Here is a 52,973-nt window from a genome sequence, read left to right as displayed (position 1 = left end):
TATTCTCTGAGCTTCTTGAGCACATCACCTTTGCCTACCTTCTCTGAGCCTTCTTCCATTGTAGGAGTTTCTTGATGGTCACACCTAAGTGTTTTTATTTTTCTCCAGTAAATTTCATCCTGTGCGTATGTGTAATTTGCTATCAAACTTCAAGTTGGACTAGGCAGCAAGTAGAAGACCCACATCTGGAAAGGCTCATGGTCAACTCCCAGGTCCCTTTCTGCAGGGCTGCTCTCCAGCAGGTCAGCCCCCAACCTGTCCTGGTGCAGGGGGTTATTCCTCCCCAGGTGCAGCACCCTACGCTTGCCCTTGTTGAATTTCAGAAGGTTCCTCTCCGCCCAACTCTCCAGCCTGTCCAGGTCTCTCTGTATGATGGCACAGCCTTCTGCTGTGTCAGCCACCCTTCCCCCCAGCTTTGTGTCATCAGCAAACTTGCTGAGGGTGCCCTCTATCCCCTCATCCAGGTCATTGATGAATACATTGAAGAGGACTGGGCCCAGTACTGACTCCTGGGGAACACCACTCGTCACTGACCTCCAACTAGACTCTGTGCCCCTAATCACGACCCTCTGAGCTCTGTCTTTCATCCAGTTCTCAATCCCCCCCACTGTCCATTCATCTAACCCACTCTTCCTAAGCTTCCCTATGAGGATGCTGTGGGAGACCATGTCGAACGCCTTGCTGAAGTCAAGGTAGACCACATCCACTGCTCTCCCCTCATCCACCCAGCCAGTCATGCCATCATAGAAGGCTATCAGATTGGTCAGACATGATTTCCCCTTGGTGAATCCATGCTGACCACTCCCAATAACTTTCTCTTCCTCTACATGCTTTGAGATGACGCCCAGAACGAGCTGTTCCATCACCTTTCCAGGGATGGAGGTGAGGTTGACTGGCCTGTAGTTCCCCGGGTCCTCCTTCTTGCCCTTTTTGAAGACTGGAGTGACATTGGCTTTCCTCCAGTCCTCAGGCACCTCGCCTGTTCTCCAGGACCTTTCAAAGATGATGGAGAGCAGCTTTGCAATAACATCCACCAGCTCCCTCAGCACTCTCGGGTGCATCCCATCAGGGCCCATGGATTTGTGGGTGTCAGGATTGCCTAAACGATCTCTAACCTGATCCTCCTTGATCAAGGGAGAGTCTTCCTTTCTCCAGGCTCTCTCTCCTACCTCCAGGGTCTGGGGTTCCTGAGGGATGGCCTTAGCAGTAAAGAATGAAGCAAAGGTGGCATTCAGTAACTCCGCCTTCTCCGCATCCTCCATCACCAGGGCACCCACCCCATTCAGCAGTGGGCCCACATTTTCCCTAGTCTTCCTTTTACTGCTGATGTACTTGAAGAAGCCCTTCTTGTTGTCCTTGACGTCCCTTGCCAGGTTTAATTCCAAGTGGGCCTTAGCCTTTCTCGTTGCATCCCTGCATACTCTGACAATGTTCCTATACTTCTCCCAAGTGGCCAGTGCCTTTTTCCACCTTCTGTAAACTTCCTTCTTCCATTTGAGTTTTTCCAGAAGTTCCCTGCTCATCCATGCAGGTTTCCTGCCTCCTTTGCCTGATTTCTTGCTCCTAGGGATGCACCGATCTTGAGCTTGGAGGAAGTGGTGCTTAAATATTAACCAGGTCTCTTGCACCCCCCTTCCTTCTAGGGCCTTAGCCCATGGGATTCTTCCAAGTAGGTCTTTGAAGAGGCCAAAGACAGCTCTCTTGAAGTTTGGGGTTTTAATTCTACTTTTTGCCCTGCTTCTTCCACGCAGGATCCTGAACTCCACCGTCTCATGGTCACTGCAGCCAAGGCTGCCCCCGACCTTCACATCCCCAACCAGTCCTTCTTTGTTTGTCAGTACAAGGTCCAGCAGAGCACTTCTCGTCATTGGTTCCTCCACCACCAGAAGTTATCGTCAGTGCTCTGCAGAAATCTCCGGGACTGTGCATGAGGGACATGAGTGAGACAAGTGAGGGGCTTGGCACCAGAGGCTGTTGGCAGGGGACTGAGTGGCTATATCTTCAAATGTGGTGTGTGTGGGGTTGTGCATGTGTAATTCTCTGGCAAACTTCAAGCTGGACTAGCCAGCAAGTATGAGGCCCTGGGTCCAGGCAGGGGTATCAGGCGGGCAGAGGGTCTGTGCTGGTATTTGAGGGGACTTGTGAGTGTGGAGTGCCTTTGGGATGAGTGTGTGACTGCGTGCATGTTTGCTAGTGAGCATTGGTCTGGGCTAGCCAGTGATTGGGGGACCTGCGAAGCAGGTAAGAGTGCCCAGGATCTGGTCAGGGGTACCAGGAAGACAGAGGGGCTGTGCCAGTACTTGGGGGATCCCCAAATGTATGTGTGCTTGTGAGTTTAGAGAGTGTTGTGTATGCATCTTCACTAGTGAACTTCTATCTCTACCCGCCAAAGAGGATGAAGGGGACATGGCTGTCTATACTTATCTTTTATGTGATTCCTGTAAGTAAGTGCTGTTGAAGGCAGTGCCTTGTCTGCAGCTGTCTGTGTGACTGGCCATGGCAGTATCCTTTGTGTGTGTGTTTGTGTGGGGCTGTGCGTGTGTGTCTCTGTGATATATGCTCAGCTTCACTACTGATCGAATTTGCAAATGGGAAGGCGGCAGCCACGTCCCTCAGCCTGGACAGAGACCCCAGGTCCCAGGACACACTGGGCTGGTTGTTATGGTTTGAGAAAACCCATAACAATTTATTGTCATTTAGACAATTATTCTATCACCCAATGACCCCTCCCCACCCAGGAAGGGGAATTGGGGAAAGCAAGGAAACACAAGGGTTGAAATATAAATAGATTTAATAGAATAAGACTAAATAATTAACAATAATACTAAAGAACCAGTATTAATCCCGATACTAATATAAGATATACAAGGATTATACTCAGCCAATTATACCAGCAGGAAGCTGTGCACTCCCAGCAGTGGACAGCAAATGTCGGACACTGAGAGCGCAACGGCTTCGGGAGGAAGGGAAGGCCTCAGGGGTCCAGCATCAGGGCAAGGAGTTCTCTGGACCGCCACCATCAAGGGAGAGAGAGACTATGCAGCAAACTTTCTAATTTATATTGAGTTTGACGTTCATGGTATGAAATAATCCTGTTGGCCAGCCTGGGTCAAATGCCCAGGCCTTGCTCCTCCTCATCCCTGCACCTGGCAAGGCTTGAAAACACTGAGACCTTGAATCCCACAGAGCCTAGCTGGCTATAAAGTAAATATTTTCATGAATTCAGACACTAGAGTCTTCCAAAAGTGGAGTTTTCCCAAGCATTAGAAGAGAAATTAGTCCTGTGTCACTCAACCCAGGACACTGGTCTCCAGCAGCTGGACAGGAGAGAGTCTTGGGCCAGAGCTGCTGGAGAAGGCAGCCACTCTTAACATTGACAACCTGCAAATTATGCCAATGTTCAAGGCCTCACCTGCCTGGTATATCATTTAGGACAATGTACTCTCTGTTGGGAGCTAAGATGTCAATGTTTAAGTGAACGTGGAATTGTGAGTAGTTCCCGATGGCTGGTAGGGGCTCAAGGTCAAAATTTAAGCCTGCATCGTGAAGGTGATAGAGAGCCAAGGATGTGGAACTTACAGCAAATAACAGGTGGTGTCATATTGCACTGGAGAAATGGTACCACAACTATATTGGTATCCCCTAAGGCACAGTCAATTATGATTGCTTTAAGCTACTCCTGCATAAGTTGTGATCCCTTGAGATATAAAGTCACTACTGCAGGGGAGTTACGAACATGATGTTGCTAAGCAGCTTGTTAATATAACTGATAAAATAGCCTTTTATTAGATGGTGAGCATGGCTGTGCTCAAGATCAAGGAGTGGAGCATGTAGGGAGTCTTGCAGAAGACATATTTGAGGAGTTAGTCATCTTGAACAGGCTCTGTCAGCCATATTGGGTCTTGTGTTTAAGGCTTGAGATACCCTTATGTTAGCATGAGTGACTGCTGTATAACCCCAGGTATATCATGCTGGAAGGCTCTGGGTATGTACTGTTCCTGGATACAGTTCCTAGATACATGTAGCTAGATATGCTCTGGTGAGCATTAAGAAAGATAGCATTCCTACCTGTCAAAACAAGAGGGATAGTTTGTTTGTTTGTTACACTAGATATAAGGAGCCACAGTATAGGGCAGAGGGTGAACCTCTCCATGGATGGGATCTGCACAGCGTGCCATGGATGTCCAACAGGAGTCTGTCCAACACTGCATGAAAGCAGGGTTCCCAGTGTTACCTGAAATAAAAGCTCTCAAAACCAAAAGTAGTTTAGAGAGGAGATATTGCTTTATTCAATGTCGGGTGCTAGGGGGAAAACCCACAAATCTAGCACACCTCACCAGGGATATTCACCCATTATTTATACACAAAAGATTCTCATAATTCCACCTACCTAATACATAACTCCACCTAGGCTTACATATTCATTTGGATGACCCAATAGCCTTTTTGCATGTGTATTAAGTTTTGCTGCATTGGCAAAACACTTCTGCACAAGTGCGAGCTTCTCGGTGGTCATTTGGGTAAGGAGACCCTTCCTCACATTATCCTTTTAAGGTATTGAGTCATCTCAGGACAGTAAAAGTTTGCTGTAAGTTTGACAACTTCTTGAGGATGATAAGGGTGTTCCTTGAAGTAGCCACAGCTCTGTCCTAATTGGTATAGGAGGACATACTTGATGCATAAAAGAACCTTGAAGTGATTAACTACTTCTTGTCATCCCATCCTTGGTGATTGTCCTGGTTTGAGGTAAAACAGAACCAACTTTCTGTTCAGTAATTTTACTTTTTAGCTAGGCCTCTTCTAACTCTCTGAAATTAACAGCATGTTGTGTCTGAAACGGTTTGTTCAGAGTGATAAGACAGCTTGTGCCAAGGAATGGTAGGCACAGAGGCTCTTGCTTAGACTTATTGCTATAACAACCAAGGTCAGCTCACTTCATCATTTGCCCCGTTAGAGGGTCAGAAACAAAAAAGCGTAGAGGGGTCCCACCTGCAGGGAGGAGCGGACAGGACAGGTGACCCAAAACTGACCAACAGGGTATTCCATCCCATCTGCCCCATGCTCAGTATAAAAGCTGAGGGAGCAAAGGGTCAACTCTCTTTCTTCAATGGCCAGCGTCCGAGGAGGACCCTGTCTGTTCATCTCCCTTTGATCCCAATCCGTGTGTTCCTGACTCCAGATCTGGAACCTGGTTCCCACCCGTCGCTGAGTCCAGCCTGGGACTTCCCCAGTGCCTGCTGGTGATGTCATCCTGGGAGCTTGATACGGTTTTGTATATACTGTATGTAATAAACAGCCAGATCCCTTAAACAGAAATGGCACTTATTTTATTATAGGGACAAAGTCAATAAAGCAGAAGCACAGCGCTGGGTGCGTGACTGAAGTCAGAGGCACACCAGCTAACACTTCACCCACGTCTTATATACATTCAATATTGCATACGTATTCACTATTTTAGGCAGAGTAATTGTTTTTGATGGTTGATTATCATTAGTCCCTTTTCTCTTCTACTTGTGCGTTTCCTTCTGACAATTGTTTCTGAGGATCGATGATCTTCAGTTCCCTTTTCCCATTTTTCCCATGCATCTGTTTCCTTCTGGTAGGATCAGCTCCCTTTTCCCATGCATGTGTTTCCTTCTGGTAGGATCAATTATCATCAGCTCCCTTCTCCTGTGCATCTGTTTCCTTCTGTTAATCACTTGTGGAGTCTTTTGGAGAAGTTCTCTTTTGTTTCTCTCGGATGTTTTTCTTCATGATGTTTTTCTTCATAGTTGCTGTTAGTTGTTATCTTTGAGGTTTCTCATGTTTCCTAATTTACTAAAGGTTAGTTATCCTTATAAGTCAAAGATTTATAGCCTTGTTATTATGGCGAAAGCCAACAATACCTTCACTATTTTTCACACTGTATCTATTTCTTAATTTTCCTTTTTATCTTATTATTAATATTTCATTAAAGTAGTTTAGTTTCTTCTAAACTCGTAAATCTCTCTTTATCTCTCCCCCTTCTCCCTGTTCATGAGAGGCTGGGGGGGAGCATCTGTCACTGGCCATTGGCCAATTTGGCCAAAACCATGGCAGTGATGAGCTACTTCTGGCTGTCTCCTCATTATCACTATCTGTAACATCAGCTCAGTGACCAACTATTTTCTCACACAGTAAGAAGGTTAGTAGGAAACAAACAACATCTTAGTTAGCATGTGGTTATAAACAAAGCACAGGCCTGTCTTTGGTCACAGCAGCATCTGAAGGGATGTAAGATTTACTCGCTATCTATATTTCTCCTCCCATTTCTATCCTATTATTAAAGGAGTTTTATTATTATACTATTTGCTGTTGTGCCTTTCTTACTGAGGTCCAGAAAGAATCCCGTACCTCCCCTGTGCAGAACATCAGGTAACCTTTTAATGCCAGAATGTACATCATCTATGATGCTGATAAAAGCAATCAGAACCCAGGTTCCCTTATCCTTAAAGGATTCACACTAGAAATCCAGGAGCATCATTTAGATCTCACTGCTTACAATAGTCACTTGCAATTTGATCATCTGTCTTAGTAAATTTATCTCATTTGGATTTCTCTTTCTAGCCATCTTCACTTCTGGGAATACTATAACTACCACGGGAGTGTCCTTGTGCTCAAACGAGACCAAATTTGCCTTGAAATTGGAATTTAAGTTTTCCTTTTACTATTTAGAATGACATTTTCTCTTTGGTTCCTTGTATAAGCCCTGTTGAGCCCCAGAGCTGACTGCAGGATCCTCTACTACAATGAGCTGGTTAAGTTTACCCTGTGGCCAGGGAATTTGTGCAGTTTAATACAGGCCTGAAGGCCATGCTGTACGTGCAGCATAGTACAGGGCAGCACAGCACAGACCTGCGCCTGCTCAGGTTAACTGTTATGTGGATCACTAACTCCTAAACGTGCAACAGTCTCTCGGTCCAGATTGCTACGTTCCACCCCTTGATCCACATACAATTTACCTTTCCCAATGATATAAATTACAGATTATACTAATAACATACAGGCTTCTCAAGCCCTAAGCATGAAGCCCAATAGAGCAGACATGGCCTGTTCAGTATCACTAAATCCTTGAATACATTGTCTTCCACAGAGCTTCCAATACAGACCCCCAGAGAGAGTGGGGCTCAGACAGAAACACAAATGGACTGGCAGAGGAAGACCAGGACCTCCAGAGAGAGTGACAGAGAGACCGCGACCCAGAGAGACCTACCAAGGGATCAGGACCCCCAGATAGACATGGAGCAAGAAAGACCAGGACCTGCAGAGGGGCCAGCAAAGAGACTGAGACCCAGACAGAGCCAGAGTGATCAACAGAGAGACCAGGACTCCCCAGAGAGTCTGACAGAGACCTACAGAAAGACTGACCAACAGAGAGACCAGGATCCAGAAAGAGAGACAGAGAAACTAAGACTCAGGCTGAGATATCAAGAGACCAAGACCCAGACCGTAAGATCAAGACCCAGAACAACCATCAGAGAGACCAGGACCCCCAAAGAGGCTGGGACCCAGACAGAGACCTACAGAGAGACTGGGACCGAGACAGAGTCACTAGGACCAAGAAAGAAAGATCAGGACCAAGACAGAGACCCAGAGAGACCAACAGAGAGATTGAGACCCCCCCAGAGACACACACCCCCCCCCCCCCCCCCCATGTAGAGACATGGGGAGACTGAGATGCAGAGAAACAGAGAGAGAGAGAGCACGACACAGACAGTGAGACCGGGGAACCAGAAAGAGTGAGAGAAACCTATGGAGAAAGCAACAGAGAGACCAGGACTGACAGAGAGAATGGGATCCCCAAAGAGTCTGACGGAGAGACTGAGGCCCAGACAGAGACCCAGAGAGACTGGTGTCAAGACAGAGAGAATGAGACCCAAAAAGAGACACTTATAGACTGTCAAAGAGACTAGGACTGTAAGAAAGACCATGTTGTAGAAAAAGTTACTTGAAACTATGCACTAGCAGCTTAAACATTAATAACTAGAGTAGACAAAGCCTATAGATTGTGCTATATGAACTGTAAAAACTGTATTACAACATGCTAATAGCCAACTACAGAACCAGCTGAAAGTGACCTAAGAGGATGTGAAGCAGGATATAGAACCACTGAATATTGTATAAGAAGATGACCACTTAGCTACCACTTAGTAACAAAACAGCAAACAAATCAAACCAATAAAAAGCAAGAAGACCCCAGACCTTAATATTGCTACTGGTCTGAACTGTCACGTGAGGGGTGGGGAACTTAGACTGTAAGGGTATAATTGCTGTATGAGCCGACACAGGCAGGACGTAGGAATAACCACATATGAAATGCAAAGAGTAAATTTGATCTTGATACCCCGTGAACCAGAGGATCTCTGAAGCAGCACCCGGGCAGAGGCATGCAAGCAGAAACACAGGCACATATGTGTTTTTCTACACCCCACCTGCAAGTCACTTGAGCGTGTTTATAATCCTCCTTGCCAATCTTCAGTTATTTTCCCACATTCCACCCCCTCGCTCAAGAGACCGTTTCCACTGGGGCTGGCAAAGCTGGAGGTGTCCATTTGGGCTTGAGGGGTGTAGCCAAGAGTTAGCAAGGCTCATGGACAGGGCTTTAAACTAGTATCGAAGGGGGAAGGGGATAAAACCAGGCCCACTAGTAACGAGCCTAGGGATAAAGGGCCAAGGATGGGGGTGAAACCGGTAGCCCAGCTCAAGTGCATCTACACGAATGCACGTAGCATGGGCAACAAACGGGATGAGCTGGAAGCCATTGTGCAGCAGGACAGCTATGATGTAGTGGCCATCACGGAAACGTGGTGGGATGACTGTCACGACTGGAATGCTGCGATGAATGGCTATAAGCTCTTCAGAAGGGACAGGCAAGGAAGGAGAGGCGGGGGTGTGGCTCTGTACATTAGGGAGTGTTTTGATTGTATGGAGTGATTCCAGTGATGATAAAGTCGAGTGTTTATGGGTAAGGATGAAGGGGAAGGCAAATAAGGGAGATCTTGTGCTGGGAGTATGCTAGAGACCACCCGGCCAGGATGAGGACACAGATGAAGTATTCTATAAGCGGCTGGCTGAAGTCTCGCAGTCGCCAGCCCTTGTTCTGCTTGGGGACTTCAACCTGCCGGGTATCTGCTGGAAATACAACACAGCAGAGAGCAGGCAGGCTGCGAGGTTCCTCGAGTGCATGGAAGAGAACTTCCTGACACAACTGGTAGGGGAACCTACCAGGGGAGGTGCCTCGCTAGACCTACTGGTCACAAACAGAGAAGGACTAGTGGGAGATGTGGTGGTCGGAGGCCGTCTTGGGTTTAGTGATCATGAAATGGTCAAGTTTTCAATTGGCAGCGATGTAAGGAAGGAGGTTAGCAAAACCTCCACCTTGGTCTTCCGGAGGGCGGACTTTGGCTTGTTCAGGACACTGGTTGAGAGAGTCCCTTGGGAGACAGTCCTGAAGGGCAAAGGGGTCCAGGAAGGCTGGACGCCCTTCAAGAAGGAAATCTTAAAGGCCCAGGAGCAGGCTGTGCCCAAGTGTCGCAAGTCTAAAGGGCGGGGAAAATGGCCAGCCTGGATGAATAAGGAACTTCTGATGGGACTTAGGAATAAAAGGAGGGTCTACCACCTTTGGAAGAAGGGACAGGCAACTCAGGAGGAGTACAGAGATCTCGTTAGGTTATACAGAGAGAAAATTAGGAAGGCAAAAGCCCAGCTGGAGCTCAACTTGGCCACTAACATTAAGGACAACAAAAAAAGCTTTTATAAATACATCAACAGAAAGAGAGCCAGGGGGAATCTCCATCCCTTACTGGATGCGGGGGGGAAAGTTGCAACCAAGGACGAGGAGAAGGCTGAGATACTGAATGCCTTCTTTGCCTCCGTCTTCAATAGTCAGACCAGCTATCCCCAGGGGGTTCAGCCTCCGGAGCTGGAAGATAGGGATGGAGAGCAGAACAACCCACCCATAATCCAGGAGGAAGTAGTCAATGATCTGCTTCTGCACCTAGACGCACATAAGTCGATGGGGCCGGATGGGATTCACCCAACAGTACTCAGGGAGCTGGCAGGAGAGCTCACCAAGCCCCTCTCCATCATTTATCAACAGTCTTGGTCAACAGGGGAGGTACCAGATGACTGGAGGGTGGCTAATGTGACGCCCAACTACAAGAAGGGTCGGAAGGAGGATCCGGGGAACTACAGGCCTGTCAGCCTGACCTCGGTACCAGGGAAGATCATGGAGAGGATCATCTCGAGTGAGCTCTCACGGCAAGTGCAGGGCAGCCAAGGGATCAGGGCCAGCCAGCATGGGTTTAGGAAAGGGAGGTCCTGCTTAACCAACCTGATCTCCTTCTATGACCATGTGACCCGCCTTCTGGACGCGGGGAAGGCTGTGGACGTTGTCTGTCTGGACTTTGGTAAGGCCTTTGACACCGTCCCCCACAGCATTCTCCTGGAGAAGCTGGCGAATCATGGCACAGACAAGCGTACTCTTCGCTGGGTTAAAAACTGGCTGGATGGCCGTGCCCAGAGAGTTGGGATTAATGGGGTGAAATCCTCTTGGCGGCCGGTCACCAGTGGTGTCCCTCAGGGCTCAGTTTTGGGGCCGGTTTTGTTTAATATCTTTATCAAAGATCTGGATGAGGGGACTGAGTGCACCCTCAGTAAGTCTGCAGACGACACCAAGCTAGGCGGGAGTGTCGATCTGCTTGAGGGTAGGAAGGCTCTACAGAGGGACCTGGACAGGCTGGATCGATGGGCCAAGGCCAACTGTGTGAGGTTTAATAAGGCCAAGTGCCAGGTCCTGCATTTCGGTCACAACAACCCCAAGCAATGCTACAGGCTTGGGGCAGAGTGGCTGGAAAGCTGCCCAGCAGAAAAGGACCTGGGGGTGCTGGTGGACGGCCAGCTTGACATGAGCCAGCAGTGTGCCCAGGGGGCCAAGAAGGCCAACAGCATCCTGGCTCGTATCAGGAACAGCGTGGCCAGCAGGGGCAGGGGAGTGATGGTGCCTCTGTACTCGGCACTGGTGAGGCCTCACCTCGAGTGCTGTGTTCAGTTCTGGGCCCCTCTGTACAGGAGGGACATTGAAGTGCTGGACCGTGTCCAGAGGAGAGCTACCAGGCTGGAGAGGGGTCTGGAGACCAGGGCATATGAGGAGAGGCTGAGGGAGCTGGGCATGTTTAGCTTGGAGAAGAGGAGGCTGAGGGGAGACCTCATTGCCCTCCACAACTACCTGAAAGGAGGGTGGAGAGAGGTGGGTGGTGGCCTCTTCTCCCAGGCGAATAATGACAGGACCAGAGGAAATGGTCTGAAGCTGCGGCAGGGGAGGTTTAGGTTAGATATCAGGAAGAATTACTTTACTGCAAGAGTGGTCAGGCGCTGGAACAGCCTGCCCAGGGAGGGGGTTGAGTCACCAGCCCTAGAGGTGTTTAAGAAACGTCTAGATGTGGCGCTTCAGGGCATGCTCTAGTGGCAGAGCTTGTTGGTTGTTTGGTTGGACTCGATGATCTTAAGGGAGCTTTCCAACCATGAAGATTCTGTGATTCTGTAATTCTGTAGCGCAGAGTAATTTACAGAGGCATGCAATAAACACATGTAGAAAAAAGAATAAACATATCTCTGCAATCATACTTTGAATCAGGTGTCCTGTTCCTCCTGTCAGGGAATTAAACCACTCAGCCAGCCACCACCAGTAGGTTGTTTCATTTGTTGAATTAAATCCTGGAGATGTTGAATGTTGTCCTCTACGCTGGCTGATTCATCAGTTATGTTGAAGCAACACATGTCTTCAAAATTGGAGCAGCGTTTATGGTGTCGAAGAAGGAGATAGTCCACCACCAATCAATTTTGTAATGTTCACTGGTGTACAGCCATTACCTACTCAGAAAAGATAGCAATGAGAAACATTAATATCAAAAGCACTTAGCATAGTATAATTCTGTAATACAGCTGCTGGGGTTGTCATGCCAATGAAACACATCAAAAGATCTGCAGCTGTTAATCCTTCTTCAGTACAAAAGGCAGAAGAGCTAGTTACAGTAGAGGCCAACCGGATCTAAGTATTTACATGTTGATCTTGCAGAAATGTATCCAGGGCATGTGCTTGTAGTACAAGTCTACAAAGCAAGATGAGCCAACCTGTGATAGGGGAGGAAAACAAGAATGTCATCTCCTTCCAGTAATATATACACCATTGCTCCATCTCCTTCAGCTAATATTACTCTGGGTTTGATAACCTGATGTAGGGTAATTGCCCACACAGATTGAAGAGCTATGGCTTGTGCTTTTCCAGATTGAACTTCAATTCGATGTTGGGCTCGCGACAGCAATAATACCATTCCAATGCTATCTCCTCTGGATAAGGCACAGGTATTCATTGAAGATACCTGAAATACAAGAACTCGAGAATCTGATATTAACAAAGGATGTAAAATAAGAGGAGAAGTTGGGGTACAGAACCATACGTCATTCTCAGGGGTTATTATATGAATCTTCACGTCTAGACTAATAAGTTGCGGTCTCGCCACGCAATGCATTGGTGTAAACAATTCCATTTCCCCTGTAGTTAATATTTTGGGAGAGCTACCATCTGGAAGAATTTCAGTCCTCACCATGTTTTGTATTGGAGGTGTTGCACTTCCATCGGTAAGCCAGGCATCTTTTTTGTGCTCTTCTATTAACTCATCATAAGGGGGAGCCTCCTCCACAGGAGATGTAGGGATATCTGCAAGGGGAAGAGTTTCCCCTAGTGTGGGCATGTGATTAAATGATACAGTTCCTAGAAGAGTGGCATGTGGAGTGGTTACATATGGTTTTCCTGGTAGAAATCATTGCTGTAAATAATGTTTCCATTTCCAGTGTGTGGCTGCCTGATCTACCCCTGCATGGGCCCTAACGGAATCATCAGTAACCCACCCATGAATAGCTGTGGGGGTGTGTACAGTCACGCTGTCTTGGACTGTGATTCTTTCAGTTTCTTGTAGTGCCCAAACTACAGCTAAAATTTGTTTTTCAGTCGGGGTATCACGTATAGTGGAGCCTTGTAATGCCTTGGACCAAAATCCTACAGGTTCTTTCTGATTTTTTGGACCAGTCATCTGCCACAATCCCCATGAGACTATATCACCTGGAATTGTTACTTCTCATTCAAAAGGATAGCCTTGCCTAGGAGTGTATAATTGTGCATGCTCAGTCAAAGTATTTTTGCAGGCACCAAAGGCTTCTTGTTGCTGCTTGGTCCCCTGCCAGACAGCTTTCTTCCTAGTTAATTTCTGCAGAGGGTGCATTAATATCATCAGGTGTGGGATAAAAGTCCTCCAGTACCCTAAAAGTCCCCAAAAGGTCTGTAACTGGTTTACTGTGATTGGTACGGGAAATCACTGGACTGTTTGCTGTACTGTATTTGTTATTTCTCTAAGTGTCCATGCCAAACTATTCCCCAAAATTGTACAGTAGTACTAGGGCTCTGTATTTTCTTTGGATTAATTGCCCAGCTTCAGTCAGATTAATTACCACTGCCCCCCCCCCCCCCCCCATCATCTATTTCAGGCCAAGCTTACAGCAGAGCCAGTTTAGCCAGGAAAGTAGCCACAGGGGTCCAGTGTTCAGTACTGGGCCATCCCGGAATAGGGGGAGTCACTGTCTTTGCCTCACCAGTCCCCAACTTTTTTGTCAGCCATGGCATGGCTGTTCCTGAACCTGCCGACTATGCCAAATGTGTGAGCCAACATAGGCAGGGCACAGGAACAACCACAAAACCACGGATAAAAGGCAAAGAACAAATTTAATCTTGATACCTTGTGGACAGTGGGATCTCTGAAGCAGAACCCAGGCAGAAGCATGCAAGCAAGAATACAGACACCACAGAGTTCATTCGTTGCTAGAAAGTTTTTTTGAACCTGCTGTTCTCACCTGTATATCAGGGATTCAAGCAGGCATAGTTTTCCACTGTGCTCTGATCTTCCCAACAGTTGGGAAGGAATCTCAAGCATGTTCGATAGGGTGCCTCTGAGTCTATCACAGGCCTCTGTTATCTAACGCAGATGTTCTACTTGTCAAGAAGCACACAAGACTAAACAATGATTAGTATGATATATGTGGTTTTTGACACCCCAGGTGCAAGTCACTCGAGTGTGTTTACAATCCTCCTCACCAATCTTCCATTATTTTCCCACAATTGCCCAGGGATTTCTTTGTTCGGGGTCCCTCTTTGGAGGCACCCAGCTCGAGCCGTAGCACTGTTAATAAAAAGAACTTTATAGAAGAATCTCTTTTTCAGCTTATTGATTCAGTGGAAACCTAGAGTCAAACCCTGTTATGGTGGCTGACGTGTAATTTCCATAACAACCAGGACCTCCAAAAGGACTGGGATCCCCAAAGAGACAGGCAGAGATACTGACAGAGAGACTGAGACCCCCAGAGAGACCGAAAGAGAAATTGAGACCTAGCCAGAGACCCAGAGAGACCAAAACACCCAGAGAGACTGACAGAGAGACTGAGACTCAGACAGAGAGACTGACAGAGACTAGTACTTGACCAGAGAGACCAAAACCTAGATAGAGAGAAAGAGGCCGAGACAGAGAGGCCAAGATTCACACAGATAGACTAACAGAGAGATCAAGACCCCCAGAGACCGGGACCCAGATGCAAAAGGACCCGGAGAGAATAGGACCCATAACATGACTGAGAGAGACACGTAACGTGACCCAGACAGAGACCCACAGAAACTGACAGAGACTGACAGACCAGGACTGAGACTGAGATACAGAGACCCAGACAGAGACTCAGAGAGGCAAACAGGCAATGGGGATCTAGAGAAACCAAGAACCAGACAGAGAGACTGAGACGCAGAGAGATGGGGACCCAGACATAGAGACCAGGACCCAGACGGAGACAGACAGGGAGACTTACACTCTGATAGAGACCCCCAGAGAGACCAACATAGAGACAAGGATCCAGACATAGGAACTGGGACCCAGACAGAGACCAACAGAGAGACTGACAGAGAGACCAGGACACAGAGACACAGAGAGAGCGAGACCCAGACAGAGAGAGAGAGATACTGACACCCCAGAGACCAACATGCAGACCAACATGTGTGGGCTTCCCATGGGGTCACAGCTTCCTTCAGGGCACATCCACCTGCTCTGGTGTGGGGTTCTCCATGGGCTGCAGGGTGGATATCTGCTGGCTCAGCTTTGCCCAGTGGCAGGTCCATCTTGGAGCTGTCCAGAACTGGCTGTGTCGGACATGGGGGCAACTTCTGGCATCTTCTCACAGAAGCCACCCCCGCATCCCCCCTGCTACCAAAACCTTGCCATGTAAACTCAGTACATATACATTTGCACCAGAACCCATCATGTGACCATCAGCATCAGGCACCTGAACCTGGTGTTGGGTTCATGTTATGGTTTTGATGTACAGCAGAAAAAGGGATATTCTACTTCGTAATAAGTAAGCTTGACTACTTTAGCAATGCATGCCTTACTAATGACTGTATCCTTGAAGAGGAACTGAAAGACTGATAAAGAAGAACTAAAGACTGATAAAAAGAGAACATCCTACCCCAGGAGGCACCGAAAGCCAGACAATTGCAAAAAAAGCATGAAGTCAGCAAAAGTCACTTGTAACTAAGGGAAAGGTAAAGGTGGCAGGGGGAGATTGCTACTGCCAACTCAATTAGAGATGGAGCAGGCATACCCCTCACACACACTGTATTGGAACATGCGCACATCAATTAAAGGGTACTGTAAATTTAAATGAAAGTGAGGAATAATACTAACCAATAGAGATTAAGATAAAGTACTAACCAATAATCATAAATAAAGGCGTGTACTTCCATGTTTTGAATCATATAAATGTACCGAAGATTCTGTGAACGAATGTGCTAGCTTTATGGATTACCACCTAGCACCCATCTCTGTGCAGAAATGATTTAAATAAATACCTCTGCTCTGTGTGTACACTGGCATCTTGCACACTGGGTAAACAACCCCACTTTTGGGACAACAGTTTGAGAAAACCACAACAATTTATTGTCATTTATATTGTCCCAAATCTGTGTTCTTTACCCAGTGTGCAAGCCAATAACACACAGAGCAGCGGTATTTCCAAGTTTATTCCATTAACGCGCAGAAATGGGGTGCCTGTTCCAAGGGAGCACACCTTAGTTTCAAAAATTTCCCTTTTTATACACTGATTATTACATATTCTAACAATTAATACATATTCATTGTTATTCTCTTCAATGATTGGTCGAGATTTCTTTGCTTCCTATGTAAATTAGCACGCAGACTCTGTTTTCTTCTTCCATTGTTCTCTTTTGAGTAGGTGGTATCATTTGGGTAGGTGGTCAATGAGTCCGTGGTCGCGATCTCCCCCTGCCGAAATTACCTTTTACCTGCTTCTCCTCTAATCTGGGCAGTTCCAGGTGGTTTTTTCTGTTTGATGACCAGGCCTACAATTCATCACTCTCTTGACAAAAATATCCTGCTTATTAACAAAGCTACATTGTCTAGTAGTTAGTTCCTTAATCTAATCTTAGATAAATCATGTCTAGTAACTATTTCTCTATAATCAAATAGGGTTGGGGCTGTGTGGAGGACTTTTAGCAGCAGTGGCAGGTTCCCTTGATTGCTTTGGTTACATGTTACATTTCATTTTTCTAGTTAATATAAATTTTACTACAACATTTAGACAATTATTCTATCACCTGATGATCCCTTCCAACTCGGGAGGGGAATCGAGAAAAACCAAGGAAACCTGAGGGTTGAAATATAAACAGATTTAATAGAATAAGACTAGATTATTAACATTAATAACACTAAAGAACCAATATTGATCTAGATACCAATATAAAATATACAAGGATTATACTCAGCCAATTATATCAGCAGGAAGCTGTGCACTCCCAGCAGCAGACAGCAAATGTCAGACACTGCGAATGCAATGGCTTCAGGAGGAAGGGAAGGCCTCAGGGGTCCAGCACCAGGGCAAGAAGTTCTCAGGATCGCAGCCATCACAGAAGAGCGAGAACTTCACAGCAAACTTTCTAATTTATATTGAGTTTGACGTTCATGGTATGAAATAATCCTGTTGGCCAGCCTGGGTCAAGTGCCCAGGCCTTGCTCCTCCTCATCCCTGCACCTGGCAAGACTCAAAAACACTGAGACCTTGAAACCCACATTCCACAGCTGGCTATAAAGTAAATATTTTCATGAATTCAGACACTAGAGTTTTCCAAAAGTGGAGTTTTCCCAAGCATTAGAAGAGAAATTAGTCCTGTGTCCCTCAAACCAGGACAGTTCATCACTCAGCACCAGGTCTGTTTACCAGAAGTGGCCTCTGAGCACTTGTATTCCCGGACTGTTACTAGACAGTGCTACAGCATTTGTTATCTCTTCAGCAAACTCCACTCCCTTAAGGGGAGTCGTTCAGTCTCTGGCATTCCTGTTTCCAGCCAATTTAATGCCTTCTGCAGGTATGTTGTCTGAAAAGTCGTTATCCATTACCCGGTGTGCAATAACCAATCTCACACGCCAGGGTGAAACATTAATTATTTATTTCAGAGTTGCGCAAAGCTGGGTGCTCGGTAGTTTCCCACAAATCAAGCACACCTATCAGGACTCTCCACACGATTTTTATACACCTTTTACATCATTATCATATTAGTACCTCCTACCTATGTTTGATTGGTTAGTAATTTACATACAGGTACACAATCAAGTTATAGCTACCATGCATGCTTAGGGGAAGGGTCTTCACCTGGGCGAGGGTCTTCTTGACCTATGGGCGTGATCTTTAGTATTATAATGAAGGTGGTTCAGCTTAGGACACTAAGAATTTTCACTTTCCTGCCAAGTTGGCTAAACTTCTCAAAACATGCAGATTAGTACCATCTTCAAGGTCCATATGCTCGTAGGTTCCAGGATGTGCCTCCTCAAGAATGATAACAATACTTACTTTCCTTGATTAGGACTTCTTCCATTAACTCATCCTTGACAGATTCAAGGATAGAATACTCATTATCCATGAGTATACATATGGCCTTTCAACACTAGCCACTGATAACCATTTCAAGGATATACCAAAGCTGGTAACAGGTAGGTCTTCTTGCCCTCCATGCCAGATCATTCCTTTTTCACAAATTTCCATTGCTGAGCAGTTACAATTTGAATTTCCCCTTCGTTCCCCCCTTTCATATTAGTTATTACTCACACACATTCATCACTGGAAGTCTTTCAAATTCCTTCTTATGCTTAGAATCATAGAATATCTGAAGTTGGAAGGGACCCATAAGGATCATCGAGTCCAACTCCCTGCTCCATATGACTAAGAGCGTCATCCAGACGCTCCTTGAACTCTGACAGGCTTGGTGCTGTGACCACTTCCCTGGGGAGCCTGTTCCAGTAACCGACCACCCTCTCAGTGAAGAACCTTTTCCTAATGTCCAATCTGAACTTCCCCTGACGCAGCTTTAAGCCATTCCATCACATCCTATTGCTGGTCACCAAAGATCAGCACCTCCCCCTCCGCTGCCCCCATTGAGGAAGTTGTAGACTGCCATGAGGTCACCCCTCAGCCTTCTCTAATCCGAACAAAGCCAGTGACCTCATAAGTCTTGCCCTCGAGACCTTTCACTATCTTGATCGCCCTCCCCTGGGCACACTCTAATAGTTTGATGTCCTTCTTATATTGAGGCACCCAAAACTGCACACAGTACTCGAGGTGGGGCCACACCAGTGCAGTGTAGAGTGGGACAATCACCTCCCTCAACCAGCTAGCTATGCTGTGCTTGTTGCACCCCAGGACACGGTTGGCCCTTTTTGGCTGCCAGGGCACACTGCTAACTCATATTCAGCTTGCCATCAACCCAGACCCCCAGATCTCTTTCCATGGGGCTGCTCTCCAGCCTCTTGTCCCCCAGTTTGTACGTATAACCAGGATTACCCCGTCCCAGGTGGAGAATCCAGCACTCGCTCTTGTTAAATTTCATACGGTTGGTGATTGCCCAGCTCTCCAGTCTATCCAGATCTCTCTGTAAGGCCTCTCTACCCTCGAGGGAGGCCACAAATCCTCTGATATAAAAATAACACTGATATAAGAGCGTACAAACACGATTACATGATTACACGATCACCAACTGGACCAGAGATGCCCCAGCCTGCTCCCAAACATCGCTCCCAAGCAGCAACACCCACCGCCCCCCCCACCCCCTACCCCCCCACCGTAGCTCCCTGCTACAGACTGGGCATGGCTCACATGGGATGGAATATCTGTGTCCCTGCCAGAGCCTAGGGAGAATTAACCCTATCCCCACCGGAACGAGGACAAGTATCATTGGGAAACTTAATGTTTTTTTGGGGGGTGAGGTTGGGTTTTGTGAGAAATAAGTTCCGGTCCGAATGAAATAGGCTCAGGCAGAATCCTCTGTGAAGCACACTTTTATTCACGTTCTTGCAAGAGCGGGTGACCTAGCAAGTAGGCACACTTCCAGGTCTTGAAACACACCTTTTTATTCCCCAATCCCGGCTGAATTTTTCCCTCCCCTGTTTCCCATTGGTTAGGTACTCCAGGGTTCACAGTCTGTCCGAGGCGCCTAAAATTCTTCCCGCATGTCCTGCCTCTGTTTACTTCTCCTTATGCTACACCTAAAGGGATTATCTGACTAGTTTCTTTCTTTCCTTTTTGGTAAAAGATTGCTCAATGTCATTAGCCCTGGTTAAATGTTTGACTCCCCTTCTAGACACTAATCCGGTAGGAATCAGTTTGTCCTTTTGTCTGTGTGATAAGAGATGTTCTACAAGCCTTTGCTGGAGCCTCTTTGTCTTAGTCATTCCCTTATCATGTCACCTCTGATGGAAACGGCTTTTCTCCTCTGCAAAAGCAATACTGGCCTTTCTTACATGGGCAAAGAGAAAGTACACCTTATATACATAAGTAAAACAAAAAAATTATTGTTAGTGTAATTCAGATCTTGAGAGTCTAATCATAATGAGTCTGGATCTAATTGTTACAGGAAAAGAAAGAATAATGATGTACTTAAAATTGTAACACACACACTTCTTCCTTTCCTTGGTGTTATGCTCACTCTTTCACTGCTCTTCTGGGTCCTAAAGTCAATGGTTTCATTCTGGTGGTGGGGTGCTTATGGTGAGTTGTTAGCATCTGTAGTCCATGGCCAGGAGAAATATGATGTTCATGTTGATGGTTTCTTTGTTTTTTTTCTTCCTCACTCTAGGATTTACTTGGGGTCATGTTTATATGTTTGCTAATACACTTTTCCACCTTTCTCTTTGTTGGTGAATGAAACATGCAAGTAACCTTCATGTGTAGCAGCTGACCACACCCCTGTCTTTACTGCATATCTGTTAACAAAATTACAAATGCTTGAAGTGTAAGTTATTAGCCACACAACTCCTTTTATTGCTTTACTGTATTATCACTGATAGTTTTACAGGGACTAAAGCCTAGGAAAAGAACAATTCAAGATAGTTTCTGAAAGCTTTCCTGCCCCCCATCCCCCAAAACAAATAATACTTTGTGAACTTTCATGCATAACACCCCCTCCCTCCAAAAAAGAAAAAAAAAGAAAAAAAATTAAGACAGTCACCTGTTTGGTAGTTATGCTTGCTTTCCCTTTAACGCCTTAAATGCTTATACTCAGAAATCTCACTTTGTCGGTGCTGATGTAAAATTCTGCCACAGCCCAAATTAAATAAAAATAGTTTGCAAAAGGTAAATAAAAAAGCTGTTAATCAAGTACTTTGACAATCAGAGGAAGCTGTATTACTGTTTGAGTGTTACAGAGAGAGATCAGTTTTTGTATGCTTGCAACAGAAACAAAGTAATACAAAAGCTGAAAACTTGCATATACCAAATTTGCAAGTAGAAGGTCTTTCAACAAGGAAGAACACTTTTAAAACTTGAGATAAAATCGCTGTTTTGCTCCTTCCACCTTTCCATTTCAAGGCACACACTTACATAGGCACAATCCCACTTTGCACTGGATCAGTTTACACTGAAGTTAAAAATTCACTAGCTACCCTTATGTTGATGAATGAGATGATGTTCGCGTTAAAGCTGAGCAGTGAAATGGTTGTCAAAATAGTTTGTGTAGGCTCAGTTTAAACTTGAGTTTCAAAAAGAAAGTCATCCTTCTATTTAAACTCCAAAGATAATTTAGAACCCCAAGAAACTGAAAGTTTAGTTCTTAACCCTCTGTAGTTTATCAAGCAAGAGAAGTAGCTTTCATTGGCCCCTTCTTGACTTCCATATTATACAATGTGTACAGTGAAAAATTTGATCACTGGGAGTATTAAGAAACATCAGAAATGATAGAATAAGCTACTAGACCAATATACAAATATTTTTTTACTTTGCATTTGTCTAGTTATTCCACTGTGGGTAAATTTATCCACCAGCATATAAGTACTTTAATTTGTTTAGAAGTATATTCAATTGCATCAAGATTTAGATGTATTGCCATTTACCCCATAAATTGAAGGCCGTTAATAAAACTAATTACCTTTCACACTAAGCAGCCACTAACAATATCACCCATCTCCCTACTGAAATGTAACTGCTGCTTTGAATTCTCTCCAAGTTTCATGGTACTTCATGTTATTCACAAAAAGTTCCATAAATTAATCTGTTCCCAGAGACTAAGTGACCTCAAATATACAAATACCCAAGTGAATAGAGAGACTTCAAAGGAAGGTAATGTTTTTCATAACAGCTTTAGCAAGAATTCATACGTTGCATTGATTATGCCCCAGGACAGGACAGAACGATGGTAATTCAGATGGACTCCTCTGAAAAGATGCATCAATTTTTTATCACGTTCTAGCCAGATTGTCACAAAAACTTTTGAAAAAGACTGAAATTCACCACCAATTTGAGATTGCATGCGAGCTTTTACAACATTCATTGGGAAAAATAAGGATCCCAGCATGGCACCCAACAGCCCTCCGCAGATAAAGTCATTGACCAAGTGAGTGCTATAAGAAGTTGCTTCAGGCAGACATTGTTTGATAGGTCCTCGTAGACCAAAGAAGAGGATGTTACTGCTTCCATTCCGGAGCAGAATAGGCACCAAACCCCGATAATATTCTCTAATCCCATAGACTTTTAGTACCTTGAAAGCCTGGTAAGTGTTTGTAAATTTGTCATGATGTTTGTAGTCCTGAAGCAAAGTCTGGACTCGTTCAAAAGGCGTAAGAAGGGCTTCCATGGTCCCTGCAAGCACTGCTGCCATGCTGCAAGTTAGAAGTTCAGGTGCACTTGTGTGACTATGGAGCAAGGAGGAGAAATCTTCATACAAGCCAAACATTAGAGCCAGGGTGGTCGTTTTTTGCATTAATGGAGGAAGGATTCCACGATAGAGATTTCGAATTCCATCTTTCTGCAGCTGATGTACCGCATCCTTTGTTTTCAGGCCATACAATTGTTGTCGAAAGAGGACCTTCTGGATGGGAAAGGTGACTGCTATATTGGTGAAGGCTGCACAATAGCCACAAAGATAATGTTTACCAGAGCTACCCTTTATGTGATGGCTGATATCTTGCTTTGAATTTGTTGGGACACAATCTTGTGAATCCATCTTTTTTTTCCCCTTAATATATATCTTAGATTTCTTTTCCTATGTCAAAAAAAGAAAAGAATGTGACCAAAATGGCATTTGACAGCTTTTTTAGTTCACACACATCATGTGCACACTGTTCAACATCACACTGTTCAACATTTTACATCCTGAAGGAACTTCATTAAATTCAGTGGAACACTGTGACAAATGCTCCATCTGATAGATGACACAAAATCCACAATTTTCTACAACAGATCCAAGGACCTGAAAAACTAGCCATTTTTTCCCTCCCTTTATGTTTTGCTGATTAAAACCAAACTAAATTATAACAAATAGACATATGAACCTGCCCAGTGCCACATTACAGCTGAAAATGTCAGGGAGAAATAGTAAGTTTACACATTATGTTGCCAGTACAGTATGTCAAGGAATTCAAATGCCGAATGTTCTGTTCTAACACTAGCAAGATATGATACAAATTACCAAGGTTTTGGAAAACACACACACTACACACACCTTAGCCTTACAAATTCTGATGATTCCTGCCTGTATTTCCCTGTGGCAGACAAATAAGAATTTTAATGATCAGCATTAGTTTACTATAGATAAGTAAAAGAATATAGAAAAGCTAAAGAATACATTGAGCTCTGCTAGAGCTAAGATCCTGAAGGACACAGTGAACAGAGTTTCATTAAATAACACATAGAATTAGTCCTTAATAGGTGATACATGATGTGCCACTGTTGCATAATATTGCGCTCTTTAATGTTTGCCAAGGAACAGCACCATAGAAGTGATTTACAAAGATGAAGCATTTATCCTGATATGAAGTTATGGCAGTAGTAATTCACATTGGGGAGCTTGTACCACTTCATCTATACTATTATATATTGTTCCTAGGATCAACTTAGTTCTATCTGCATATAGTAAAATAGCCACAACCACAACAAAGCTACAGTCTTATCTGGCACCCCACTTTTATATTAAGAGTTATACCAACTTCACTACTGCAGTGGGCAAGAGTGTCACTCAATAATAAAACACTGAGGATTCATAGGACTTTTGACATCTAGCCATCAGTTGTGTTGGCAATAGCAACCTGTGGCCAATATCACTTCTGATTTCTTTTGAGGAAAAAAAAGATCTAACTCAGTTTTATAAGTTATATATTTCTTTCTATGGAGTAGCTGGATTTATGAAGTAAGGAGCAGTTTAAAAATATAGCATTACCTTAATAATCCTCATGTGGTTTAAATAAGTTCTCATGCTCATGACTGAGAACTTAAAATGATCATGCAATGCAATTTTTCTCAGAAGTGTTTATGACAGACCCTTTGCTTTCAGCCGTAATTTCACAGGGTCTAGCTGTGTCACTGTGCTGGTTTTGGCTGGGATAGAGTTAATTTTCTTCATTGTAGCTTGTATGGGGCTATGTTTTGGATTTGTGACCAAAACACTGTTGCTAATACAGGGATGTTTTAGTTACAGCTGAGCAGGGCTTACACAGAGTCAAGGCCTTTTCTGCTGCTCACCCCACCCCGTCAGTGAGTAGGCTGGGGGTGCACAAGAAGTTGGGAGGGGACACAGCCGGGACAGCTGACCCCAACTGACCAAAGGGATATTCCATATCGTATGACATCATGCTCAGCATATAAAGCTGGGGGAAGAAGAAGGAAGGGGGGACATCTGGAGTTATGGCATTTGTTTTCTCAAGTAACCATTACACATGAGACCCCACCTGCAGTCCTGCGTCCAGCTCTGGAGTCCTCAGCACAAGAAGGACATGGACCTGTTGGAGCAGGTCCAGAGGAGGGCCACAAGGATGATCCAAGGGCTGGAGCACCTCTGCTAGGAGGACAGGCTGAGAGAGTTGGGGTTGTTCAGCCTGGTCCAGGGAGACCTTATTGTGGCCTTTCTGTATCTGAAGGGAGCCTATAGGAGAGATGGGGAGGGGCTGTTTACAAGGGCATGTAGGGATAGGACGAGGGGTAATGGCTTCAAACTGGAAGAGGGTAGATTTAGATGAGATATTAGGAAGAAATTCTTTCCTGTGAGGGTGGTGAGGCACTGGAACAGGCTGCCCAGGGAAGCTGTGGCTGCCCCATCCTTGGAAGCATTCAAGGCCAGGCTGGATGGGGCTTGGAGCAGCCTGGTCTAGTGGGAGGTGTCCCTGCCCAGGGCAGGGGGGTTGGAACTAGATGATCTTTAAGGTCCCTTCCAACCTAAACCATTCTATGATTCTGTGATGGAGCCCTGCTTTCCTGGAGATGGCTGAACACCTGCCTGCCAATGGGAAGTAGTGAATTAATTTCTTGTTTTGCTTTGCTTGCATGTGTGGCTTTTGCTTTAGTTATTAAACTGTCTTTATCTCAACCCACAAGTTTTCTCACTTTTACTCTTCTGATTGTCTCCCCCATCCCACTGGGTGGGGGAGTGAGCGAGCAGCTGTGTGGTGCTTAGTTGGTGGCTGGGGTTAAACCACGACAGTCCTTTTTGGTGCCCAATGTGGGGCTCAAAGGGTTCGAGATAATGACAGATTTGATTGGAATGTGCTAGATCACATTTATAGCTATTACTGCTGTTTAGCTATTAATTGGCAGGCTCCTGTGCTTGCCATGGGGCTTGCTTGCCTTACTGGAGATTAGAGACTAGTGCTTGTTGGTGGCTGCTTTTTGCTTTTGTTGCTTACTGTACTGCTTATCATCTTACTCTGCTGTGCCTGGGAACATTTTGATAACAGCAGTAGTGATGCATCTGGGCTAGCGGATGTGCAGATGGCCAGGGCATTGCTGCTGGTTTTGTGCTGCTGTACTGGACAGGATGGAACTCCAGTGTGAACTCGAATTGAAGGGACTGTGGATGAGTCCACGCAGGAGCAGATGCCCCGAAGCATCCCTGGCCGTGGATAAGTCCATGCCAGAGCAGGTATATCTCAAAGCCTCTGTGGCTGTGGTTATGTCTGTGCCGCAGCAGGTATACCTCTGAAGGGATTGTGGCCCAAAGATAAGTCCATGCTGGAGAAGGTACACCTCGAAGCATCAGTGGCTGTGCATGAGGTCATGCTGGAACACCTCAAATGTGTGGCCCATGACAGAGCCAGTATGTCCCTGGAGGGACTGCAGCCATGGATAAGGCCATGTTGGAGCAGGTTCACTCCTGAAGGGACTGTGGCTGTGGGTAAGGCCACGCTGAAGCAGGTATATCTCTGAAGGCATTGTGGCCCACGGATAAGGCCACGCTGGAACAGGTGCACCTCAAAGCAACTGTGGCTGTGGATAAGTCAGGTATACCCCTGAAGAGACTGTGGCTCATAGATAAGGCTCCATTTGGAGCAGGTGCATCCCTAAGGGACTGCAGTCGGTGGCTAAGTCCAAGCTGGAGCAGGGGCAAGGGGAGGAGTTCATTGTGATGTTAAACCCTATGGTCTGGTCCAAAGGGACCAGGGATGGAGACTAATGGAAATGCCTTTAAATTGTTGTAACCCTGGATTTCAGTTGCATGTTATAGGAATTACTATAGCAGGAACCATCCAAAACAATGGAGAACAAGCCTTACAAGGAGCAGTGCAAGTGCAGCAGTGACCTGACCTGAGCTGCCTTTGGTGCTCAATAACTGCATGCAACACACCACCTCTCCTGTCCTGAGTGACCACCATAAGAGATGGAGCCCAAAGTTATGGACTAAATGAACTCAATGGACATTTTGTGGACATTTTACAGACATTTTAAAAGGGGTGCTCCATAGACCACAAGTGGTGGAGTACATGAGCTGCTTCCCAATTAAAATTTATTACAAGGGAATCAGTTCTCATAAAGTAATAAAATCTTTGGATCACCTGTATTCCCAATATGCACAAATTTCTGCAGCCATTACAATAGCCAATTTCTGTGCAGAAGTCTGCCCCCCCCCCCCCCCCCCCCCCCGGTTTCAGAACACACTACAAGGGGACATAGGCGATTCTCTTTTTGACAGGTAACAATAAGATCAGAACAAATCATCAGGAGTAGTCATCATGGATTCAGCAAGGGGAAGTCATGCTTGACCAACTTGATAAACTTCTACGATGAAATGACTGGCCTGGTAGATGAGGGGAGAACAGTGGACTTTGACTATGTAGACTTCAGTAGGGCTTTTGACACCATATCCCATAAGATTCTCATAGGGAAGATGTTGAAGTATGGGCTGTATGAGCAGACAGTGAGGTGGAATGAAAACTGGCTAAATGGCCAGGCCCAGAGGGTGGTGATCAGTGAAACAAAGACTAGTTGAAGGTCAGTAACTAGTGGTGTACCCCAGGGGTCAATACTGAGACTGATCTTGTTCAGCATCTTCATTAATGACCTGGATGACTCGGCAATGTGTACCCTCAGAAAGCTTGCAGATGACCCAAAAGTGGGAGGAGTGGCTGATATACCATCGTGCTGCCATCTAGAGGGACCTCAACAGGCTGGAGAAATGGGCTGACAGGAACCTCATGCAGTTCAACAAGAAGTGTCACGCCCTGCACTTGGGAAGGAACAACCCCAGGCACCAGTACAGGATGAGGGATGACCAGATGGAATGCAATTCTGCAGAGAAGACCCTGAGGGGTCCTAGTGGACATCAAGTTGAACATTGACAGGGCTTTAAACTAGATGTGAAGGGGGATGGGGATGGTAATATTAGGCTTGTCTGTGACAAGTGGTGAGACATCACATCAGGGTTAGAGGGATGGGGCGCTAGGAAGGGCCTTCAACCTGTTGCCCTGAGGCATGCTGGGGATGCTACTTCATAGCCAAAGTCTTACGGAGATGAGACAGGGGCTCCTGAGGTAGTCCAAGTCAGCAGGGAAACACCCGTGAAACACCCCAAGGGGTGCTCCTCTAAGAAGGCATCACAGCCAACAGCCTGGCTGAGGTGCCTCTACACGAATGCACGCAGCATGAGCAACAAACAGGAGGAGTTGGAAGCTACTGTGCTACTGGAAAGCTACGACATAGTGGCCATTACTGAAACCTGGTGGGACGAATCCTATGACTGGAATGTGGCTATCAATGGCTACAGGCTGTTCAGAAGGGACGGGCGAGGAAGGAGGGGCAGAGGTGTTGCCCTCTATGTTAAGGAAGGGATAGAGTGTGACGAGACGTCCCTAAAGAACAGCCAAGAGGAAGTCGAAAGCTTATGGGTAGGAATTAGAGGCCGAGGCAACATGGGGAACCTTGTGGTTGGTGTGTACTACAGGCCGCCTGATCAAGGGGAACCTACTGATGAAGCCTTCTTCCTCCAGCTACCTGAGGCATCGTCGTGCTCGAAGGCTCTCGTCCTGCTGGGGGATTTCAACCACCCCGACATCTGCTGGAAAAGCAACATGGCAAGCTGTACACAATCCAGGTTCCTGGAGTGCCTCGATGATAACTTCCTAAGACAGGAAATAGACAGCCCTACCCGAGGGGATGCCATACTGGACCTCATAGTCACCAATGCCAGTGAGGTCATCAGGGATGTCAAGATTGGAGGCAGCCTGGGCTGCAATGACCACGTACTGGTGGAGTTCACGGTCCGGAGAGATATGTGCCAGACGAGGAGCCTAATCAGGACCCTGAATTTTAGGAAAGCAAACCTCCGGCTCTTCAAGGAGTTAGTCAATAGGACCCCCTGGAAAATGGTCCTCAGGGACAAGGGGGCAGAACAGAGCTGGCAGATCTTCAAGGATGCTTTCCATAGAGCACAAGAGCTCTCTCGATCCCCAGGTGTAAGAAATCAAGCAAGAAAGGGAGGAGACCAGCATGGCTGAGCTGGGACCTGCTGGTCAAACTAAAAGGCAAGAAGGAACTGCACAGGCAGTTCGAGCAGCATTGGGTGTCCTGGGAAGAGTATAGGGATGCTGCCCAGGTATGTAGGGACGAGGTCAGGAAGGCCAAGGAGCGGATGGAGCTGAACTTGGCAAGGGATGCTAAGAATAACAAGAAGGGCTTCTACAGGGATGTCAGCCAGAAAAGGAAGGTCAAAGAAAGCATATCCCCCCTGATGAGCAAGAATGGCAAACTGGTAACAACAGACGAGGAGAAGGCTGAGGTTCTGAATGATTTTTTTGCCTTGGTCTTTACTGCCAGCCTCTCTCCTCACACCTCCCGAGTTCAAGGACCACAAGGCGGGGACCTGGGGGAAAAAGTCCCTCCCACTGTAAGTGAAGTCAAGGTTCGTGACCACCTGAGGAACCTGAACACACAGAAGTCTATGGGACCTGATGAGAGGCACCCCAGAGTCCTGAGGGCATTGGCTGATGTAGTTGCCAAGCCACTCTCCATGATATTTGAAAAGTCGTGGCAGTCAGGTGAAGCCCCTGGTGACTGGAAAAAGGGAAACATTGCAGCCATTTTTAAAAAGGGTAGAAAGGAGGACCCTGGGAACTACCGCCCTGTCAGCCTCACTCACCTCTGTGCCTGGGAAGATCATGGAACAGATCCTCCTAGAAGCTATGCTAAGGCACATGGAGGACAGGGATGGGATTCGAGACAGCCAGCATGGCTTCACCAGGGGCAAGTCCTGCCTGGCCAACCTGGTGGCTTTCTACAATGGAGTGACTGCATCAGTGGACAAGGGGAGAGCTATGGATGTCATCTATCTGGACTTCTGCAAGGCCTTTGACATGGTCCCCCAAAACATCCTTCTCTCTTAAGTTGGAGAGATACGGATTTGATGGGTGGACTGTTCGGTGGATGAGGAATTGGTAGGATGGTTGCATCCAGAGGGTGGTGGTCAATGGCTTGATGTCAAGATGGAGATTGGTGACAAGTGGTGTCCCTCAGGGATCTGTATTGGGACCGGTGCTGTTCAACATCTTCGTCAATGACATAGACAGTGGGATCGAGTGCACCCTCAGCAAGCTTGCCAACGACACCAAGCTGAGTGGTGCGGTTGACATGCCTGAGGGAAGGGATGCCATCCAGAGGGACCTGGACAAGCTCAAGAAGCGGGCCCTTGTGAACCTCATGAGGTTCAACAAGGCCAAGCACAAGGTCCTGCACAAGGGTCGGGGCAATCCCTGGTATCAATACAGGCTGGGGGATGATGTGATAGAGAGCAGCCCTGCGGAAAAGGACTTGGGGGTACTGGTGGGTGAAAAGCAGGACATGAGCCAACAATGTGCGCTTGCAGCCCAGAAAGCCAACTGTATCCTGGGCTGCATCAGAAGAAGTGTGGCCATCAGGTCAGGGGAGGTGATTCTCCCCCTCTACTCTGCTCTCATGAGACCCCACCTGGAGTACTGCGTCCAGCTCTGGAGTCCTCAGCACAGGAAGGACATGGACCTGTTGGAGTGGGTCCAGTGGAGGGCCACAAAGATGATCCAAGGGCTGGAGCCCCTCTCCTATGAGGACAGGCTGAGAGAGTTGGGGTTGTTCAGCCTGGAGAAGAGAAGGCTCCAGGGAGACCTTATAGCAGCCTTCCAGTACCTGAAGGGGGCCTACAGGGAAGCTGGGGAGGGGCTGTTTGCAAGGGCATGTAGTGATAGGACGAGGGGCAATGGGTTTAAACTAGAGCAGGGCAGGTTTAGATTAGACATTAGGAAGAAGTTCTTTACAATGAGGGTGGGGAGGCACTGGCCCAGGTTGCCCAGAGAGGTGGTGGAGGCCCCAGCCCTGGAGACATTCAAGGCCAGGCTGGATGAGGCTCTGAGCAACCTGCTCTAGTTGAAGATGTCCCTGCTGACTGCAAGGGGGTTGGACTAGATGACCTTTTAAGGTCCCTTCCAACCCAACACAGTCTATGATTCTATGAGCCAGCAATGTGCCCTTGCAACAAAGAATATCATTATTCTGGGCTGCATGAGGAGGAGTGTTGCCAGCAGGTCAAGGGAGGTGATCACTCCACTTTATTCAACACTGTTAAGGCCACACCTGGAGTACTCTGTCCAGTTCTGGGCTCCCCCAGTACAAGATTATACTGGGTTTGGCTGGTATAGAGTTAATTTTCTTCATAGTAGCTGGTATGGTGCTATGTTTTGGATTTGTGCTGAAAACAATGTTAATAATGCAGTGATGTTTTAGTTACAGCTGAGCAGTGCTTACAGTGTCAAGGCCTTTTCTGCTTCTCACACTACCTCGCCAGTGAGTAGGCTGGGGGTGCACAAGAAATTGGGAGGGGACACAGCTGGGACAGCTGACTCCAACTGACCAAAGGGTTATTCCATACCATATGACATCGTGCTCAGCAATAAAACCTAGGGGAGGAGTTTGCTGGGGCGGCCATTGCTCAGGAACCAGCTAGGTGTCGGTTGTCTGGTGGTGAGCAATTGTTGGGTTTTTTCATCACTTGTTTTCCTTGGGTATGCTTTTCTTTGTTTGTTTTTCTTTTTTCTTATTAAACTGTCTTATATGAACCCACAAGTTTTCACAGTTTTACCCTTCCAATTCTTTCCCCCATCCCACTGGGACAGGGAAGCGAGCGAGTGGCTGTGTGGTGCCTAGTGGGGTTAAACCATGACAGTCCATTTCCGGGCCAATGCATAACTCAAAGGGTTTGAGATAACAACAGATTTGACCGGAGTGTATTGGAGGGAACTTATTATATCTGTTTAACAGTTGCTGGTCGTGATGTTGACTTATCTGTTCTTGACTTTGGTTTATCAGATCCACACAATGCTCGCTTTTTTTGCTGTACATCAAATTTGAGAGCTTGTTAAAGGCTGGTTTTAGCTTTTGCAGTTTGCTGTGCTTGGTGGTGTTTTGCCTGGGAGAATTATGATAAAAGCACTGGCCTTGAGCCTAATCTGGTATTTGGGCCCTCCATTAATGCCTTCCCTGTACTTTGGGAACCATCTCATGGAGACAATTAACAATTATACTTTTTCCCTTTTCACCTCTGAGAGGCATTCGGTGGAGGAAACACAGAATGGCACCTTCCCCTTCTCCTGTGGGGTAGATGTTTTCTCCCTTGTTACAATAACTCTTCAGTATCTCAAACATCCTTGGGTAACCAAAATACTCATATCAATACTTCTCAAGAATATTTTTTTTGCTTTTTCTAAGGTTAACCAACTATTTAGGAATATCACCCAGGGATATGCCTCGAGATAGTGTGGTTATGGGTGACAAGGCGTGTGGGAGAATATGGGCAGGTACCTAGAACGGTTGTCACCGATGGTCTGTAACTTCACTCCTGAACAAGTGCAAGGTCCTGATGAAGTGTTAGAATGTTTGAAAAAAAGATGCCCTGGCCCTGGCTATGCCAAAGAGACACAACTTCTCGCACTGTGCTGAGGCCTGGCCTACGCCTACCAAGCACTATTCATCACTATTCAGCACCCTCAAGGAGAAGAGAGGGCCTCTGGTTCTGAAGACATACAAACAGACACTGTGGCTAAACCAGAGACCCAGCCCTCAACTATATCTTTTGCCCGGATAGTCAAGAAGAAACAATGGAAGCGGAGGTCAACTTGTTTAGTAAGGGAAGAAGAAGCTTCTCCTAAGAGGGAGTAGGAGAGAGAATCAGAAGAGGCAGCCTGTTCTGCAGGGCAGTCACAATAACAGGAGAGGGAAGAGACTGAAAGCATAAACAAGTCAGAAACCACCTGATCCCTATCCTTGAGTGAGCTGCAAGATATGCAAAAAGATTTCAGTGATCAACCAGGCAAGCAAATTATCATCTGGTTGCTCTGATGCTGGGATATTGGGGCCAATAGTCAGGAAATAGAGGGTAAGGAAGCCTGGCAGCTGTGATTCCTTGCTAGGAATAAGGCCATTGACAAAGGAATTGGAAAAGGGGCAACAGTCCTCAGCCTCTAGAGGTGCCTCCTGTTGAGCGTGAAGGAAAGATATCCCTTCAAGGAAGATCTTGTAAATTACCAAGGCAAGTGGACCACCACTGAGGGAGGTATCCAGTATCTGAGGGAATTAGCTGTGGTGGAGGTGATCTATAGCAACCAGGTCAATAACCAGGCATCCAAAGACCCAGATGAAATCCGGTGCATGTGGTCCATGGTGGCGAAAGTTTGTACAAAGTGCACCGACATCATATGCCAGCACCCTGGTGATAATGAGCTGGACAGACACAGAGGCACCAACTGTGGCTGGATTGGCCAGCCAACTCCAGTGATTCAAAGAGAATCTCTCTTCCTCCCTATGGGCCTGCGTCTCAGCTGTGGAGAGACTGTTCCAACAGTTACAGCAATTCAAAGGGAATATGTCTTCTTCCTCGCCCATACTGACAAATAGCTATTAAGAGCCATACTTTTTCTGCTCAAGGGAGAGTGTACCGGTGATGCACACTACATACCACCCTGTGGTTCTATCTGCGCAACCACAGGAGGACATGAGGAAGTGGGATGGTAAACCTACCTCGAAACTAGAAGCTTGAGTATGGGAATCACAAGAAAAAAACAACAGTCAAACGTCATTCATCCAGGAAATTTACTGCTCGAGTTTCTATAGAGCAGAATAGAAGGGAAGATCTTACTTCTGAACCTAATAAAGGGACTTCTGGTTTGCAGTTACAAAAATCAAGTAATGATTACTCTGTCCAGGAATAAAAGGGCCCTGCCCCCAGCCAGGCAGAGGAAAGGGATGACTGGATGGTGTGGGTTCGATGGCCTGGCACATCAGACCAGGAGTATAAGGCTCTGGTGGGCACCAGTGCACAGTGTACCCTAATGCCATCAGGATACAAAGGGGCAGAACCCATCTGTATTTCTGGAGCGACAGGGGGATCCCAACAGTTCTCTGTGTTGTAGGCTGAGGTGAGCCTAACTGGGAATGAGTGGCACCCTATTGTGACTTGCCCAGAGGCCCCGTGTATCCTTGGCATAGACTATCTTAGGAGAGGGTACTTCAAGGACCCAAAGGGGTATCAGTGGACTTTTGATATAGCTGCCTTGAGTACAGAGAAGATTAAACAGCTGTCTTGCTTGTCTGGTCTCTCAGAGGATCCTTCTGTTGTGGGGTTGCTGAAGGTCAAAGAACAGCAGGTGCCAATTGCTACAATGACAGTACACCAGTGACAATATTGCACCAACTGAGACTCTGATTCCCATCCATAAGCTGATTTGATGACTGGAGAGCCAAGGAGCGATCAGCAAGACTCACTCACCCTTTAACAGTCCCATATGGCTGGTGCAAAAATCTAATGGAGAGTGGAGGCTAACTGTAGACTATCGTGGCCTGAATGAAGTCACGCCACCGCTGAGCGCTGCCGTGCCGGACATGCTAGAGTTCCAATATGAATTGGAGTCAAAGACAGCCAAGTGGTATGCCACAATTGATATCGCTAATGCGTTTTTCTCAGTCCCTTTGGCAGCAGAGTGCAGGCCACAGTTTGCTTTCATGTGGAGGGGTATCCAATACAACTGGCATCGACTGCCCCAGGGGTGGAAACACAGCCCCACCATTTGCCATGGGCTGATCCAGACTGCACTGGAACAAGAAGCAGCCCCTGAACACCTGCAATATATCAATGACATCATTGTGTGGGGCAACAGAGAGGCAGAAGTGTTTGAGAAAGGGAGAAGAATAATCCAGATTCTTCTGAAAGCTGTTTTTGCCATAAAACGAAGTAAGGTCAAAGGACCTGCACAGGACATCCAGATTTTAGGAATAAAATGGAAAGATGGACATCATCATATACCTATGGATGTGATCAATTAAATAACAACTACATCTCCACCAACTAACAAAAAAGAAACACAAGCTTTCTTAGGTGTAGTGTTTTTTTGGAGAATGCATATTCCAGGTTAGAGTCTGATCGTAAGCCCTCTCTGTTGAATGACCTGGAAGAAGAACGGTTTTGAATAGAGCCCTGAGCAGTGACAGACAATTGAACAAATTAAATGGGGGAGAGTTTGTGTGATACTCCTTGGGCCAGTCCAGACAGGACAAGATGTGAAAAACCTCCTTTACACTGTAGCCAGGGACCATGGCCCCACCTGGAGCTTCTGGCAGAAAACACCTGGAGACACTCAAGGTCAACCTCTAGGGTTTTAGAGCTGGAGATATAGAGGATCTGAGGCCTGCTACACTCCAATTGAAAAAGAAATATTAGCAGTATATGAAGGGGTTTGAGCTGCTTCAGAAGTAGTTGGTACTGAAGCACAGCTCCTCTTGGCACCATGATTGCCTGTGCTGGGCTGGATGTTCAAAGGGAGGGTCATGTAACTGATGCTACATGGAGTAAGTGGGTTGCACTGATGACCCAACAGGCTCGAATAGGAAACTCCCAGGAAACCCAACTGCCCAGGAATCTTGGAAGTGATCATGGACTGGCCAGAAGGCAGAAACTTCAGAGTGTTACCAGAGGAGGTGACTTGTGCTGAAGAGGCCCCACTGTATAACAAATTAGCAGAAAATGAGAAGCAATATGTCCTTTTTACTGATGGTTGGCTTTAGATGTTGATGAATGATAAAAGTGGTCAGTACTCTATCTCTATACTGATTCATGGATGGTAGCAAATGTCCTGTGGGGGTAGCTACAGCAATGGAAGGAGACCAACTGGCAGCACAGAGGTAAACCCATCTGGGCTGCTGAACTGTGGCAAGATATTGCTGCCTGGGTGGAGAACCTGGTTGTAAAAGTACGTCATGTAGATGCTTACATACCCAAGAGTCATGCCACTGAGGAACATCAAAACAATGAGCAGGTGGACCAGGCTTCTAGAATTCAAGTGGCTCAGGTGTATCTGGACTGGAAACATAAGGGTGAGCTATTTTTAGCTCGATGGGGCCATGACACATCAGGACATTTAGGAAGGGATGCAACATAGAAATGGGCTTGTGATTGAGGAATGGACTTGACTATTGATGCTATTGCACAGGTCATCCATGAATGTCAAATGTGCGCCATAATCAAACAAGCCAAGCAGCTAAAGCCTTTTTGGTACAGAGGACGATGGCTGAAATATCAATATGGGGAGGCCTGGAAGACTGATTACATCACACTACCATGAACCTGCCATGGCAAGAACCACATGCTTACAATAGTGGAAGCGACTACCAGATGGTTAGAAAAATACCCTGTGCCCCGTGCCGCCGCCCAAAACACTATCCTGGGCCTTGAAAAGCAAGTTTTATGGTGACATGGCACCTCTGAAAGAATTGAATCAGACAACAGGACACATTTCCAAAACAACCTCATAGACACCTGAGCATGGCATTGACTGAGTGTATTATGCACCAGCCTCTGGGAAGACGGAACGATACAATGGACTGTTAAAAACTACACTGAGAGCAATGGGTGGTGGGACATTCAAGCACTGGGATACAAATTTAGCAGAAGCCACTTGGCTAGTTAACACTAGAGGACCTACCAATCGACTTGGCCCTGCCCAACTGAAATTCCTATGTACTGTAAATGGAGATAAGGCCCCTGTAGTACACATAAGGAACTGGCTGGGAAAGTCTGGGTTACTCCTTCCTTGGGAAAAGGCAAATTCATTCATGGGATTACTTTTGCTCAAGGACCTGGGTGTACTTGGTGGGTAATGTGGAAGGATGGGGAATTCCGATGTGTACCTCAAGGAGCTTTAATCTTGGGTGAAAATAACCCATGGTTTGAGTTGTATGATGCCATTGCTGTATGATGCCAGTGTTATATGATGCTGTATGTCACCACTGCTGTGGCTGCCATGTGTCAAAGGTATTATAGCAGGACTCACCCAAAGCAATGAAGACAATCTCGTAAGGAACCAGGCAAGTGCAGTGGTGATGCAACTTGAGGTGGCTTCAGTGTGCAACAATCCAACACAACACACCATCTCTCCTTTCCTGAGTGACCCCCATAACAGATGGAGCCCAACGTCATGGACTAAATTAATTCAATGGATATTTTATGGTAACTTTATGAACATTTTAGAGGGCTGTCCCACAGACTAAGGGAATGACCACCCTCTCGGTAAATAAATGTTTCATAATATCTAGTCTGAACCTCCCCTGACACAGCTTTGACCCATTCCCACGTGTCCTATCACTGGGTACCAGGGAGAAGAGCTCAGCACCTCCCTCTCCGCTTCTCCTCCTCAGGAAGCTGTAGAGAGCAATGAGGTTGCCCCTCAGTCTCCTTCTCTCCAAACTAGACAAACCTAGTGTCCTTAGCCGCTCATCTCACAGTTGGACAACTTGTCCAGAAGGATGCTGCGAGGGACAGTATCAAAAGTCTTACTAAAATCCAGAAAAACTACATCAACCACCTTCCCTTCATCCACTAGGTGGGTGATCATATTGTAGAAGGAGATCAAATTAGTTAGGCAGGACTTTCCCTTTGTGAACCCACGTTGACTGTGCCTGATGATTGCATTGTCCTTCAAATGCCTTTCGATAGCACCCAGTATGATATTCTCCATAATTTTTCCAGGTACTGAGGTTACACTAACAGGTCTGTAGTTTCCTGGGTCTTCCCTCACACCCTTCTTGTAAATTGGAATAACGTTGCCTAGCTCTGAGCAGTGGGGACCTCCCCAGACTTTGTTTTGGATTTGTGATGAAAACATTGTTGATAACACACTGATGTTTTAGTTATTGCTGAGCAGTGCTTACACAGCATCAAGGCCTTCTCACGCTGCCTCGCCAGTAAGTAGGCTGGTGGGTGCACAAGAAGTTTGGAGGGTGCAAGAAAACTCTAAGTATTGTTTTTGCAGAGGAACAACTTGGCCAGTCTGCAATGATGTAGCTAGAGAATGATTAACAACACAAAGGCTGATCAAGAGACATGCAAGAATGCTCATCCCTTAGACAAAGGAGAAACCAGTCTATGCCAAAACAGGGAAGAAAGAAACAGGTGAAGTAAGGGGTTTAGGAGGGGTGATGGGGAGAAGTAAACAGAGGCGGAGCGAACGGGAGTAGTTTTAGGCGAATCGGATAGGCTGTAAACCCTGGAGTACCTAGCCAGTGGGGAAACAGGGGAGGGAAACTTCGGCCGGGGATAGGAAATAAAAAGAAGTTACTTCGGGACCTCAGGTGTGCCTACCTGCTAGGTCACTCCTTCTTGCAAGAATGTTTAAATAAAACGTGCTTCGTATCGAGCACTGCCTGAGCCGTGGTTATTGGATAAGGAGCATTTCTCACAATGGGACACAGCTGGGACAGCTGACCCCATCTGACCAAAGGAATATTCCATACCATATGACATCATGCTCAGCAATAAAACTGGGGTGAGGGGGAAGTTTTCTGGGGTTGCCATTGTTCATGAACTGGCTGTGCATCAGTCGGCTGGTGGTGAGCAATTGGGTGGCTTTTTTTCAGTGCTTGTTTTTCTTGGTTTTGCTTTTCTTTGTTTTTTAATTTCTTTTCTTTGTTTGTTTTTTTTTTCTTAGTAAATTGTCTTTATCTCAACCTATAAGTTTTTGCACTTTTACCCTTCCAATTCTCTCCCCCATCGCATTGTGGGGGAAGTGAGCAAGCAACTGTGTGGTGCTTAGCTACCTACTGGGGTTAAACCACAACAGACATGGTTGACATACTAGACATGGACATACTACAAAGAGTTCAACAAAGGGCCACAAAGATGATGAAGAGACTGGAGCATCTCCTATGAGGAAAGGCTGAGAGAGCTGGGACTGTTCAGCCTGGAGAAGAGAAGGCTCAGGGGGAATCTCATCAATGTATATAAAGGGTGCATATAAAGGGAGTGTGCAAAGCAGCCGGAGCGAGGCTCTTTTCAGTAGTGCCCAGTGACAGGAGAAGAAGCAATGGGCAGAAGCCGAAACACAGGTGGTTCCGTGTGAACATCAGGAAACACTTTTTTACTGTGAGGTTGCCCAGAGAGGTTGTGGATATTTGAAAGCTGCCTGGACATGGTCCTGGGTAACCTGCTCTCGGTGGACCTGCTTGAGCAGGGGATGTTGGACCAGATGACCTCCTGAGGTCCCTCCCAACCTCAACCATATTGTGAATCAATGGGCAACTCCCCCAAGCACCTTTCGGCCTGAGGGTAGTAACTGTCATAATGTATTCCATACCCCTAGGGATGCGGGGGAAGAGCCTTTTGGGATTGCACAGGACTTATGGGATCTTTAGGGGAGGAACCAAAAGTGGGGAATGAGAGGGATCTAGGAGACTTGGGGAGGAACAAGTGTGGGGGAAATAGAAGGATAAGGGGATAAAAAAGGCCAGCTGTGTATAAGCAGGTGGCCAGTCAGTATGCTTGTCTGACCATGCCCTGTGCCTGACCAACGCAGCCTGTCTTGTCATTAAATTACATTTCTAACTAGTTTCCTGGATGAAGGGCTCTCAATTCTCTGTGCATGTGCGTATATACAAAGATCTAAGTGCCACCGACTGCAGTGGGGATCACAGGCCATGTGTCCGCGGTGCCAGCAAATGGAGTGAGCAAGTGAGGGTATGTAAGTCAGTGCATGATCACTAGCGACTATCAAATCAGAATAGCCAGCAAGTAGGTGAAGTGGCTTGGGAGCCAGGTATGCGTGTGTCTCTAAGGGTGAGGCACGTGGAGGAATTGGCTATCAGAGGGACCAGGGTGTCCAAGCCAACTGCCAAAGAGACTGTGGGGTCTGGGGATGGAATAAAAGACTCATTTATGTGTGTATGTGTGTGTGTGTTTCTGTGGGAGGCAACTGGGGAGACTGGGGGGATCCAGGGCCCAGCTACTGGGTAGATTGAGTGTCTAAGCCCAGCTACTGGAGGATCGATCCAGTGTGCGCATGTGTGTATTGCTTTTGTGAATGTGTCTAACTGTTTAAAGCTAAACTACATGAATTAGAGATAGTAAGCTACTACATGAATGTTCTTGTTAAGGAACAAAACATCCTAGGCTATTTTAATTTAATTCTCTGAGCAATGTTAGAGTTGAGATCTTACACATGAGCATTTGTAAAGTGCAAAGCTTTGTTCGGGTCATATATATTATGTGCTAGGCACATGGAACATTCAGAAAAATGCATTAATACTTCAGGTTATTAAATATGTGCAATGCAGCTAAGTCAATAACAAGATTATATTTTTGAAAGGCTTAGTTTGATACATTGTCTGATTTTCCCTTTTTGGTTCAGTGATGCTTTACCTTTCAGCAACAGCTGGTGGCAAAGATTCCCTTGAAGTACTTGCAGTATATCTATATTTATCATAAATGGTGGGGTTTTGCTAGCAGGGGGCTGCAGGGATGATCTGTGCATGCATAGGCCATGAACTGTCCTGTGCTAGTCACAGCTGGTTACAGCCAGCTTAGCAACTGATGAAAACAACCCACCACATACCGAAACTTCAACCAAGGGAACACATGACACCTCTGCACAAACATATTTTACAAAGGGTGGTAGCAGCTAGGGGCAGGACACACAGGAGGAGACATGCGAGGACACATGTGAGGAAAAACAGAGACACAAGGAAGGGGACACTGTTGGGGACACAGCTGGAGACACTCTCAGAAGTAGTTGTTCCATGCCAGAGGAGGTGGTACGCTTCTGAGGGGACTACAGCTCATGGATAAGACACACCTAAAGCAGGTACACCCCCAAAAGGGGCTGCAGCCTGTAGATAAACCCATGCCAGAGTAGAGGAAATGAATAAAAAGACAGGACCAGTGGAAGAAAAACCACTATCATAGAATCATAGAATCTTCATGGTTGGAAAGGACCTTTGAGAACATCAAGTCCAACCATACACACACAAAAAAACCCCCTACAATCTCTGCCACTAGAACATGCCCTGAAGTGACACATCTAGACGTTTCTTAAACACCTCTAGGGCTGGTGACTCAACCCCCTCCCTGGGCAGGCTGTTCCAGCGCCTGACCACTCTTGCAGTAAAGTAATTCTTCCTAATATCTAACCTAAACCTCCCCTGCTGCAGCTTCAGCCCATTTCCTCTGGTCCTGTCATTATTCACCTGGGAGAAGAGGCCAACACCCACCTCTCTCCACCCTCCTTTCAGGTAGTTGTGGAGGGCAATGAGGCCTCCCCTCAGCCTCCTCTTCTCCAAGCTAAACATGCCCAGCTCCCTCGGCCTCTCCTCATATGCCCTGGTCTCCAGAGCCCTCTCCAGCCTGGTAGCTCTCCTCTGGACACGCTCCAGCACTTCAATGTCCCTCTTGTACAGAGGGGCCCAGAACTGAACACAGCACTCGAGGTGAGGCCTCACCAGTGCCGAGTACAGAGGCACCATCATTCCCCTGCTCCTGCTGGCCACGCTGTTCCTGATACACTGTTCCAAACATCCTGCACTGCCTGTTGCCTCACTGAAGGGACCAAGTGTAATGCATGGCAAAAATAAGGGCAGTGGAGAGCAGGGAGGGGGGAAGAAAGGTGTCTGGACTGAAGTTGAGCCTGGGGAAGGGGGAAGAAAGGTGTTTCAATACCTAAATTAATAATTAAATTTAATTTATTGCCAATTAACATATTTTTAAGTGAAATTCTCTGGGTCAACTCTGTCTTGCCCATGACAATATCCCAACCATTTCCCTACCAAATGACTAGAAGGCATGCATTTCAACTATGTGGTGGTGCATGCCTAGTCATGAGAGACACCCATTTTGGCCACACAACATATGCTTCCAATTGTGTAATAAGTTGTTTAGGTAGCCAGTCTCTGCAGTCTTTATAAAGGTCTCAAACCATTTTCCAGTGCAGAGTTTAGGGATTCAGGAAATGCTAGATTAATTCTTCTGGAGAGTCAGATATAGTCAGTGGGTCACAAATTAGCCATAAACAGCAGGCATTCAGTTCAATTGTCTTTCAGTAAGCCTCAGGAAAGGGAACAGCCTAGTACTGTAACTGAACAAATCACTAAAAGTAAAAACAAAACACACAAATTGCTTGGCTACAAATATTTTATAACTATAGAAATTTTCAGAGTTAGGGAAATGTTAAGGGCAAGATATGAAGAAAGACTATAAAATCCTGAATGGAGAAGAAAACTGTTCTCTGCCCCCTAAGACTAGGGGCTATGGAACAAAACTAGCAGGTTCAGAACAAAAGGAAGTACTTCTTCACAATGTGTAGTTAAGCTACGAAATTTCTTACTGCAGCCAAGTTCCTGTGGGTTCAAATGCATCTACATATATTTATGGAAGAAAAATCTGCTGAGGACTATTAACTACTCAGACACTACCTCTCCCTTGGGTAGTCACTAACACTGAAATTACTGGAGGATTCATTCCATGTATTTGTTGTTATGGCTTTTAGTTTTACAATTCACTTTGATATCTCCTGAAAGAATTTTAGGACACATTTTTTTCAAATGTCAGAATGAAGACAGGGATAGGGAGCAGAATGAAGCCCCTGTAATCCAAAGGGAAACGGTGAGGGACCTGCTTCAGCACCTGGAGGTGCACAAATCTATGGGGATTTGGATGGGATCCACCCAAGGGTATTGAAAGAGCTGGCGGAGGTGCTCGCCAGGCCACTTGGTATCATTTATGAGCAGTCCTGGACAACCGGGGAGGTCCCAGCTGACTGGAGGTTAGCAAATGTGACACCCATCCACAAGAAGGGCCGGAAGGAGGATCCGGGGAACTACAGGCCAGTCAGTCTGACCTCGGTGCCTGGGAAGGTCATGGAACAGATCCTCCTCAGTGCCATTACACGGCACATGCAGGAGAACAGGGTGATCAGGCCCAGTCAGCATGGGTTTGTGAAGGGCAGGTCATGCCTATCAAACCTAATATCCTTCTATGATAAGGTGACCCACTTAGTGGATGAGGGAAAAGCTGTGGATGTTATCTACTTGGATTTTTGCAAAGCTTTTGACACTGTTTCCCACAGCATTCTCCTGGAGAAACTGGCTGCTCATGGCCTGGACAGGTGTACTCTTCGCTGGGTAAAAAACTGGCTGGATGGCTGTGCCCAGAGAGTGGTGGTGAATGGAGTTCAATCCAGTTGGTGGCCAGTCACAAGTGGTGTCCCCCAGGGCTCGGTGCTGGGGCCGGTTCTCTTTAATATCTTTATCAATGATCTGGATGAAGGGATTGAATGCACCCTCAGTAAGTTCGCAGATGACACTAAACTGGGCGGGCGTGTTGATCTGCTTGAGGGTAGGTTGGCTCTGCAGAGGGATCTGGACAGGCTGGACCGATGGGCTGAGACCAATGGTATGAGGTTCAACAAGGCCAAATGCCGGGTCCTGCACTTGGGTCACAACAACCCCATGCAGTGCTGCAGGCTTGGGGCAGAGTGGCTCGAAAGCAGCCTGGCAGAAAAGGAGTTGGGAGTGTTGGTTGACAGCCGGCTGAATATGAGCCAGCAGTGTGCCCAGGGGGCCAAGAAGGCCAACAGCATCCTAGCCTGTATCAGGAATAGTGTGGTGAGCGGGACTAGGGAAGTGATCATCCCCCTGTACTCGGCACTGGTGAGGCCCCACCTCGAGTACTACGTTCAGTTTTGGGCCCCTTGCTACAAGAGGGACGTTGAGGTGTTGGAGCGTGTCCAGAGAAGGGCTACAAAGCTGGTGAGGGGTCTGGAGGACAAACCTTATGAAGAACGACTGAGGGAGCTGGGGGTGTTTAGCCTGGAGAAGAGGAGGCTGAGGGGAGACCTTATCACCCTCTACAACTACCTGAAAGGAGGTTGCAGAGAGATGGGGGCTGACCTCTTCTCCCTGGTGACAAGTGATAGGACAAGGGGAAACGGGTTCAAGTTACGTCAGGGGAGGTTTAGATTGGATATTAGGAAACATTTTTTCACTGAAAGGGTTATTAAACATTGGAATAGGCTGCCCAGGGAGGTGGTGGATTCACCATCCCTGGAGGTGTTTAAAAAAAGGGTAGATGGGGCACTTAGGGACATGGTTTAGAAGTGGCTTTTGTCAGGGTAGGTTAAAGGTTGGACTTGATGATCTTAAAGGTCCCTTCCAACCTCAACAATTCTATGATTCTATGATTCTATGATTTATTCTCAAGAATAAGAGGATCAGCATTTTTTCTCTTAATATTTTGATTATAAACTTGAAAGAACCATTAATAGAGGGTGTGCTTAATAAATGTTTGAACTATTAACACCATTTACTATGGGTGAGCAAGCATCCCTACTATAGAGGAAGAAATAAAGTATGATTTTCCGAAACTAATATTTTTTATTTATATAGATTATAAATAAAAGCTGCAAAGAGTAAATGGAAGTGTTTTGATTTCCTAGGAGAACAAGATGGAATTTCAACACCTGTTCATCCATCTCCCTTCAGTTATTAACTTCTGAGTCTCTTGGCCAGTTCCAACCAAATTCGGGATTAAGGTTAAGTAGATACTGAATTCCTAGGTTTGTTGAAGTTGATAGCTGGGTACAGAAGGAGGCAAATTTATAACTACCTTCTCAGAGTCTTAACTCAAACCCTTATCCTCTTACAAAAGGCGGGGGGGGGGGAGGAAATAGTCAGTTTGCATACATGTAGCTAAGAGAACTAGCCACTCTACATGTTTCCACCCGCCCAACAAGACATTGTCCCATTTAAAAAAGCACACGTGGAGTTAAAACACAGCAAGATCAAAACCTTTTGTTACTTGTTAAACAAAATCATCACTATCAAGTTATGTGAAATATAGTTCTGAACTGCGATTCAACACTTTATTACTGTGCCCAGTAATAAAGCATTAAAAATAGTTTACATGACAGTGTAATTCAACAAAAAACCAGCAAACAATATCTAAATAAGCCTCCAAATTATTCCCTCTCCCAAAAACTTGCTTAAAGTTCAATGTAACTTATCTCTTTCATTGTTTTTATAATGTAAAAACAATATAGTATGTTTCAAATATTCCATTAAGTAGAATAAAAGAAAAAATAGCATACTAATATACTTAGTCTAAAAATAATCAGATTTGTTCTTCTCCTTACTAGATGAATTTAACACAATTTACTATATGCACTTTAACATCCCCTCCCCAACAGCAACAATTTATATTTAGATGTATTTGACATTGTATTGGGTTTACATGGCAAGGTTTTGGTAGTGGAGGGGGGATGAAGGGGTGGCTTCTGTGAGATGACGCCAGAAGCTGCCCCCACATTGGACAGAGACCCGTCGCTGGCCAAAGCTGAGCCAATCAGCAATGTTGGTAGCGCCTCTGTGATAACATATTTAAGAAAGGGTAAAAAAATACTGCTGTGCAACAACAGCGAGGAGAAAGGAGTGAGAATATATGAGAGAAACAACCCTGCAGACACCAAGGTCAACGAAGGAGGGGGAGGAGGTCCTCCAGGTGCTGGAGCAGAGATTCCCCTGCAGCTCATGGTGAAGACCATGGTGAGGCAGGCTGTCCCCCTGCAGCCCATGGATGTCCACGGTGGAGCAGATAGCCACCCAGCAGCTCGTGGAGGACCCCACGCTGGAGCAGGTGGATGTGTCCTGAAGGAAGCTGTGACCCCGTGGGAAGCCCACGCTGGAGCAGTCTGCTCCTGAAGGACTGCACCCCATGGAAAGGACCCATGCTGGAGCAGTTTGTGAAGAACTGCAGCGTGTGGGAGGGACCCACATTGGAGAAGGCTGTGGCTTGGAAGCCAGGTATGCATGTGTCTCTAAGGGTGAGGCACCTGGAGGAATTGGAATCAACCAACTTAAAAAAGGAACAATACAATATTTTTCAAAACTTGACTACAGATGGTTCCTAACTATCTGCATTAACCTCTAAGTCTGACACTTTTCAAGACATAGCTATGCATATAAGTAAGAAATTCTTCAATCTTGGTAGCTCATCATAATAGAGGAACCCTTAATACTTCTTACAGATACTGGTGAAGGCCTGTCAAGTAAGACCTATTAGTTGCACTATAGTATTTTGCACAAGTAGCCAACACACTGAAGAATCATTATAATTATTTTGGTGGTAAAACAAAAAGTTGGGCCAAGTAAAAGCAGAAGTGGATGAGTGGCTTGCTAATGCCAAAATGGTTGCTGTGGGAAAGTAATGGAAAATTGGTGAGGAGGATTATAAACATGCTCAAGTGACTCACACCTGGGGTGCTGGAAAACACGGACATCACACTAATTGTTGTTCAGTCTTATGCGCTTGCAAGTAGAACATCTGCACTTAGATAACGTAAGTCTGTGATGGGCTCAGGGACACCTTATCTAACATGCTTGATATTCCTGCCCTGCTGTTGAAGAAGATCAAAGCACTGTGGAAAAACTACGCCTGCTTGAACCCTTGAAATACAGGCGAGAACAGCAAGTCTGGGCTCTCACTCTCTCACTAACAAGGACTCCCTCGCTAACAAGGACTCTCTCGATCCACGGTGCCTGAGTCCCCTGCTTGCGTGCCTCTGCCCAGGTACTGCTTTGGAGAACCCCCGGTCCGCGAGGTATCGAGACTAAATTTGTTCTTTGCCTTTCATCCATGGTTTTGTGGTTGTCCTGCCTGTGTCAGCTCACACAGTTGCTTAGTTATTGTTTACTTTGAACTAAAATATGGTACAACTGTGTACTAGTTTGAGGTAAAACAGAACCAATTTTCTGTTTTATAATTTTAGTTTTTAGCTGGGCCTCTTCGAACTGACTAAAGTCTGAAATTAACAGCATATTGTTCAGACACTGTTCACTCTCAGAGTGATAAGCCAGTTTGTGCCAAGGAATGGTAGGCACAGAGGCTCTTGCTTAGACTTATTGCTATAACATCCAAGGTCAGCTCACTTCGCTGTTTGCCCCGTTAGAGGGTCGGAAGCGGAGCAGCGCAGAGGGGTCCCACCTGCAGGGAGGAGCGGACAGGACAGGTGACCCAAAACTGACCAACAGGGCATTCCATCCCATCTGCCCCATGCTCAGTATAAAAGCTGAGGGAGCAAAGGGTCAGCTCTCTTCCTTCAATGGCTGACGTCCGAGGAGGACCCTGTTTGTTTGTCTGCTTTTGATCCCGATCCGAGCATTCCTGACTCCAGATGCGGAATCCAGCTCCTGTCTGTCGCTGATTCCAGTCTGGGACATTCCCTGTGCCTGCTGGTGATGCATCATCCTGTGTTTGTATATATTGTATACTTTTTTTTTATTATTTGTATTATTCTATTATTATTTACTATTTTCTTATTTATTATTATTTTCATTAAAGTAGTTTAGTTCTTTTTCTAAACTCGTAAATCTCCTTATCTCTTCCTCTCCTCTCTTTGGAGGGGGGGGAGGGCCATCTGTCGTTCTGATTGGCCAATCCAGCCAAAACCATGACAAACTGAAATAAAAATTAAAAAAAAAAAGAAAGAAAAACTATTTGAACTACTTAACAAAAGACACTAAAATTTGAAGTGAACTCCCCCCAGTAACTCTGCATATCCATCTGGGGGAAAATAAATGGCAATATTATGTAATAATCTTTAACCTGTTTCTTCACAGATGGCTCCCCATACAACTAATAGTTACCATGAGCCGACAGGTTTATGATATTCGACTGCTGCCTTCATTATATGATTTAATCAGAAGTTAAATATCATAAAGGAAATTAATTTGGTTACCCAGTTTGTTTTTATTTTCCAGTAAGTGATTCCATCCCAGATACAGCTATATCTTTGCTTACATTGGTCTCAATTTCTGAAGACAACCCTTACAACTAACAGGAACTGAACAAGATCAAAGCAGAGGACAATAAGTGAGATTGTGGCAGGAGTTTGTTACAGACAGTGTGAGGAAGCAGACAAAGCCTTCTTTAAGCAACATGAGGAACTCCACAGATCATAGATCAAGGGCAACAGGAGCTTCTACTACCACTTTAATAGTAAAAGACTGAACAAGGAGAAGGTGGGCCTATTGCTGAACGAGGTGGGTGATCTAGCGACAGTGGACGTAGATGAGGCTGAGGTACTCAATGCCTTCTTGGCCTCAGTCTTCACCAACAAAGTCTCCCAGGCCTCTGTGCTTAGAGACAGGGTTCAAGTAAAACTACCAACAGTGGATGAGGATTGAATCAGAGATTACTTCAGAGAACTTAATCTGTACAAATCCATGGGACCAGATGGGCTGCATCCAAGGGTGCTGAGAGAACTGGCTGGTTTCATAGTGAGGCCGTTCTCTTATCAGCTTTGAAAAGTCATGAAGATCAGGGGAATTCCCTGATGACTAGAGAAGAACAAATGTTGCGTTCACCTTTTGAAAAAAAAAAAAGGCAAAAGTTCAAATTCCCAGGGAATTTCTGATCCCGGGAAAATCACAAAGTCCTCTTGGAACATGTTTTTGGGCACATGAAGGAGGAGGTGATTGGGAACAGTCAGCATGCATTTACCAAGGGGCGGCTATCATGCCTGACCAACCTAATTGCCTTCTGTGATAAAATGGCAAGATTTGTGGATGAAGGGAGAGCACTGGACGTCATTTACCTTGACTTTAGCAGGGTTTTCAATACTGTATCCCACAATATTCTTGTATCCAAGTTGGGATATTATAGTCTGGATGGGCAGACAACTACATGGGTTTAAAAACTAGTTGCGTGGCTGAGCTCAGAGTGGTGGTTACTGGGTTGTACTCTACTGGGATGCCTGTGACAAGTGTGGTACTGCAGGGGTCTATCCTGAGACCTGTCCTGTTTAAAATCTCTATCAAACACCTGGAGGAGGTGATGCATCTTCCTCTTGTCAAGTTTGCAGGAGCTAGGAGGATGAAGTAAATACACACAAGGGCAGGACTGCCATTCAGAGAGACCTAGACAGGATGGAGGAATGGGCTGACAGGAGTTTAATTTAATTCAACAAGGACAAATAGGGCCAATTAAGGGCCGATAAAGCTGATATCGCTGTGGGAGTCTGCTATAGACCTCCCGACCAAAGCAGTGAGGCAGATGAAGCTTTCTATAAGCAGCTGGGGGAAATCTCGCAGTCACTTGCCATTGTTCTTGTGGGGGACTTCAACCTCCCGGATATCTGCTGGGAATACAACACAGCAGAGAGGGAACAATCCAGGAGGTTCCTGGAATGTGTGGAAGATACCAGCTGTGTGAGGAAGTTAAGTGAGCCGACCAGGGAAGGTGCCCTCCTGGACCTGCCTCTTGTGAACAGGGAAGAACTTGTGGGGGAAGTAAAGGTTGGTGGCCGTCTAGGGCACAGTGATCATGAGATGACTGAGTTTTTGATTCTTGGGGAAACAAGGAGAGGGGTTAGTAAAACTGCCACCTTAGACTTCCGGAGGGCAAACTTTGACCTGTTCAGAAGACTGCTTGACAAAGTCCCTTGGGAGGCTGCCCTGAAGGATATAGGAGCCCAGGAAGGCTGGACATACTTCAAGAGAGAAGAAGTCTTAAAGGCACAGGAGGAGGCTGTCCCCGTGTGCCGAAAAACAAGTAGGCGGGGAAGGAGACCGGCCTGGCTAAATAGGGACCTTTGGCTGGACCTCCAGAACAAAAGGAGAGTCTATGACCTCTGGAAGAGGGGGCAGGTCTCTCATGAAGACTATAAGGATATAGCGAAGCTATGCAGGGAGAAAATTAGGAGGGCCAAAGCGCAGCTAGAGCTCAACCTGGCTACAGCTGTTAAGGATAACAAAAAATGTTTCCATAAATTCATTAACAACAAAAGGAGGATTAGGGAAAATCTCCCTCCCTTACTGGATGCAGAGGGAAACATAGTCACAAAGGATGAGGAAAAGGCTGAGGTGCTCAACGCCTACTTTGCCTCAGTCTCTAGCAGTGGAACGAGCTGTTCCCTGGGCACCCAGCCGCGTGAGCTAGGAGACAGGGAGGGGAAGCTGAACGAGGTCATCACAATGAAAGAGGAAGTGATCAGCGACCTGCTACACCGCTTGGATGCACACAAGTCTATGGGACCGGATGGGTTACATCCAAGAGTGCTGAAAGAGTTGGCAGACGTGCTCGCCAAGCCACTTTCCATGATCTACCTGAAGTCATGGCTAACTGGGGAGGTCCCAAAGGCCTGGAGGGTAGCAAATGTAGCACCCATCTACAAAAAAGGCAGAAAGGAGGATGCGGGAAACTATAGGCCTGTCAGTCTGACCTCGGGAGCAGGGAAGGTCATGGAGCAGATCATCTTGAGTGCCATTACGAGTCATACAATGGACAAGCAGGGGATCAGGCCTGGTCAGCATGGGTTCAGGAAAGGCAGGTCCTGCCTGACGAACCTGATCTCCTTCTATGACAAGATGACCCGATTATTGGATGAGGGAAAGGCTGTGGATGTTATCTACCTAGACTTTCGAAAAGCATTTGACACTGTCCCCCATAGAATTCTCATGGGAAAACTGGCGGCTCATGGCCTGGATGAGCATACGATCTGCTGGATCAAGCACTGGCTGGATGGGCGGTCCCAAAGAGTGGTGGCCAATGGAGTTAAATCCAGCTGGCAGCCGGTCACAAGGGGTGTCCCTCAGGGCTCGGTGTTGGGACCATTTCTGTTTAACATCTTTATTGATGACCTTGAGAAGGACATAGAGTGTATCATCAGCAAGTCTGCAGATGACACGAAGCTAAGCGGGAGTGTTGATCTGCATGAGGATAGGGAGGCTCTACAGAGAGACTTGGATAGATTGGACCGATGGGCCAATGCTAACGGGATGAGCTTCCGCAAGGCCAAGTGCCGGCTCCTGCACTTGGGCCACAACAACCCCATGCATCGCTACAGGCTTGGGGAAGTGTGGCTGGAGAGCTGCCCGGCAGAAAAGGACCTGGGGGTTCTAATTGACAAGCGGCTGAGCATGAGCCAGCAGTGTGCCCAGGTGGCCAAGAGGGCCAATGGCCTCCTGGCTTGTATTAGAAATAGTGTGACCAGCAGAAGGAGGGAGGTGATTGTCCCCCTGTACTCAGCACTGGTGAGGCCACACCTTGAGTATTGCGTCCAGTTCTGGGCACCTCAATACGAGAGAGATCTCGAGGTGCTGGAGCGAGCGCAGAGGAGGGCAACGAAGCTGGTGAAGGGCCTGCAGAATAAATCTTATGAGGAGCGATGGAAGGAGCTGGGACTGTTTAGTTTGAGGAAGAGGAGGCTGAGGGGAGACCTCATCACTCTCTACAACTACTTGAAAGGACACTGTAGAGAGGCTGGTGCTGGTCTCTTCTCACAGGTAATTAGCGATAGAACAAGAGGGAATGGGTTCAAGCTGCAGCAGGGTAGGTTTAGACTGGACATTAGGAAAAAATTCTTCCCAGAAAGAGTGGTCAGACACTGGAATAGGCTGCCCAGGGAGGTGGTGGAGTCACCATCCCTGGATGTGTTTGAGAGTCGTTTAGATGTGGTGTTAAGGGATATGGTGTAAGGGAGACCTTTGTAGAGTGGGGTTGATGGTTGGACTCGATGATCCCAAGGGTCTTTTCCAACTTAAATGATTCTATGATTCTATGAAATGCCAAGTCCTGCACCTAGGGAAAAAGAACCCCTGGCATCAATACCATCTGGGGACTGTCTGGGGAGCAACTCTGCTGAAAAGGACCTGAGGATCTTGGAAAACAGCAAGCTGAATACGAGCCAGAACTGTGCCCTGGCAGCAAAGGTGGTTAGCAGTATCCTGGGCTATATTACCAGGAGCGTAGCTAGTAGACTGAGGGAAGTGATTATCCTCCTTTACCTGGTGCTCATTAGATCACATCTAGAATGCTGTGTCAAATTTTGGGCACCCCAATACAAGAAAGTAATTGATAAAGTGGATCAAATTCAGCAGAGGGCCACCAAGATGTCAGGGGGCTGGAGGACTTGCACTATGAGGAGAGGCTGAGGGAACTGTGCTTGTTCAGCCTGGAGCAAGGAAGGCTGCAGGGGCAACTAATAGCAGCCCCCCAATACCTATGAGGAGGCTATCAAGAAGACAGAGCCAGGCTCTTCACAGTGTTGCATAGTGGGAAGATGACACAATGGGCACAAATTGAAAAAAGCAAGGTTCACGCTGGCTACAAGGAAACTGTTTTTCACCATTAGGACAGTCAAGCAGTGGAACAGGGGCCCTGAGAAGTTGTGCAGTCTCCAGTCTTGGAGGTTTTCAAACCCTGACTAGAGAAAACCCTGAGCAAGCTGGTCTGAATTCAGTGTTGACCCTGTTTTAAGCAGGAGGTTGGACTAGAGACCTCCAGAAGTCCCTTCCGACCTGAATGGTTCTCTTTTTTTTTTCTTCTAGCCTGAGAAGAGATTTTCTGTAAATTGGAACTGCCAAAAGAAAAGACACCTAAACACAGTGTTGAGTTTGGAAGGCAGCCATTGCATTCTCTTGTTTAGCCTTTTCCCGGTGCCTGCATCAGGAACAATGCGGGGATTTAGCAAAGCAACCTGAGTGCGTTTGTGTCCTGAGCAGGATCAGGCTTTCAAGCTCTGCTGCGTAGACTGCCACCAGCTCCTCGGCAGCAGGTACTGCAGTGGATGAGAGAAAGCGACCAAGGGATCAGCAGCTAGGATTCTAAGCGGCTTGCAGAAGACTGCCACGTGCTGTTGTTATTCTCCCTATTCCTGTCCAGTCCTCGCCTACTCCGCGGCACGGCGGAACGTCTCTCCTGCGGTTCCCACTGAGGAGCGTGTCCCAAGACGCCACTCCCAGTCTGGAGCGCGAGGACGAATTGATGCAGCCCGGCTACCGTACACCACCACTCCCCTGCCGCTTCCGGGTACTCCCCGCCCCCCTCCGCGCCGCTGTGACAGTCTAGGACGCTCATGCTCCAGAGGCAGCAGCGGTCCAGCCCGGCGCGACCTTCACCACCGGCGGGAATCCTTATGAGACAGGAATGAGGGACGAGAGAGGAAGGCCGCACAGGGTGGCCCCGCCACAGTGGAGAGAGATACGAGCAGCAGCACACCCTCTCCCCAGTGACTCACCTGTTGCGTTTTCCATGCCACCTGAAAACACAATTTGGAGATAAAAGCTGCCACTGACGCCGACCAAATTGGACGCTGCATCCACCGCCTCACATTCTCAATGGCGTAGGAAGTGCAGCACAGAAACCCAACTCACATCAACTACACGTGACCAAGAGAAAGAGCAGCTGGGAGGAGTAAGCCCCACCCCATCTCCCCTTTCCTCAGCTAATCACGGAGCTGCCTGGGTATGGCCTCCCTCCAGAAGGGCTTTGTGGGTGTCATGATCCTCCTCATGCTTGGTGAGCTGTGCTTGTGGAAGGATAAAATACGCTGCGCAACAGCAGCGGGGAGAGAGAGGAGTGAGAAAATGTGAGAGAAACAACCCTGCAGACACCAAGGTCAGTGAAGAAGAAGCGGGAGGAGGTGCTCCAGGCACCGGAGCAGAGATTCCTTGCAGCCCATGGAGGTCCACAGTGGAGCAGATATCCACCCTGCAGCCCGTGGAGGACCCACGCCAGAGCAGGTGGATGTGTCCTGAAGGAAGCTGTGACCCTGTGGGAGATCCCATGCTGGAGCAAGCTCCTGGCAGGAACTGCAGCCTGTGGAGAGGAGCCCACGCAGGAACAGGTTTTCTGTCCCGTGGGGGATCCATGCTGGAGCAGTCCATTCCTGAAGGACTGCACCCCATGGAAAGGACCTGTGCTGGAGTAGTTCTTGAAGAACTGCAGCCCGTGGGAAGGACCCACATTGGAGAAATTTGTGAAGGACTGTATC

At 46.6% G+C, this 52,973-nt stretch overlaps 1 protein-coding gene across 1 annotated transcript; it reads right to left on the bottom strand.

Moving 5' to 3' along the window:
* Positions 1-19,436: 19,436 nt before the first annotated feature.
* On the bottom strand, positions 19,437-52,488 carry LOC141735546 (mitochondrial nicotinamide adenine dinucleotide transporter SLC25A51-like). The gene is made up of 2 exons (XM_074568520.1): positions 52,218-52,488; positions 19,437-22,651 (listed from the first exon to the last, which is right to left on the bottom strand). The coding sequence occupies exons 1-2, from the start codon at positions 52,296-52,298 to the stop codon at positions 21,740-21,742; spliced, it is 993 nt and encodes a 330-aa protein (XP_074424621.1). The 5' UTR covers positions 52,299-52,488; the 3' UTR covers positions 19,437-21,739.
* Between the last annotated feature and the right edge of the window lie 485 nt (positions 52,489-52,973).

Source organism: Larus michahellis, chromosome W (genome assembly GCF_964199755.1).
Source record: "Larus michahellis chromosome W, bLarMic1.1, whole genome shotgun sequence".
NCBI lineage: Eukaryota > Metazoa > Chordata > Aves > Charadriiformes > Laridae > Larus > Larus michahellis.
The sequence above is the reverse complement of the archived record's forward strand: the minus strand, read 5'-3'. Positions and strand labels throughout refer to the sequence as shown.

Excerpts from the sequence above, each read along its gene's own strand:
- LOC141735546 (XM_074568520.1), bottom strand. The coding sequence starts at position 52,298 with ATGCAGCGTCCAATTTGGTCGGCGTCAGTGGCAGCTTTTATCTCCAAA. Across the intron at positions 22,652-52,217 it reads TGGCATGGAAAACGCAACAG|GAAAAGAAATCTAAGATATA; the intron begins GTGAGTCACTGG and ends TTTTTGACATAG.